The sequence below is a fragment of the Leptonotus elevatus genome, chromosome 17, assembly GCF_054856555.1.
Source record: "Leptonotus elevatus isolate MCC_2025b chromosome 17, RoL_Lele_1.0, whole genome shotgun sequence".
Classification (NCBI taxonomy): domain Eukaryota; kingdom Metazoa; phylum Chordata; class Actinopteri; order Syngnathiformes; family Syngnathidae; genus Leptonotus; species Leptonotus elevatus.
Genome location: NC_141255.1, coordinates 15,539,753 through 15,611,841, shown reverse-complemented (window position 1 = coordinate 15,611,841; position 72,089 = coordinate 15,539,753). Strand labels below are relative to the sequence as shown.

Sequence of the window (72,089 nt, the reverse complement as noted above, 5' to 3'; positions counted from 1 at the left end):
GTTGAACAATTGTGGCCCCGCCCATCATTTAAGTTGACCATCCCTGAACTAGGGTGAGGAATTAGAATGAATTAATCAGTTAATGGATAGTTAAGTGTGTTGATCAATCATGTCTTGAAGCAATCAAGGCAATATGGAGTGCACTATTGATTGTTCATTTTCACTGTAGTCGATCAAGGACAATGCCATCACATCCCTAATTTATATAAATAATTAAACACTCAAAGTAATCGCTCGCTTTATGTCAAAAAGATTTGTTTGCTAGTTGAAGAAACTTGCCAAAATACGGCAAGATTGTAAATCTAAGTTTCAAAGAACCCCTTAAAAATGTCACCAATGTGTCAAAATCAATCAAAATAATATAAATCTATGAATCCAATTTATCAGAAACTGGAACAATAATAAATTTTTATGTGCAGGTTTATTCTTAATTTATTATGTTTCTGTGTAGGACTATTTATTACACAACAGCACATTTCCAAGAATCCTGAGTAGCCCTGACTGGATGCAACTGCCATTCTTAATTTTTTCTTTTCTTGTCCTGATCCTCGGATGCAGTCTTGCGCCGAGATTATTAAGGCTCCACCTGCAAGCCTGTGTGACTGACAGTCTTATAAGTGTAATTATAACACAGAATTACAGCTCGCTCTGCCGTGAATCAATACCCCACCCCTCTCCGACCGCATTCATCTCCGTGCAGAGCAATTAATGTGGGGGAAATCAAAGAGTCCATTCCATGATACAGCCTACCTGTCAAAGCGGCAGTGAGGGGTCAGAAGCTGGGCGACATGAAATATTACATGTATCAATAATACATTCAGACAGAATGATTCAGTAGGGGGGGGGGGCGTCTAAATGAGGCGTTAGTGCCTTGTCACATTAGGGAACAGGTGTGCCGGCGCAGAAGCTCCTGTCCCATGGCATAAGGCCCTTATATTTGGCATGTCAAACGAGCAGGTGTTGTGTATAATTCATCCGTGTTCCATTTTTCATGCTCGGGAGCAGGACAGAGGCTCTGGGAGTCAGCATTGTGAAAACGCTCAGTGTGGCGCACTGCTGAGACGAGGTTGGTAAGCCCTCGAAAATCTTTCAAATACACGACAGCCTTTGAAGATATTCAACAAAGAGACGCTACATGCTAATGCTAACCTGTCTCAATAGAGCGAACGCAGCCATATCGCGTCTCGTTGCTCGCATATGCATTTTATTGAACAAAAGGAGGCAAATATACGTGAGATACTTAGCCATAAAAAAAAAAACTTTCAATAAGAATAATAAATCGTAGAAACCTAACTAAAGGAGGACAGAGAAATTCATCAAGAGGAAATGAGGAATCAAGATTAACGGTAGACGGACAGGAGTAAACTAGGATGTAGCAAGTACAGAGCTGGAATGAAGATGCGACAAAGCAATACTCGCTTGAACAAGCTACGGTAAGGTCAGTAATAGTAACGAAGTAAATAGGCAAGTCAGTAAAGTGAATTTTTTGAGGTGGTATCATCCTGACAATTTTAGATTTTGTCAGGATAAGGATGGAGAATGATGAAGAAACTTCTGGATACAGTGAGTAGCTAATCTTACTTCTACACATGTTTACCATTCTCTAAACAAAATTAGTCATTTCCTGTGTATCCAGGCTTCTTGTCACCCTAGCGATCCTGAAACATTTAAAATCACTCATTGGAATCGTACGTATCTGGTTGGCTTGTCTGAAACCTTAAGTCTGAAGCAATTCAGTGAACCAAGCAAAACTACAAATGATATACTATTAATTAACTATTAATTCATTTCACAATTAAAGAAACTAAATGTTGAGTCTGTATGCATTCTAATATACCAAACAAGAAAGTAATAGTTGTGAATTTTTCTTCATCTTCCTCTCCAAACTCACCAAGGCGAACAATACTGATCATGTTTGAAGGTTTCTACAGAAGGCTAGTTAAGCTAGCAGAAATCCATTAGATGACATTAGATTGTTTAATTGAACAATTCTAACCTTCAATATTGATTGACAATGAGTCTGAGGAAGCATGTGGAAAGGGTAAAACTGAAAAAGTGACGGTCTATCTATCGCGAATGGGTCGGGAATGTATTCCCACAATTAGCAGGGGTTCACTGTAATGCTAATTAGAATCACATATTCTCTGATTAAGCACTCCAAAAAATCACAAAGAGCCGCAAATTGCGCTTGAATTGCTTGGCTTTGTGATGACATAACACAAAACTCCACACTTTGCATTTGGAGAGCGTATATTGTCAAACGCACGCCTTCATGCAGGCGCTGTGATTTCAATGGGATCAGACGTTTACACAAACAACAATTAAAAGCTTAGTTAAGTTTGTTCTCTCTGATTATGAGTGAGGTCGCCGCATGCATACAAAGCAGTGCTCTGCTGATGTGCATTTGTGATGATCAAGGCTTCATTGAAAAGGCCCGCCCACAACACAGCTCAGTCAGCCAAGGCCTTTATGAATAAGGGTCCCCCCGTCACTTTCCACAGACTTATTATAAGTCAGCAAGTCAGGGTCTGTTCAATGTTGCCACACTATACAGTTAAATGAGGTGATACATTTTGATTGGTTGACACCAAAAGGCTGCCAGGGATCTAACGCATCATCTGGAAGATAAACATGGTCGCCCTCCTCCGCCAGTCACATCCATTCTTCACGCTTCCAGGAGAGATGGGTCACTGTGATTGCGTCGCGAGGTGCTGCCGATGAAGACAAATGGAAGCCTGTGATAGGTTACGGTTGTTGCCGAGCAGCGCGCTGACAGGGACAGGCGTAAATGTCAGAGAGGGTAAAAGGACCCACTCCACAAAACGAGGCCCGTTTGTCACGTGAGGTACGAAATGTGGACCCAAAAGCAGACAGGGCACGGGAGTTAAAATACACACAGACTTTACATCCAAAAATACAAAGTAAAAACAGTGAGCAGGGCTGCATGCAGATGGCCTCAAAAAAATTAACTTGACGGAGAAACCTCAACGTACTGACAAACGTTTGACTGAGCAACTCCAGCTCGGGCCCTGCTCAATTCTATATGACAGAATAAAGGCCTATATGACAACATAAAGGTAACACATACGGTGTTTCTGATACACAATCTTCTGAAAGTTGTTTGGGATCCAAGAAGTAAATAATTAAAATAAATAAATAATTACTACTCAACTGGTCTTGGGATTCCCCTGCTCTTGTGTCATTGAATGTAAACCACTATACTGGAGACATCAGCAAACTAGCAAAACAGCTGAATATGCATGCTAAAGGCTGTCTTGAATTTATGTGTGGCAATGAGCAAAATGAGAGATGTCTGGTTTACCAGTATTACAGAAAATACGTGTTTAAGCTTAACTTCAGCGCCACAGTCGGAAAGCACAGCTCTTGCAAAATCAAATGATAACAAATACTTAATATGCAGTGAGATATGTCAATGAATTGAGTTTATGATGCTCTTTGACGGTGTATTGTAAACTGCAAATCGACTTTGTGTCCTGACGCTGTTGCTTGTAAACTGTTAATTAGCTCGCCGTGACCCGGGGCCTCGCTGGCCGTGACTCATCTGTCTGCAATCATAAACACAATTCCAGTGCCATCTTTCTCTGACACAGCAATGAGATTGTGCTCCCTTGCTATGATGTGAAAATAGTGCTGACCTAACACTGCAAGGCCTCGGATACTATATTAAACAAACAATGCTATCCAATTTCTGGAAACGGCACACTGATCACTTTGTGCGTGGTCAGAAATTGAATTTCTCGAGAATGGGATATTTGACGTGGCGGGGGAGCGTCCATAAATCATTCCTTGACATTGCTGCTTCATTACCCCAAACCACTTTCACCCAGCCTCTCCCTGTCTCTCATCAAAAGTCTATCATCGCAGTCAAAACTGTTTGAATCGTAGGTTTAAAGTCGTTCACAAGCAGGGGGCGATAGACTAGCGGAGGACGTCAATTATTTATTTTTGCATGAGCTCCACACACTTATGATAATTACATCTTGCTATAAAGCAAAGGTTCCGTGTCTCCTTTATAGGTGCTGGAAGCGTGGAAGGGTGCAAATGGAGCAAGCTCTTAATTCTAATGAGTCCACGAGCAAAGCAGAGCAGATGGGAGAGATGATCACGAGATTTTTCTAAGCTCATGTTCATCATCTTGATGGATTTAAGTCAAGGTCACGTCTGAAAGCTCTAAATAAAAGTGCAGTGGCTCCAACACGGGAGAGCTAAAAGGTGCGTGGTGCCATTTCTTATACAAAGAATCACATGAGTGGGAAATCAAGTAACCCCTCCGTGTACACAAAAACGGTGTACACAAGTGTTTAATTTATATACTATCAATTTAAATATTCAAATAATTCTATTGGACTCATTTTTGTTGATTACATTTCATGACATTTGTACAATATTTATTATTACTTTTTCCAGATTCAAGTTACTCGAGCTCGGTATTTATTCTAATTTCCTCAATTGATTTGATTTCGATTCACAAGAGTTTAGTTCAATCCGATGTATTTTTTTTCCGATTCGATTTGATTCACTTCAATTCAATCGATATTGATTAATTATTGAACATAAATTCTTATTAACTAATTTGCTCCTAAAACGTATAAATACGTTGTATTTTAAATATTACCATGCTCCCAAAGACATATTTATATGTCTTTTAATGTTTTTCTTTTATTTTTTATGCAAGAGCATAGAAGGCGTTGGTGCAGCCTCTGAACTGAAGAGAATGGTTGAAGCAATGGTAGTTATTACAAAAAACGGCCTGCAGGTGGCAGCAGAGTATAAGAGATCAACCAGGGCCATGTTGAAAAAAAGCTATTTTCCCACTGTTTTGAACAGATTTGTGAATAATGATGAAACTTAGCTATATTCTATTACAAATTGCTGCAAAACGAAATCAGATAAAAATATACATTTTCCTGAAGAAAGAAGAGACTCTAAACTTTCTTTTCTTTTTTATATAAATATAAAAATAGAACACAATATTCTGTGGGCCTTGCAAAATCTGTCAAAATCCAGTAAAACAGCCGGGAGCGAAAGGAGTTGCTTCAGTGAAAATGGCTGCGAAGGAATGAGTTAACTATCAAGGGCATAATAAAAACTCCACAAACTTTAAATTCCAAATAAAATATGGCGGAGGCAGTAACTGGTTAAATAATTTATTAATGAAAGTAACACGTTACATAATCAAATAAGCGTTACACAAACATTGACATCAGCAAGGATGAAAGATGAGATAATTATAATTCAACAATTGTAAAAATATATTAAAAATGGTCTTAAAGTGCAATAAGTCAGGTCTTTAATAAATGTAAAAAAAAATTTGAACAGTAAATTTTAAGAAAACCCTAACATACCAAAAAATTGGCCTTTAAAATTCTTAATTTTGTTACGAATTTATGGTAAAAAGAGATTTTAAAATAATCGATTAATGGCTTTATGAATCGATATCAGGCTCGAAAATGAAAATCGATTCGATATTGATTACTGGATTTTTAAAACTCAACCAACAATTTGATCCATGTCAAAATAGTTGAGTTTTTCCACACAGTTGGTATTGCAACAGTAACTATCCATGGTGCTGAACCCATATGGACACAGTATCTCTCCCATGTGACCATGACCGTCTCCCCCAGCCCGACAGTGTGAGCACACATTGTCAATATCCCTCCCTGCTGTCAAAACAAGGATGTCTGCCTGCCTCCCATAGCTGCTTTTCACACAGCAGGTACGTGAAATATAGGCACCGGCCGTCGATACGTCCTTTTTACTGTTTTAATAAAACCTGTAAAACCATCTCGGCAGGAGACGTACGACAACACAGCCGTGACCCATTCAGATGGGTGTCAGATCCATTGGCGCAAACATTGGCCTTTCCTATCAAACGCATCTTCCATCTTGGAGTGCGTGTGTTCATGCGGTGGCTTATTCGATTGGGGGTGTCTGTTAAAAGGAAGCAGCTGAGTGACAGCCCGGCACAGTGCCAATCTACGAGATATATTGTTTCCATCGGCTCGCTACAGTCAGACTGCGGGCATGAAGACCTTTTAAATACTGCAAACAGACCAAAGCAGGGATTGTAAAGAACAGAAATTCTCCCTCTGGTACACAACACAGAATTCTAATAAAACAAGCAGACCTACCTATAAAAACGATGATAAGATATTCAAATAAATCTTTGAGTTCTATCATATTTTCACAAGTGGACCGAAACATCAAGTGATAGCATCTCGCTGTATGCTTTATTCATGGCTGCACACAGATTTTTTTCCTCAGCCATATTTTTTAAATAATTGAATTTTACTCCGCGCAAGTGCACATCCGCTACTGTTGATTTTATCCCACTGATTCATTAACTCGTCAAGAGCTTTCTCTTCCTGCCGTTCGCTGGAAAAGACGGACGCTTTGTTTTATCTTTTCTTCCACGGAAAATAACGCTCTGTATTCATGGTGTGGCGGACCAATCATAACTAATGAAGTATTGCTTCACCACAGAGAAAAGTGATTTGAATTTATAGAGTGGCAACAGTTTCTGAGAAGCACGTCACAATGCGGCATCAATTTAGCAATAAACAAGGAGGCGATTTCTTACACCCTAATTTCACTGCATGATTTTAAACGTCGCTTTAAATATATGCCCGTTCCTATCAGTAATTCAATTTCATATTGCTTCACTTAGGACCTTTTATGCCTTTATATAATATTCATTTCACACATTTAAAAGGAGGCCCACGGCCTTTGACTGTTCGAACAGTGTGTGCCGCAGATTGGAATTCTAATTCTCATCTTCACTGGCTTAAATGAATCCTAAAATGTCCCTCTGGTATACTGGCATCAATTAAAGATGGCTGCAAGTTCAGTGCTCTGTGCTCTGGCTTTTTAAGCAAGTCACTTTTCAAAGTTGACATGCGGCACAATAACTTGCACTTTTATGTGACCGTTGGCTTTTCTTTGGTCAAGACTTGCATCCAAAGTAGGCAGGAGAGCAGATTGTGAAAGGCACATATGAAGAATCTCATCAAGAATTTCCTTTGCTAACAAAGTCCATTAAGGTTACATAAGAAATAAGAATGAGTGCAATTCAATTATACTCTGAGATGTCCTGTGGAAGTTCTGATAAATTAAACATAGCTGGAGTTGATTCAAGTAAATGAAGCAAATCTCACTTAAGTATTTAGGGGAGAGAAAACACATCAGGAGGTAGCCCATGTGTCCGTGTTAAGAGGGTAAGGATAATAATGTAGCGGTGAATGGGAATAAAACACCAGAGGCCACATGAGCCAGCCCGGCCTTGAATTTGTTCCACTCCTGAGGCTTTAGCGCCTTTGTTCACAAAAGGGAGATGACAGCTTTGATGTTGGGCCTTGTCTGCCTTCAGTTACGCTACCTACTCACTTGAATGTAAAACCAACGCTTTTGTCACGGACGAGCCCAAACACTTTAGAAAAGCTTTGCTCCAAACTCGTGTCTACATGGACAGCAGAGGATTTTTCATTAGGGAAGACAAAAAAGTACACACGTGCAGGTTAGGTTGCTTTCTAGGTGAGCTGAGGAAGGGTTCCAGTTCGGAAGGAAGGAAGGAAGCAGGGAAGGGGGAGATCATGTGGGAAGAAAACTGAAGATGAATGGCTGGCGTATGAAGAGGACGGATATCATGGGTGGTTTGTTGGAAGGAATGATGGATGGATAGGTCTATGGCAGGCGGAAAGAAGGGGAGGGAGGAAATAAGGGAAAGCAACGTGAATGAATGGATAGTGGAACGACAGATGGATAGAGGGCAGGACAGGAAGGAAGTAACGGTGGATGGAAGACCGGAATGAAGGATGGCAAGACAAGACTCAAAGAATAGTGGCTGACTCGATGGAATGAAGAATGAATAGGCAAGTGGATGGAAGAATAAAAAGGCACTGGAAGGAATGATGGCGGAATGGGTAGATGGATGAATAACAAGGAGGGGAAGGACAGAAGCTAGATGGATGGTAGAAGGGTTGATGCAATGATGAATGACAAACTGATGAATGGGTTACAAGTTGAATATTTATTTAGATATCTATTTTTACCTAAAAGATGCGAGTGCATCAAATCAAACCGAATCGTTACACTTTGAAAAATCGAGATACATATTGAATCTATCGTCTATTATTGGAGAGCTATATCGTAGCGGGAATTGACATTTACAGTACTGACGGGTTCAGAATGACAACAAAAAACATCAAACTGAGCCGTACCATATCGAATCGAATCGTAATCCCACTCAGTCAAACCAAATAGAACTATCCTTGAATTGTTTCGCACCCCATGTATCGAAAACCATATTAAATCATCTTATATAATTATATATATATATATATATATATATGCATCTTTTTTTGTTGCCAAATACTGTATATACAGTACAGGCCCAAAAATTGGACACACCTTCTCATGCAATGCATTTTTATTTTATTTTCATGACTATTTACATGGTCGATTCTGACTCAAGGCATCAACAGTAAGAATGTACTTAAAAAGGTGAAATATTCTCGTTTCTTCAAAATAGTCATTTTTTGCTCTGCTGATTTTTTTGGGCGTTCCCTGGATGAGCTTCAAGAGTAGTCACCTGAAATGCTTTTCCAACAGTATTGAATGAGTTCCCAGAGGTGAGAATGCCAAGAGTGTGCAAAGCAGTCATCAGAGCAAAGGGTGGCCACATTTTGAAGAAACTACAATCTAAAACATGTTTTCGGTTATTCACCTCTTTTTGTTAAGTACATAACTCCACGTATTCATTCTTAGTGTTAATGCCTTCAGTGAGAATCTACAATGTAAATAGTCATGAAAATAAAGCAAACGCATTGAATGCGATGTGTAAAACTTTTGGCCTGTACTGTATATCTGTCTATACTGTATGTATATATATGAACTATAAGAAAACACATAAACACCACATAGACTGAAGAATGAAGATTGTATGCAGCTGAATGGAATGCAGTGGCGTAGACAGCACTCTACATATTGTCACATCCACTTTGTAAGCGTTGCCGTGTTCCTGTGGGGAGCAATTTACTTGCTTTCCTCAGGGGCCCCAACAGCAGTCGCAACGCTGATACCTTCCATAGCACCCAAATGAAGAGACCTCCGCTGGGGAAATCACCTCTCATTTCGGCTTTGCCACTCCCAGATCCCTCATCTCCCGCGCCGTAACCTCTAAAAGCGCCTGCCGTGCGGCCATTACCCAGCTACTGAGGCTTTAAGCTGGGCGAAGATGGATCTAAAGGATGTCCCCGCCGCCAAAGCCCCCTCGTCTGTATTCCGCACCATCAACTGCCTGCCTGGCCTACCCGGATGTCTCTCACTCCCTTAAAGGCTTTTGCTTTGTTTTGGTGACCACTATGGCTGTAAAAAGATATAAATATCTGGAGGCGCAAGCCACATCCAATAAAGCAAACTGATGAGAGGGGCAGTGACAGGCGATCACACCATTTTGAGGAGTGTGACGGCGATTTATTCGCTCAGTTATGACTCGAATCGGCCCACCGGAACCACATGATGAATGGGGGGGGCACATCGTACTTTCACCATATAAGTAAGTGGTATTTAAAAAAATAAAAAAAACCCGATCATGTCCTTCGAAATAGCTGTCAGGAACTTGATACGTTTAACAGGCTGCTAATTGTCACTTAAAAAAAAAAGTGAAAAAAGTTTTTAAAAAAATTCAAAACCTTTTTCTTTGATCTCACAATTTCCAATAGCTGCCTGAGAACAATAAACTCACAAGCCAGTTTGATAAATGTGATTCACTCAAGGGAGTTCTTCACATGATCAATCTGGGACTTCACTCGGCAGATCCGTTCGGGAAAGGAGGGACTTGCTGTACAATACTTGGAGCTGATTGGACGATGCGGCATCTTTGACCAATCAAGGCAACGGATGAAAATGTCGTTTTCAGTCTCGTTTTTGGGCACAAACATTTTTAGCAGGTAAAGATGCACGAAGCGCCTCTCGCTGTTAAAATTCAACAAGGAAACGGTGAGTAATTCTGCGAGAATAGAATTAATTGCAGTGTCCATTCATCAGTTCGGTTTGTTTGTCACACACCCCCCCCCCCCCCACACTCCTCCAACATCGCCGCTTCTTGGTTTCGTCCTGCCCTAAACAACGCCTGATTGGTCCAACCCCAAAAAAGGTCGGCTGCAAACGTATCAGCGGGAGCGGTACAACATTTTTTTCTGGAGTTTCTTTCTTGGGGTTAATAAAAAAAAATCTTTCATCAGTTCTTTTTTTTTAATTGCCACAATACAGAATCTTCCAATGTAACTGCGTTTATCGACTCAAATGAACTCGCACATCTTCTGTGGATTCAATAGATTTCCATTGATTTTGGTCAGTCATATAAATATCCCTGTAATACGCTGAGCCGCTTTCCTCAAAAGCTTACAGTTGCTGGATGATTGCAACGATACCGTCCGTTTCAGCTCTGAGTAAAGTCGGCGGAATTAACCAACAATCATAGGAGATTATCCTCTTACGAACATAATTGTCCAAGTGGTCTGTATCGGACTGTTTTTGATTGAGTTCACAAACCAGCATCAGAATCTTACTCTTGTGAATGTCAAAAAAAAAAAAAAGCAAAGACGGGACCTTGTCCGATGTTTGGCACCTTGACCTGATTCTTCAGCGAAGAACAAAACTTCCACACGTCTGACTCAAGAAGCAGACACTTTGAAGAAGCTCAAAGCTGCAGACAAAAACACTAATGAAGGAAGTCAGGGGGAAAATGTAAGCAGTGTACCACTAATTGACCTGACACACACCTCCAACGTGTCTCGCTGGAGACAACTGGTGGCTTGGCATGGCAATCTGCCGAGCTGCAATCTCTCCTCACAGTTGACTTTTGCTTTTTTCACAACACCATTTCCACTCTCTATTCTTGTCATTTAGTCCCACATTCTTTTCTTTTCTTTTTTTTTTTGTAACACATAAGATCGCATGTACTGCCCCATTTTAGAGGTTAGCGTTCTGACCTGTTACCTGTAGAGCTGTCCCCGAAAAGCCTCTTCCATCACACTGCATCTAAGTGGTGGAGCTGACGTCAAAGTGTGCCGCTTGACCTTCGAAAGTAACAAAAAAATAAATAAAAAATGAAAACAAAACCAGCGCTCTTGTCCAGATAAAAGAAATTCTCGTGCAAGCAAACGAAACAAAGAGCAACAATAACAAGCAAGCTGTTAAAGAGAGCTTAATTGACTTTGATTTATGTTTAAGTCTGCACTCGGCCCATGTTTTATGGAGAGATCACGTCGCCTTACCTTTCATATTTCCGAGAGTATTGAAAACATTCATCAGGATACCAACATCTGCCCCTGCCATTTAAAAAAAAAATATTTGCATATTCTAAGAGGCCTTAGCTCACAAGACTGAGGGATGGCGTACTTCTGCTCGTGCATCACCACAGCTCTCGGGGCATAAGAGCAACGAGATGGCAGTAATTGGCTTTGATTGAATGCAGTAATGTATCCAACACAGCTGCCGCGCTCAACAAACGTGTGCATAGGACCGCCGAGTTACCTTTGGCGTCAACGTGTTACCTGGGGGTCGCTTGCTTTATTTTTATTCAGTGATGTAAGGCATTGTGAGAAATTAAGTGTGGGTACATCTTTCATTTCATGTAAGAAAAACCTTTGTAGTATGTGGGAGACATACTGCACATGCAAGCATGTTGTTTTTCAATTCAAAACAATTCAACGGGAAACTGCAAAAACATGAACTGTTTTTACGTTGCTGCATGTAGCGAGAACTATGAAAACTTTTATCCAAAAGTGGAGACTGCAGAGTTAAACAGTAGAATGTTTGAATGAGCAATCAAACGGTAATTTACATTACCCTGATTATAATGAATACTTATACGGCTGCTCGATTATGAAGACAATATTAATCCCAATTAACTTGGTAGTAATTGAAATCATGATTATTACAGTCAAGAAAATGTTAAAACATAAAAAATATTAAGACAAATAAATTTCTTTGAAACACCATGAATATGCGGGTTCCTTTTGGACCAAACAAAATGTATTAGTCAAAAAAGTGCATATATGTAACTCAAAATTATTATAATTAATATTTAATTTTTGCTTACAATTATGACAATTCTGTAATTGCGGAGTGTAATCATTGAAATTGTAATTGAATTTAATTCATTGCACATAAGTGACCTGGGGTGGGGTCTTATCTGCTGTTTAAAAGCCCTGATTGTATGAAAAAAGATCTAACACTACTGGAGGCTGGGAAGCTAAGACACGCTATGAAATGAAGATAATAGACCGCTGGACATAAACTGATATAATTTAATGTAGGGTTGTGCAATTCATCGAAATTCAATTACAATTTCAATTATTACACTCCACAATTACAAAATTGTCATAATCGTTGTTAGTAAACTGTATAAACTGGTGTCTACAAATGCTGTCTACATGTCCTGGTCATTACTTTGACATGTTAGTGCATGTTTGTTTCAAGCTTGATTTTGGGGCAAAAAAACGTGTGTTTGGCGCCATTTTCAGGTAACACACTGAGATAAACTCAATTTGCATGTTTGTCCTCTCATTGCACGAGACAATACATACTACATCACTTGTTCCGCATGACGTAGCCGCCCCGGCCTCCCACAGGTAGTGATGGGAAAATGAAGCTTCATGAAGCACTTGTGATATTTGTTGACTCCCCTAGATGGTGCTCTTGGTTTAAATATAAAGGCTAGTGCAAAGGAAATTGATTACATTTCCACTGCAACTTTCAACCAAGAGTGGCATCTAGAGGAGTCAAAAAATATTACAAGTGCTTCATGAAGCTTCATTTCCCCATCACTACCCACAGGCTCATTCTCGTACACGCCTCCTTAAACGGCTTCTTAGAGAGTTGCTGTTGTCAATCACAGCCAGACCACGCCCAACTCTCTCCCCATTCGCCACCTAACGGTCCTCCAGGCAACACCCCCTTTAAGCGCTAATTTCAAATCTTAGTGAGGGGTGGCGCAAGAGTCTGACTTCCTGTTGAGTTATCCTTTAAAACTAATTTTGAGATGTTTGTCTTTTTTATTTTAAAATGACTAATTTAATCAATCTTGTTTGTTCTAAAAGGAACTCGCATAATTATAGTATTTGTCTTAAAAGGAACCCTGACTGTCATGACAAGTTTATAATATTTTTGTTGTTGTCATTAGCTTAGCTGTTGGATACATTTTTCAAAAATCATTTTCAGTTTAATAAATTTTGTAGAAACTATATAAAGAAAGCAAGGTAAGCCTCCGTAGCGTTCCTAAAGGGACGATCAAAACTCTTGAATGCATCTGGTGAATGACGAGAGCACGGCGTGGGGGAGGAGGACTCTACCGATTGCATGTTGTTTCTTTAGGAATGCTACGAGACTTACCTTGCTTTCTTTATAGGCATTTCACATTGCTCGGCAGAGAGCCAGCCGCCATTCTACGTCACTACGTGCGTTGCGACGTAAATAACAATGGCGGCGTACGTCCAAATAAAGTTTCTACAAAATGTGTTGAACTGGAAATGATTTTTGAAAAATGAATCTCATAGTTATGTTAGTAACAACCAAATAAATAATATAGAGCTAACTTGTCATGACAGTCGGCATTCCTTTTCATATTTTTTTACATATTTCACCTAATAGGCCGGGAGCGCGTGACCACGCTTCTCCCCTTAAAACCGGGAGAGTGGTTAAGTGATTTTGTTTTGACCAATTCTTGGTCTCTAAGCCGATTTAAATAAATCAGAATATGCACGAGAGGGTGACGTGGGCCTCGTAGCATGTCCTGGAATTTTATTCGAGCGTTTATGGTTGATGCAGATTCGCAGGAGTAATGAAATAAATGACGCGATTGACGACGGCGCGGCAGGAATTTGAATCAGTGTAAGGAGCCGACAGTGACAGATTATTAAGAAATATGTTTGTAGACAGTGAGGATGTTGAAAATGTTGACGGCTTTGTAACAGAATGGATGACGAATAATTACCACTCGATATAATTAACACTTGATCCGGAGGTTGTTACGACTGCGCTCCAGTTTTGAAGGTAAATATATTTGGAGTTAAATACCCGCAGATGCGACATTTGTTTGTTGATTTAAAAAAATATATATATTGAAGGTTTATAATAATAAACTTAGGTTTGTGTGAACGCCACAGGGGTAAGCTCTGAAATGTTTTTGGAATTATGTTTCTATCTGCTTCAGGAGCAGATATCAATTATTTTTAATATTGTTGAATTTGTCAAGTTTTTGGGGGGTGACCTTAGGTTTTCATAGTCCTAATCCTGATTTCAATTATTACCAAATTAATTGTGATTAATATTTTCTTCATAATCAAGCAGGCTTAATTTTATGTAGGTTTTAAATGGTTCTGCTAGTTTTTAGGTCAGCAGGGTAAGCCTTGAAGAGCTGACTGCACGACACGCCATTGCATTGTAGCTAGTGTGCGATGGGAAAGTGGCTCATGAAAGCGCAGAAAAGCGATATTTTATTCAAATATGCTTCACAGTCTCATCTGTTTAGTTGCAAGCACATCTCATGTAGAGTACTTCATATTGGCCACTCTGAAATCTATTGTTAAAATAATCATGGCCAGGCGAACGTTAAAAAAAAAAGCATGCATCAGCAATGTGATTACAGGCTGATACGGAAAAGCTTGTCAGGTGGAATAACATCATCCTCAGCCCATCCTGAACCACGAGGAAGTCACAACCCATCTCGCCTCTACCCGGTGAGACGCTACGTTAAAGAATACATCACGTCATGTCACGCTAGATAGCCGCATCGGAGGGAGCAGACCTCTCGAGTGGAAATACACTTACTAAAAGTGTCGAGAAGCATAAGCAACAAAGCCTGTACCATTTATTTCCCCACCTAACAATGAATTTCATTTCGATATTTCACGCTTCCATCGCTCAGGTAGCTCCCAACGCTCGAGCGCTTCACATCAAATTCAGAAAAACAGGTGCATAAATGACGCATGAGGTGACCTTTCAGCATTGGTAACGTGTACTCGCTTGACTCATTTGTATGTAGTGTACCGTAGCGTATGCGCAGGCGTTTTAATCATCTTACAATTACTACTGGGAAAAGTCTGTAAATGTGTGCATGCGCAAAATAAATCAATTGGTTTGAGCAGCACAAAGACAGAAAGTATGCCACAGTCGCTTATGGCAGTTTTACAAAAAAAAATCATAAAAAAAAAAATAATAATAAAAAAACTCTTGCCAAGGTATTGGATTCTTTTGGAATTCTTTCATGTAAAATGAGTGCAGTCCTTCGTCAACTTCCGCTGTGAATAGGGGCTACATAATTAAAACTGAATTGGAACTAATAGGATGTGGTCATTTATTAAAGTCCGCCATGTTTTGCATTTAACAGTGCTCATTATCGGAGCTCTTCATTAAAGCCGTGCAGAAATCAAGAGTTTGAGGCAATGTGGGTGCAATCAGCGCTGGTGCAAAATGGTTTGCTCGCAGGCCACCCGACGCCGCAAATAGCAACGGGTCCCCTGCTGATTATGGAAATAGCATCAGATCCTAATCTACAAACACCATTCATCATGTCCATGTGGTGTAACCATGTGTGCTTTTTTTTTTTTAAAGATCCTCGTGAGGGCCTCAATTGTGCATCATTATCACTGTGACAATGTAGACGTGCTGCAGATATTTTCCTGTAAGGCAGAGCACGGGGTTGCTGACAATGGAATTGATTAGGGACGGTGAACACCAGGTAACGTATCGGTACTGATTACCAGTTGTTTTTTTTAAGGTATTGGTACTCGCGACGGTGGCCAATACCAGTAAAGGCTGCCCTCTTGTGGCCATTTTACAATCAGGAACTAGAAATTAGAACTTAATAGAAAATGTACACTAATTTCATGCAATGTTAAGGACATATGCTATATTGTGATAGATCATCAGCATCAGTGGTATTGGTATTTGGTATCGGTGACTACTCAGGCGTTGATTACTCGTACTGGTATCGGTCTGAAAAAAAAGTGGTATCGAACATCCGTAGGATTGATTATTAATGTATGTAGCAGACGCTAATTAATCTTGCAGCAGTAGAGTTTGAATAGTTTAGTTTTTCTAGATTCAGTTTAGATTTTAGAGCAGGTTTGATATTGTTTAAAGTTTAGTTTGATTAATTTTAGTATTAGTTTTATATAGAGTAAAAAATGGTCACTGTACTGTGGAAGTAAATGTTCCCAATTTTTTTTAAAGCATTTTCGTTTTTATTTTATTTTAATCACGGAAATTAGTGTGTGCGTGTGTGAGTGGGGGTGTGTAGGGGTGGGTGTGTGTGGGTGTGGGTGTGTGTGTGTGTGTGTGTGTGGTCTTGTTTTTGTTAGATATTGGGGCCAATATATCGTGATTACGTGCGCGCGTGCATGTGTGTATTTAGTAGTGATGGGAAAATGAAGCTTCATGAAGCACTTATGATATTTTTTGACTCCCCTAGATGGTGTTCTTGGTTTAAATATAAAGGCTAGTGCAAAGGAAATTGATTACATTTCTGTAAGTCTGCTGCGTTGGGTCGGGGGCGCGGGCCGTGTTGGGGCAGGGGGCGCTCCTGCTCCTGGGTTTGCTCTCCGGCCGGTGGCCCTGGCGGGGCCCGGGGGTCGTCCTTTGGCGCTGCCGCGGCCTGGGGGGCCCTGAGGTGTTGCGCTTGCTCTGTTCCGGCGGGGGTCGACGGCTCCCCTCTTTGGTGGAGATTTTCATGCATGCCAGATCCACCACACCAGCATCTATCGAAACTCAGACACAATCTGTTTCCTTCTCAGGTCATTGAATCGGGGGAGGTTGGTGTCTGTGGATCTCACTCGGCTTCGTCTGTCCTTCCTTCCTTTTCTCTGTCTCTCCTTCGGTCTCTTGAGGCCTCCCTGATTTTATGTTTTTTGGATTTGTTGGGGTCTGGATGTTTCTTGGGTTGGGGAGGAGTTCTGGTGGGTGGTGTCTGGTCGGTGCTGGATTTCACCTTCCTTGGTTTTCTTTGGTCCCCTCGGGTCTCCTGACGGCGGTGTTCGGTTTAGGTGAACGGTATGAGATTTTTTCTAATAGGTTTTTTGGTGAGCTAACAAATACACGCACGCACGCACGCACGCACGCACATACACATACTCACCCACACACACAAAAAAAAAAGAGCAATGATGATGACATTTCCGAATGAACAATACTGAGCTCTTTATAAAAAAAAAATTAAAAAAAATAAAAATAAAAATAAAGGAAATTGATTACATTTCCACTGCATCTTTCAACCAAGAGTGGCATCTAGAGGAGTCAAAAAATATTACAAGTGCTTCATGAAGCTTCATTTTCCCATCACTACCCACAGGCTCATTCTCGTACACGCCTCCTTACTCCATCACTAGTATTTAGTTAGCATGTGTCTGTGCTTTGACTGTGCTCAGGGTTAGGTCAGTCAAAACAGGATCATATTTGGTGGTAACGGTAATTATTTCAGCAAAATTTGAAACAATTTACAAATGCTTTCTGCATTTTATTAATCGTTATCTATAAATAAAAGTTAGCGTCATTCAATTAATTTTTCATTAATAAATTAATGTTTTATGCATAAATCAACACAAGCATGGTTAAACATTGTTTAAATTAGCTCAAGAAATAAACGTTACGCGGGGCCAATACTAATGACACTTTTGCCTGATAATTGTGCAGCTATTTAATTATAAACTGCTGTGCAGCATGCTTTTAACGGCTGTTTTAATAGAAAGGCAAATTAATTGTGTACACGTTGCCGCCATGCCACATTGGAATGATCCCGGGAATTGGAATAATGAAGAATCAATGGAGCAACATATTGGATGTAGATGTTCATCAATATGGATGTAACCAAGGAGCACACGTGCTGCTTGCACATTCATGTCACAGCGACCAGAGTTTGTGTTTTTCATTAAGCTCAGATTTCCCATAGTAAATAACAGCATTTATAATCAAGCTCGTGGGTCAAAAACGTATCATATAAACGCATGAGCTACTTTGCATACATATTATGATTGGAACGCGTCCTTTAGCACTAAAGTCAAGAAGAGTGCAGCGTCTAGACGCAAGTGGAAAATTATTCACATTTCCTGTAAGACGGCCCAGGAGGAGAACATTTGGCCGCATGTCTCCCCTTTCCTCGGACCGCCGATTGCTTCTCTCTTGATGGACAGCAAGGCTCACGTGTGAATTTACATCTAATCCGTTGCCTGGCAGACGGGCTAATTTAAAAGCACGCGATTGGTGACACCGAGCGTGAGACGTCGTCTCAGGGTGGGCGGCATAGAAAGCTGAGGATTCCTTTGAAAAGCATAGAGCGGGTGGGGGAGGAGATACAGCTTTGTAGTGTGCATGCATATTTAAATTGTGTACAACTTATAAAGGAGTGGCATCGCCTGCTATATTTTCACAGTTGGGCAGATGGTAATCGGTCATATCCTTTTATATCACACATTTTGTGCCAATTAAAGACAGGAAGTGCTCCCACTGACACGGTAGAGAGCCAGAAGACTTGGCACAGTTTGGGTATGAAATCTGACGGGCATAACAGATAAAGTGCAAAGAGGTGCATGTGTTACTGTATTACTCACATCAGGGGGATTAGCATGCCACTGGCGGTGACGGGGCACGGTTTGTCCGCATCTGCAGGGGCATGTGGCACGGTCTGTGCTGCTTGCCTGCCAAGTTTGAAAAAAACATCATCAGGAATGAAAATGAATGCAGCAGTTGGTCGTTTCAGCGCAACAGCACATGCCAAGCCCCATTCATATTCTCTATGACTTTAATAACGAGCCTCTCTTAAAATGCGCCATTGTACTGCCAAATGATTTACACTTGGATATTACTTGATGATTTATGTGATATAATCATGATGAAACTGGCATGCATAAATGGGTACGCCCGCAACCAGGAGTGAGGTGAAATCACACTGTGTTAAATTATCTTCATGTGCAAATGAGTTTCATTAGTGATGTAAAAAAAAAAAGATATAGATTTTGAAATAAGAAATGGAGTGGTTGTGAACATATAATCACAGTTTAATTTATTAGGGTTTTTTTTTGCCATAATATTGCCCAGCCCTACCTGCAACATATAAGCATGTTTACCACTGTGATGTTGTACATCACCTTTCCTTTTAACAATGCCCAAAAATAGTTTAATTGTTGAAGCTTTGTAGGTGGAATTAGTTCACATTTTTGCTTGATGACTTTAGCTGCTCAAATGTCCGAGTGTCTCCATTGTCATATTTTGTGCTTCATAATGTGCCACACATTTTGAACTGGAGACAGGTCTGGACTGCTGGCAGGCCAGAATAGTCTTTTACTACGTCTTAGTCTTTTACTACGAAGACACGCCTTTGTAACACGTGCTAAATGTTGGCATGGGACATCATTGAAATAGAAATTGCTTCGATGACAACAAATATTGCTTGAAACCTGTATGTACCTTTCAGGATTAACGGTGCATTCGCAGCTGTGTAAGTTAGCCATCGCAGATGCAGGCTTTAGAACTTTGCGCCGATAAACAATAACTTTGCTCCTTTTCCTCTGTTTTTGGTAATCATGGTCATCGTGTCCTCTAGACCACAATTTGAAATGTGGACTCGTCAGACCGCAGCCCACTTTGCACTGCATCTGTGCATATCAGATGAGCGCAGGCTCAAAGAAGCCAGAACATACCTGGCAGATAGATTTCATCAGGTTGAACATTAAATATGTTGTTTTTGTACTAGTTTATTTGATTGTTTGTAGTTTGAAAAGGATCTGGAAATCATTGTATTCTATAGCATCCCAACTTTGGAATTGCCGTTTGTCGATGAGTGAAAATTGAATAGAGTTCAATTCTCCAAGATGATAACGTCAGTGCACAATCCTTGTAACCTAGCCAAATTTGGAATTTTTCCATAATATATTTCACCTACTTTTAGTGTTTTGACATATGCTGCTGTGGCAGTGTAGATAATGTTTATAGCACACAAAAAAAAACCAAAACAGTTGTTAGTTGTCCCAAAATAAAGCACGGTGGTTTGCATGTTCGCTGATGTGCTGGTAATCCTATTTCATGCTCTCCTGGAGAGCAGTCCCACCATCATCCCGAGGCATGACAATCCCACCTACAGGAGTGTATCAGCAACCTCCGCAACACCACTATGACTGATGTGTTTACGCCTTTTCTTATCACATTTACCCCACAGTACTCACGGGACTGACTCCTCAACATATGCAGCCAATGAGTCACAGCACAGTGAGAACAGGGTCGCATTATTTGAAAATGTCAAGCCGCACATTTTTCTTCATACGGCATCTCAATGGCTATCAAGAAAGAAATAGCAATAACCTAGATGGGGATTTACTTTCCAAATCATGGGCTTAAATACTCAAGAGTGTTCGGTTTAAGTCAATCACACCTACATTTGGCCATTTGGTGAAATGAGAGAACGAAACGGCAGGCAGGTCGTCATGCCTTACTTTGTGGAATGTATGACTTTCAGTGCCACTTGATGGCCTCAAAATGTACGGCGATGAGATCAGCCTGCAGAGTGAGAGGCGATGATTTAGGGGATGCTCCCTCCCTCTCTCTCTCTCTCTCTCTCTACTAATGTACACTCTGAAAGAAAGACAGAAAGATGGAGAGACGAGATGGAGATGAAGAAGTGGCGGGGGAGAGAAGGCAGGGAGTAGCTGTCTATTGACGCTGCTGCAAATGTTCCCCTGGCCGCCTCTGACAAAAATGGATGATTTTTATTAAGAGCCTTGGCTTTGTATCTCCCATCTCATATATCTCCTCTAACAGAGGAAGGCCATCTCGGAACTTGACATGGAAGACAAGTGGTGCTGGGCTTTTATTTGGAGGGCTGTGCGTGTTTAAAAGCATTTCGCTTCCATTTTAAAGAAGAAAAAAAAAGAGGCCAGTCGTTTTGGACAGTTTGCACAGGATTGGACTAGGAGTTTAAAGACTTGCAATCAAACTGAACGGAAAGTAAGGGAAAAGTTAGAGAATATGTAAGCCCTTGCACTAACCCAATACTAAATGTTTGCCCAGATTTAGGTTATCTAAATAAGATGTCTGGATCCCTTGATGACTTTGCTTACATTTTCATGTTTAGGTCATCAATTCACCTAGTTTATATTCAGTTCAGGTGAGCTCCAAGCAGATATGCATACCCCTGCACCTGCTATACATACAAAATGCCTCATGAATGTATACAGAGAAGCATGTTAACATTACTCACCAGCATATGCTCTTCCTACGCTGCAAAAAAAACTTTATTGGAATAACTTGATCAGGACTTTTTCCTTCTAGTCTCTAATGTGGCTACAACTTAACAGTGTATCTGAACCACACTGCCCCTAAGTGGCCAAATTGTGTACAACATGAACAGCGCTCCCAGTAAAGGTACACACAAACAAGGGCAAGACAGTAGAAAATAATTTAAATAAAATTGATTTGGGGACAATCAATTCTGAATCGTACTAAATGAGAATCGTGATTCGTTACTTTAGGACTTTAGGATGGATCCCTACCCTAAAAAAATAAATCCAAAAACAAAAAAAGCAAACAAGCCAAAAATCAAGATACAAAGTAACAAAACACTCACCACCACAAAGTAGAAAGAAAACTTCACATGATGTGAACAAGCAGCGACAATGAACCAACACAGACTGAACACAACCATGAAATGTTTTTTGTGGAAACAAAAAAACAAAACAAATGAACAGACAAGAAATGAAATGGGACAAAAGGAAAACAAAACTATCCAATCATGACAGTCAACAAAACTGGGGGTGGCCAATGGGGCGGCCGGAAAGCAGCCAATGGTGGACACCACGTAGCTCTGCCGAGCAACCTAACATTCCATCCATCTACTCATTTTATTTATTTATTTTTGAAAGAACAAGTTTGCCCTTTCAACCAGCAAAACCATTAAACATTATTAGTACGAAAATAATCTATATTGATCTGGACAGATTAGCCTAAATTTCCAAAGTGGTTTTGGGATATAATATTTCCTCCGTTTGACATGCAGGATTGCAGGTCTAAATATCACTAAAGCTGTTGTACTTTTGCCACTTTGATCAACTTTGATAATAATAATGCATTGGATTTATACAGCGCTTTTCTAGACACTCAAAGATGCTTTACAGAGGAATCGATAGGTTATTCATGCAATCGCACATTCACACTGTGGTGGCGGTAAGCTACTTAAGTAACCACAGCTGCCCTGGGGCAGGCTGACGGAAGCTACGGCCCCTCCGACCACCACCAAACATTTGCACCTTTAATTAGTGATGGGAAAATGAAGCTTCATGAAGCACTCGTAATATTTTTTGACTCCTCTCGATGCCACTCTTGGTTGAAAGATGCAGTGGAAATGTAATCAATTTCCTTTGCACTAGCCTTTATATTTAAACCAAGTCCACCATCTAGGGGAGTCAAAAAATATCACAAGTGCTTCATGAAGCTTCATTTTCCCATCACTACCTTCAATACACCAATGTGAGTAGCACAATATAACATCAGTGGCTATATTTGCAAAAGTGGAAGCTAATTAGTTGAGTATCACCTTTTGTCGTAAATCATCAGCAGGAAGTGCTCAACCTCCGTGCGTTTGACATTCCAGCCACCAATGAGGGGGTGTCGCGAGTCCGAGACTTGCAGTCACGTATGGATTGCTCAAATCACTCACAGCAGCCTCTAACAATGTCGGCCCACACCAGCTTAACCGCCTGTGCGGCTGTGAGCATTTGTCAGCTTAACACAAATTGATGCAACTAAAGCCCCGTTTCCACCAAGCTGGATCGTACAGTTTACCGCGAAACAATCTGGAAAGGTAAACCCTCAGCCTGCCACCAAGGTGTGTAGGGAGGATGGAGATATCTGTGCAGTACAGTGCTGCCAATATATTTTTTTAAATTACATTTTGCCTTCTTCAAACACCATACCCATTTTTCATAGAAGTGGTATATATATATATATATATATATATATATATATATATATATATATATATATATATATAGATATATATATATATATATATATATATATATATATATATATATACCACTATATATACTTGCACAAACTCCCCCAATCCTTTTTTATTTTCATTCTTTCCTGAAATTCTTAGCGAATTGTTCTACACCCAGCCTGCAACCTTTGACACCCACCTCAGCAACTCATCCTTCCCAGGGGACTCTTTGGGTTCAGCTTGTTGTGGTACGCACTCCTACGCATATCAATGACAGGTGCCTTAAACTACAATCGAACAAGAAAGCAGAAGCACCACACGCACACACGCACACGCACACGCACACACTGGAGGGAGTGAGCAACTGCCACCGGAGAACAAACAGGGGACAAATCGGGACTTGTGCTGATCAATAAAGTACTCTCTCCGCCATCACGCTGTCACCTTCATTTCTATAAAAAACAACAGCATGAATAGCCGAGACTAGATTTGTTGCATCCAGTGAAGGATAATAGGTGATAACGTCGCCTTGGTAACTGTTCCGCAGCGTACACACGGATGCCATAAGGGGCCTCCGGCACTTGCTATTCACACCTGAATGTTTATTCTCATGTTGGCAGTGTCAGTGTAAACATTCTCCTATGGATGACAATACTGTATATATGTTGAATACTTCATTTCTACACAAACACACACCAAAAAATCCCTGCTTAGTACACTCACATGCGGTCAACATTATTAGATTATATTGGAGGCTTTGGGGGGGTGGGGGGGGGATAATATAATAGCGTCACTTCTCTCATTTGTATGAGTCATCCTGCATGTTCCTCTGTCCCACACCTACAAAAGAGATGACACCTTGAATGCAAGAATTTCATTTGCTTTGAATGTTTTATATGTGTATATATTTACACACACATATATATATATATACATATAAAAAAAACATTCAAAGCAAATGAAATTCTTGCATTCATATATATATAGAGGTGTCAGTCGATTACAATTTTTAATCGTAGTTAATTTCATGACTTCAATGATTAACTCACGATTAATCACAAATTAATCTCAATTGATATCTAAATTTATAATAAAGTGTACAACATATTTGTTAACATTTTTCATACAAAATAAAACTGGGAAGAAATGTTAATCTAATAACATTCTTGGTAATATGGTTGCATTTTTTAGTCATTAATTTCATAACAATTCATAAAAATAAATAAAAAGAGGTACTGTAAAAAAAACGAGTATGACATTGATTTTTGTTAGTCATTTTTCTTTCACTACATGGCATAATTGTGTTTGTAAGACAATGGTGAGAGCTCGGTGCATTTTTTTTTCATTTAAAGAGCTGATTATTTTTTAACATGAACATTTAATAAAGTTCAGTTCTCCAAGACATCCACAATCCTTGTAATCCAGCCAAATTTGGAATTTAACAGAACAGAACAGATATAAAATTTGCAATTAATCGTGAGCTAACTATTAAAGTCATGTGATTAATTACAATTAAATATCGCTTGACACCCCTTATACATATTTATTGCATTTTGCGTATTGTGAGTGACAACAAACTTTAACGATGAGTTTGTTGTTGTTTTTTGCCGTTATTCCAACTCAAGTCAAATCAAATCAATTCTCACACTTTTATTTCAGTATTTTATCACTAAATATATATTTTGTAGTATCTTAATAATGCTTTTAAAAGTTAAGAATACTAATCAAATGTATTTATTGTACATACTTATCAGTTCCAAAATACTGCAGTCAGATTAGATGCTTTGTATACTATACTGGTCCGATGTCATCCCAATATTGTTGTATTAGGAAGCCAATTTGCTCCCTAAAGCCCACTCCTCATCTCTCTACATTGACATGTGTTTTTGTTTTTTGTGAATTGCTGTGTCTAGCTGTGTATAAGGTACAGGAAAAAAACACTAATATGTGCTCTTTGTGGCTGTAGACAGCCCACCCAAAAGACAAAATGTCAAGCAGCGTTACACTGAAAGCAAATCAAAGAGAAACGTGCATTTAGCTTCCCGTGGCGCTGCCATGCCTGGGAGAAATCAGTCACGGACGGCTCTTTCGAAATGCTTCGGGGACTGCCTGCTGTCAGCCTGAGACGAGCACTCAGAGAGACGGTACCTACAGCTTCCATGTGACTTGCTGTAGCTAAAGTGAACGTTTAGCTGTCTGCCTGTTGGACAGGAAAGGGCAGAAAGGAACAACTGACAGAAATGGGCCTATTAAGCTTGGCGTGGGCGTGTACACCGAGAGAGCTTTTTACTTTTTGGCTGTTTAGGTTGAATCTAGTTCAAGTGGTGTTTGAACTTGTTCCCTCATGCTTTTATATCAATGGTTCTTAACCTGGGTTCGATCGAACTCCAGCGGTTCAGTGAGTGAGTCTCAGGGGTTCGCTGGAGATCAAGAAACACACCGGACTCAAATGTTTCATGACGATATGGCCCACTTGTCCATCTTTGCTTGCGGGTGATCATGCTACATTGCTTGGCCTATCTGTGCTGTAGGAAATTTGGTGCGCTCAGTCGTCGACTTGTCATGTGGCTTCTTTATTATTGTAATCCCTGATAATGTCAAGCAAAAAATATATATATATCGGATATTGTTAGAAAACGATCCTTAAGTTTTCCGCGTGTTCGTCCTATTGTTCCGGGTAATGAGAATGTTGATTTTCTGAATATAGACTGGAGATCGGTGAACAGGTCCTTCGAAGGATTTATTTTACAGAAATTTCTGGACACAGACAAGTTACAGACAAAATGCTGCAGTTCCTCTTGCAAGTGTGTCGATCCCTCCCACTTGTAGTCGTTCTTATACTTTCGGCATAGCGGCCCCCCAAAAACCCCTCCCCTCTCCCCTTCCTCCTCAGTGCTGCCCTTAAGTCTCAAGCTAGACAGTACTCAATACACATTGACAGATGGCCGATTGATGTGGAAATATAGTAGGTCTCAAACAACCCGGCACCCCTGCAGCAAATACAACTTTACAAAGGAATCCTTTTTAACACATTTTCTCCCCCAAAACAGATGGCTAATTACGTGGGAAAAGGAAGGAATAATCTTCAAAAGTTCCGTCACATTATTACACTCATCAAGCTTTACTGAGGAGCTTAAAGCAGTTATGACTAAATCTAAACAGTTATAACTAAAATCAAAACAGTTATAATTAAATCAGAGCAGAAAAATGTCAACATTATATATGTGCAATATAAATTCACATGTATAACGGAACATATGGTGTTCCACAAGGTTCAATTCCGGGGCCTCTGCTGTTGTCATTGTATCTGTTGCCCCTGGGTTCCATCTTAAGAAAACAGCCCTATAAATATAGAGTGCAGTTGAGTTTCTGGTGTTATTTTTTAAAGGGGAAAACTTATAGTTTGGACTGGAAATATATGTTTTGTAATACCTGTCCAGGCTGTCTTCAGGTTGTACATTCAGAGTTTGTAGCTTTGGGCACATAAACGGACATGTTAATTATCATAGAAAAATAGTCTCGAACATCCCCAAACAAACTACTAAATTCTCCCTCTCTTTCTTATGATTAATTCATACACTGTTTGGACATAAAAAAAAAAAATCTGTAATGTTGTATTATTTATTTGGTCTTTCAGTGTGAGCCTCCATTGCCTCCACTCCCAAAAACGTATGAAGTCCACCTTAATCAAAACATTATTTATCAGTAAACTGAAAATGTACATGAAGAAAACAGCTCCTAAACAATTAGGCAATAATGTTTGAAAACAAGAAGGGGAAAAAAGTGTTTGTTGTGTGTGAACATACGGTATCTAGTTCAGAAAACAGCTTGAAAGCAATTCTCCTGCTGTGCATCGCATCACAGCCGCTTGATTTGCGATGAACATTAGATGTGTCTATAGCTCCAAAAATGAAAGTGAGCCCTCCAAACAGAACTTAGCTAAAGAGAGTTTCCACAAGCCTTTTAAAAAGATCATCCATATGCTTTGAACGGGAGATATCCCCTGAGTGGCTCATAAAAGTGCTTAATTATTGAACAGCATCGGAGTACGCTGTTCAAATATGAGCGCTGGATTCACATAAAATTTCACAGACAATGCTCTCCTCGACAATTTCATTATTTTTCACAGGAACTCTTCAAATTAATTAGCGAAGACTAAAAGCAATGAAGTCGGAATCGAGGAAAAAGAGCTGCTTTTTTTTTCTTTTTAAACAAAAGCCAAGTTGTGTGGAATTCATCAACATTGTCAGTTCTATTTGTGCATGAAAGCAGTTGCAAACGTTGAACTAACTAAACCTGGCATAGAATCAGACGAAAAAAGGTTCGCCCCACTTTCTTGACAGTTAAATTACTTGAGAAAATAATGAGCTCTAAATGGCCAACTAGACCCAAAGCAAAGAAGTCGCTTGACTTGATCGGTCGATTACTGAGCTGGTCACCTCACACACATTGCTTTGCATTGTTGTGACTCACACGTCCTCCTGGCTAATAATATGCTAAAGCTAAAATCCTTTAGCGAGCCAAACATATTGATAGGGAAAAGGTGCGTAGGGCACAGAGAATATCCACACGATCTCTTTGGATGGTTCAAGGAAGTTTGTACTTTAACTGACACTTCTTTTTGGCTCAAGGACAGCGCAGCATAAGATCAAGTGGAGCCCAAAAAAAAAAAAAAAGGACAGAAACAAAGAGGGCAAGAGGACCAAAGGGTCGCGGGGGCTCAGAGAAAGAAATGAAAAATGTAGAGAGTTAATGGAGGTTGAGAAGAGGGATCAAGACAGAAGTGGGGAGAACAAATGGATTCCACGCCGTCCATTACAGCAGCCGCTGTGTGGTGGAGTGCCACAAGGCAAATGCCCTATTTATTCCGGGAATAATTACACGCCAATGAGGCCCCGCTGACACCCGACGTGCGGTGAAGTCGATAGGTGACCCACATTTAGAGCAGCCGTGTCCTGTAATGGCATCTCCAGTCAAAAGATTCCAATAAAGCATCTCATCTGTCATAATAAAAATTGTGCTTGCAATTTGTGCGACCCACTCCTGCACCACTCGCCCTCCCTCCAGCTACCCTACTTCCTCTCATGTGCGCGCACACGCACAAAGGCATATTTCTAACATTTCAGAGGGCATAACTCTGACTTACATGCAATTACTGGTGACTTAATATATCCCTAAACCTTTACCTTACCTTAACCCTGAGCTAAGCCTTCACCTTGAAATGTGATTATTTACACAACTCCAATTGCTTTCCGTCCCCAAAAGAAAGACAGGTCCTCCTAATGTTCAACAGATTTATGTCCACACATATATATATATATACACCATGTAGTATTACATTATGTCACTGGGCTCATATCGATTGCAGAACTGCACCCACCAATTTAATTACCCGTGCTGCATATAAAATAGCCCGCCAACCAATTATTAAGCTGAGCCGAGTGAGCTTGAGGTATCTTTCCGAACAATCCTGTTAAAGCTTAAAGCTTTTAGTGCTTTGGACGACACTCCAGAATGCCACAATCCTTGACCCACCCGTTTGTCTTTTCTCCATCACTGTCCATTTTTCCATTTCGATCCATAACTTCCAACCGCAAGAATACAGCCTTACAGAAAGACTGGGCATTGTTTAAATGCAAGTATATGGAAAGTGACATTTGCGCTGGTCATTTAAGTAATTGCTTTTATTTTTTGATATTACATTACAGTATGGAAGTATGGCTTTTTGTGTGGCTATAGAAGCATCAGGCCAAGCTGTCAAACAATATTTGTGTTTTCAAAGCAAACGGAGTGGAACATTGATTTAATTATTGTAAATAAATGTGGAAAGAAAAGCTTGAAACTGTTTGAAAAGATGATCCCAACTTCATGAGCCATGATGTTAGCGTTTCCTTTTTTCACCTTCTTTATGATTACTGTACCAAAAATAGCATGTTCAAGAAACGAATACGAAGATATGACACACTCCTTTGAGTTGCGTGCTTACGGCGATGCTAAGCCAATGTCCAAGAATTCCAATAACTTTGATGGGATGGTCGCTCCTGCTAACATGGCTGCCACATTGTCCTGTTTCAGCCTGCTCTAGTCCACTCGAGGCAGTGCAACTTGTAATATTGTGACCAGTCTCTGTTCTGTGGTGCCTTCAAATGTGGTGAATTTTTGTAGCTAACAGACTTTGAAAGGTACTGTACAAAGGGACCAAAACGGCAACTATCAATGCTAATCATGAACATATCAATGGTGTTTTCCATTGTATATTAGCATTAAGCTATTGGGGCCTTTTTTTTTTTTTTACTTGACCGTAAATTTCAAGTAAGTAGGACATTCCAGTCTGGTATCTTAGCACCAGCTGCAATTTAGTTTGAATTATAAGGCAAACGAGACCATGTTTCGAATAGCCATATATCTAAGCAGACTGATGGCTTTAAATGTGTGAGCGTCCCGATTTAGTAGCTCTCTAATTGTTTGCATCCAGGTGTACTTTGTATTTTCTCTAACACCTAACTACCTTGTTAATCTCAGTCATCAAGTGCAAAGTCATCACGGGCTAATGATGCACGCACAGTAAATGGTAGGAAGGGCCATTATAAGCCAATGAACAAATAGGGCCATGATTCTTGACAGAATTTGCCATGTCACGCTTGCAATTCCACTCACGCAACCATCATTCCTCAAACTCTTTCAAGAAAATAAAAGGTGTCTGGGATTTTGCCAGTTAACATTTTACTGAACCGAACTTATTCTACCGGCACCAAATTCTGACAAAAAGAAACGTAACCACCGGACCAGAATCCTGATTGGATCAGCAGAAAGGACTTTCATTGATTAAAAGATAATTATCTGTTTAGCCCGACCCAATTAAGGTGCATTTGCCTCATGCATATTTATGAGCGCAACATCTTAAATGGGTTTTTCAGACTTTGTTCAAAAGCAGTACATTTTAAACTTTAACATTGATTTTTGGACAATTTGTGCTTGTATTGTATTTTGTTTATTTCCCCGCCGTCTGTGAATCCAACTCATCCTTCTTTGCCTTTTAAAGCACGTAAGGAGGGGGGATGACAATAAATCAAATCCGCCCCGTTACCGCTTCAGAGCTCCACAGGTCCGCGAGGACAGTGCCCACTTCCTTGCATTAATCTTTTAATGGACTCTCCTCCCTTCTCTTTGGCAGATGCACTTCCCCCGACAGGTCAGCAACGATCGCCGGGGTCATTAGTCCTGTGATAGGCTGAACGATAAGATCAGCAACAATGGGTACAAGGTGTGGAAGAGACAGCGCTGAGCAAGCTACACAACTGCGGGTTATAGAGGGGGAGGTGAGAGTCTTTGCAAGGTCGTTGCCGGCGCGCGAGACGCTCCATTTAGTAGCCAATGTTTGGGCTGGTGATGCAGTGCTCATATTTCTCTTCTTGGATGCTTTATTCTTAAAATAGCAAGGGCGCCACTGGCAGATTTTTTTATTTTTTTTTTCACTTCAGCGGAAAACTTATATTGCATACTTTCAATATATTGAAATATATCAATATAAAATATATCAACTCGATATCAGATGCATCTTATTTTATATGGTCTTCACATCAAGGCTGAACTTTCTCCGTGTTCCAGTTCATCTCGCGACGCACGCCTGACTTCATCCTGACGATCTCACGCCAAAGTATTTCATAAAACAAAGGGCGCACTCTTGGAGAACATTCATTCATCTGAGAAAAAAAAAAAAAAGAAGCTTGGTCTGTCCTCTGAGGCGGTTCTCGCTCACAAAATTAACTACGGACAAAAGCAGTTCAATCCACGGTGTCCGACGAGAACAAATGGCGTGGAGTTGATAGTTTGATAGCGGCGAGATGTATTTCTTAATCAACGCTGGGGTGGAAGGCTAACACAGTAAATGTGGCCCACTACTCACAACAAGTCCCTTGAGAGATTATACCAATTGCCTTTTCAGAAATGAATTCAGTGACCTACTGTAATATGAAATTCATTTGCACACTGCCAGCCGCTGCCAGACTACTGTGTGTGTGTGTGTGTGTGTGTGTGTGTGTGTGTGTGTGTGTGTGTGTGTGTGTGTGTGTGTGTGTGTGTGTGTGTGTGTGTGTGTGTGTGTGTGTGTGTGTGTGTGTGTGTGTGTGTGTGTGTGCTTTCATATGTGTGTGTGAGATTGCAATACATTTTTTTTGCATATACTGCAATGCCTATTGAAACACAGCAATAAAAAAAACCCTGAATAGCAGGGCTCATAACCAGGATTTATGATTTTTGGGGAAGAATGGTGACTTATTGAGAATCATATTGCATTTTTTTTCTCTGAGAATGTGATGTTTCTGCACCACAGTCCATAAAGTATGTTTGTGAAAAATTATCGAATTGGGATATTTTCCCTTCAATATCGCTATTGCAATGTAATATGCAAATACATTTGAAAGGTCCTATTCCCATGCTTTTTTTTTTTTAACAAAGAAGGAAAAAAATAATTTGTATTCTAATTAACAATATCAGTTTTATTATGCGTAAAAGATTTGTTCTTTCAGGTTAGGTTCATACAAAATATGTGCAGTACTTCAATTCGAGTTACTTGTGTGGAACTGCTAATATGGAGTAAATATTTTTGGCTGGCGAGTATGTTCAAACGTATTTGCAAGTGTACATTCAAGTATTTAAATATGTTCAAAATCATACTCGCAAATGCGAATGTACTTGTAGGCTAAATGCTACATGCATAGTATATATATGCCACGGGGTATTACTTGCAACACTTTAAGTATTTCGCCCACATTACACCAATACATTCGAAATTTAAGTAAAAAAAACATTGTTTATTTGTAACTTTTTTATTATTATGTCAGCAGTGCGCAAGTAATACCCTGTGGCATTATGGGAAAATATGGAATGTTTGTATCATTTAGCCTACAAGTATGTTCAAACGTACTCCTGAACTATGTTTAAAAATATTTGAGAGTATTTTTGAACGTACGTGCGCATGTTTGAATGCACAAATATGTTCACTCCACATTGGCAGTTCCAGACGTCCGTCATTTTAAGTGTTCACTATGGCAACTTCACAAAACTCTACAAAACAAGTGTGAAATAAATATAAGCCCGGAAGCCATTTTCACTGAAGCAACCCCCTTCGCTCCCGGCTGTTTTACTGGATTTTTACTAATTTTGCATGTCCCACAGAATATTGTGTTCTATTGCTATAAAAACATGGACCCTGCCAAAGGAAAGATTAAGAGTCTTCTTTCATCAGGAAAAAACAAGTACATTTGTATCTGTTTTCATTTTGCAGCAATTAGCATTAGAATATAGCTAAGTTTCATCATTATTTACAAATCTGTTTAAAACAGTAGGGAAAAGAACTTTTTGCAAAATGGCCTTGGTTGATCTCTTATACTCTGCTGCCACCTGCTGGCCGTTTTTGTTATAGCTACCATTGTTCAACCATTTGCTTCAGTTGAGAGGCTGCATCAAAGCCTTCTGTATGCTCTTGCATAAAAAAAACATTTAAAAAAACGTAAAAAAAATATGTCTTTGGGAGCATCGTAATATTTAAAATAGAACGTATTTATACGTTTTTGGGAGCAAATTAAGCTTCTTCTTTTTCTCCAAACCTGCAGCCTTTGTGACTTGAAACAACTTGCATTCTAATATATTGTAGTGTTGATTTTAATTTAATTGTTGATCCCTACAGAGTTGCGACCATTATCGTCAAGCCTATGAATTCATTATCATTAGGGGGTGGTATATTGCAATTTGTATGGTCAGAACTACTTTTAGAAGGAACACTAAAGCTTTTTCTTTTGGTTTATTTGCTAGCGTTTCAATTAAATCCCTTTCAGAACTGTAATAGGCAGATCAAAACAAACCATGCATGTCAAACTGAACGAGCTTGAGTATGGCTTGTTGAACTCTCACTTGAGCGTCCTTGCATTGGCGTTATTGTTTTAGATTAGACGATACAAAACATTTGGACTAATTAGCCCAGGGTGTGAATGATCGCTAATTAGAATAAGTGCTTCAGAGGGAATATTTTAGATGAATTGGAGGCCCCAAAAGGCTGTAGACACAAAGTGTGAGAGGGAGATATAAACACTGATTGTTGTGTTTAGGCGAATACAGAATGGATTAGATACAAGGAAAGATTGCTGTTGCGTTTGGAGAATGCTTCTGAGAACAAAAAGGCTTCTGACTCGCACGGTTAAGATTCTGATTATTTTCAAGATTAATTCATTGCTACACCCTCATAAAAGAGCTTTTTTTTTGGGTCATTATTTATTAGGTTTGAGTGTTTTTCCATACTACACATTCGGTAAGGATTTCATGCATTGGAATCAATACATCATATATAAACAAACTGTATACCAGATGAAAGACCAAAGTCTTGGTTATATATTTTTTGGTTTCATGTCATTTTCATACTTTGAGCGAGTGCAGAGTTACAAGCCATCAAATAGAGGGAGTGAACATGTGACATGTTGCCCCACCAATGGGTAAGTTGTCATACTATGTGGTAAAATGTCACCCTGGATTTTGCAATAAAACAAGGACAAAATGATCCTGGTTTGTTTGTTTTTACAGACAGAGAAATTGTTTATCATTGATTTTGAAAATGTACCATATAGTCATTGAGCAAACGTTAACATAAAATTTTATGAAATAGATTAAAGGAACTGCTGGCATGTAGGTCATAGCATTTGCTTCCCTTAAACTGGAAATTTGAAATGAAATTGAATTGGAAAAAAAAAGAAGCTTTTCAGTTATTGGATGAAAGGATCATGATGAAACTTAAACAAGTCCTGACGTGGGCATACTGTAGTTTCAACAACTGGAAAATCAATTTTTAAACACTCTTCAAAATCATCATCTGGAGAACAATTCTGGCAAGTGGCCAGAGGTACATTTTCATGTACCCATTCTTTGCATATGTGACAGCAAACCCCAAAATGACTGAGACAAGTTGCCCCAAACGACCATGTTGGCTAATACTTGCTCTAGTTTAAAGTTAGCTTAAAACAGAGAAGTGACGGAGGCATGACAAGATGCCTGAATCTCTCCTCTAACGAGTCCACATGATTTGCTGCTAGAATTAATCTATGAAGTTGAAAATATTTACTTTGGGTTGTGCAAAACAGATAACTGGCTCTCATTTCAGCTCACAATGTGCTATTCTCTTCTCAGACAGTGCACAACCCCTGACAATTTATATGAAGAAAACTAGTATGCCACTTTTTCGTTGCGCCCCCTGGTGGAGAAGAAAATTGCAATGTGACAACTTACCCGTGATACAACTAGGCCCGGTCTCCCTACATGTAGTTCATATGGGTTTACTGTGTTATGTTCTTAAAGAGGCAGTCCTGGCTGTGACACAATTTCAATGTCAAAGAAGCATGCTTTCCATCTCTAAAATCGACATTTCATTTGACCAAAAAGACATGTCTCCAGCTGTTTGCCGATGTACGCTGGTTTTTGCTTTAAAAGCTTTTCCTATTGGCTTCGGAGATGGAGAAAATTGTTGACTCAGCCGTCTGAGCCTCTGCCTGTTGGTCCCTCTTTAACCAAGATTCCTTTATACATCAATGCGAGCGAGGGTGGTTTATTTATCTTGTAAACACACACACACACACACACACACACACACACACACACACACACACACACACACACACAATACTAATTACACCGCATATCACGTTAAAATAATTCCACCTCCGTCAAAGTCACGCCGGCTCGATAGAGAAGGATTTTTTTCTGTCTATTCTTTTGCCAGGACAGGATTAAAAGCTGGTTATCGTTCAATCCCTTTAATGTCGCCTCTCTCTCCGCTGTCGTTTCAAGTTAATTAAATTTCTTCCGGGGCAATGGCGTATTGGCTGCCTGACAGGTAACATTATAAAGCGTGACCTTCCCAGAGTTGTTATCCTTTTGACGGCACCGATACTCTGCGGTTGGGAATAGCAGCGAGATGCAAGCGGGACGGTCTGATATTATCTGTGCATGCCGTCCTGTCCAGAGAGACGTCTCTTTACTGCAAATGTCACTTTCAAACTACAGATTATATCAGTGTTTCGTTAGGGAAGAGCATTGGAGCAAAATTTGCTCAGTCAATGAAAATGGCGATACATTGGGTGTCCTTTTTACAATTACAAACGGTCATCTGTCAGCATTCAAACATCGCCTTGTGCCCTCTGCCTTTTATGGCGGCCTTCTCCCCCGCCTGGCTGAGTGATCTCAGTTGCCTTGTGCATGCTTGAGTGCGATGTGTGAGGACAAGCGAGCGCCATGTTCAATTGTCCATTCACAGAACTCAGCAGGGTGTGAAGGCCCCGTGGCCACAGCACCAAACAATGAATGAGTGTCAAGTTTATCTTCAGATCCTCAAATGATGTGCTGTGACGCTCCTCGTGGACAGCTGTCGCAATGAACATTTTGCTTTTCATCACTGCAAGAAAAAAAAATACGATCACCAGTTGGGAATCATTTTCTTTGCTCCCGGGGAGTCACTGTGGTTAAAGCAAAATCAAGGGCAATAAACATGCTGTTTTTGACACGTTTTGATGTATATACTGCTTGTGGGAACAACTGTTCCCAAATAACCAAACGGAGTTTTTTAATAGCCTCTCTGGAAGGCATGTGAAGATGTTTTCGGGGGAAAGATGTCCATGAAGTGGAACTACAAGCCAAGAGGAAGCAGAATATGCGTTTGCTGCCCCTAATAAGGAGCCACAGCCAAGGGTTTTGAACTCAAACAAACCCCAACAGGCTCCATCGAAGCGTTCACACCAGTTTAAAGGCACTTGATAACACTGTGTGACTGCAGGATGGGGAACTGAAAGAAATGCGAGAGAAAGGCAAAAAAGTCTGGCCAACAATCCGACAGACAACTTGGCCCAAGTTTCATTGCCGCTGACAATTTGTTCCTGTGAACACATGACAAAACAGAATGCGATGTGTTCAGCAATGCCACCTCAGGCTGGTGGCTCAAAAATGTAACCCAAAGTATGAAATTGCCTTCATGCTAAATTGCACATTTCACAAACCTCACTACCCACAGCGGCTCTGAGAGTGACTTTCTCAAAGCTTAGCCAGACCGACTTCATAATCCTTTCTTAGTTCGTTTACAACTTCATACAGAAGAGTTTAGGCAAATAAAAGCATTTCAGACTTTTTACATACATTTACCTTACTTCGATAGCTTGATTAATGCAATTTGTCCAGCTCTGATGTTCATTCAATAAGTTCCAGTCCTAAATGAGCCACAAAAAACAACAATATTCAAGCACTTTATTGCATAATTTTCTATGAACCCTGAGGGGGGAAAAAACATGACCTTGACATTAACCTTCATGAGCCACTGGTTTTAAAACAAGCTATGGAGGCCAAGGGTGAGCATCCTGGTATGAGAACAAATACAAATATAAATATGAGTGAAGAACTTTATTGTCATTGTCAAGTGCACGGCAACAAAAGTACACCTAACAGGCTCAAACTGTCCAAGAAACACGAAAAACCAAACAGATGGAGGCGGAACAGAAAGGCCTGTTGGTATTCGCTCTGAGAGCACTCCGAGACCTTAGAGGGAAGGAGGAGACACCAGGAAAACGGGGAGGGAAAAAAAGATAAAGTTCGAGCCATGTTCCATGGCCTGGCATATTGTCTCGTTGTCATGATGACAACCTTCTTCCGACGGTTATAGAAAAACACGGAGGACGGTGGAAATTAATTAATTAATTAGATAGATAGATAGATAGATAGATAGATAGATGGATAGATGGATAGATGGATAGATGGATAGATGGATAGATGGATAGATGGATAGATGGATAGATGGATAGATGGATAGATGGATAGATAGATGGATAGCTGGATGGATGGATGGATGGATGGATGGATGGATGGATGGATGGATGGATGGATGGATGGATGGATGGATGGGTGGGTAGGTAGGTAGGTAGATAGAAGGATAGATAGATAGATAGATAGATAGATAGATAGATAGATAGATAGATAGATAGATAGATAGATAGATAGATAGATAGATAGATAGATAGATAGATAGATAGATAGATAGATAGATAGATAGATAGATAGATAGATAGATAGATAGATAGATAGATAGATAGATAGATAGATAGATCAAATTTAACCAATTTACCTGCTAGCTGGTGATTGATGTAGGAGTCATAGCATTTAATTTTATTTTTTTCCGAAGATGGTGAAGTCCTTAACTACTGCTTAAACAATATTGAAGTAGCATAGGTCAGGAAGCCACAAAAAAATCACGATTCTAATATGATTTAGCAGTTATCTGATATACTTGTGATAAATACAGCAAAAGATAATCATAGAAATTGTCTAACTCATTTGCTCCCAAAAATGTATCAATATGTTCTATTTTAAATGTTTTAAGTGTCCCAAAGACGTATTTATACGTTTGTTTGTTTTTAATGCTAGAACATACAGAAGGCTTTGATGCAGCCTCTCAACTGCACAAAATGATTGAAGCAATGGTAGTTATTACAAAAACGGCCAGCAGGTGGCAGCAGGGTAGAAGAGATCAACCAGGGCCATGTTGAAAACAACACACAGTTTGAAGCAGATTTGTGAACAATGATGAAACTATGCTATATTCTCATGCTAATTGCTGCAAAACGGAAACTTTTGGTAGGTTCCATGTTTTTATAGCAATAGAATACAAGATTATGTGGGCCTTGCAAAATCAGTCAAAATCCAGTAAAACAGCCGGGAGCGAAGGGGATTGCTTCAGTAAAAATGGCTGCGAGCGAATGAGTTAATATACCTCATATGAGTGCAATTCTACACCACTACATCCAAAATATTCAACATATTGTTGATTTAATCCATTTCTAGTATTTGATCTGAGACACTAAATGACAACCTTGCCACATAATCTGCTTCCTTCACAACTACGTCAGATTGCTGAAGCTAAAAATGCTTGCATAAGAGGATATCGCGACACACAAGCAAGTCACTGTCAAATTGAAACAGTATCGTGCTACACATGCTAGATTCAACTATGAATAATTCCCTTTCCGGTGCTGGCACGGCAAGTGGAAATGCTTCAATCTCCAATCAATCTTGCACTATCTGGAAGGCCTCTAATATAAATAGATGGCTGCATATCAGCATTGGCGGGGGGAACACATTAAAAAGCGGCGTACTCGCAGAACAGCCCACTCACCCAGGAGAGCTGCGCATTTAAAAGGAGGTCAAGACTGCCTATTTGTTGTCGCGTCTGATCTTGCTGTGCCTGCAACTCCCGACAGACTCGACTTTCACTTGTCTGCAAACTTCTGAACTTGGCGTGAGACTTGCTAATTAAGCAGGTAAGTAAGAGCATCGTGGAAAACACACAGCAAGCTGTCCTCTGAGAAATGAATATCATGAAGAACATCGAATGAGGGAAACTACATGAATACAATTGATAATACCACCAGATTGATAAAGGTTTTAGTTTAGTGGTTCTTAACCGGGGTTTGATTTAACCCTAGGGGTTCGGCGAGTCAGTCTCGGGGGGTTGGCGGAGGTCAAGACACACACGCGACTCAAATGATTTGTGATGATACGCCCCACTTAGCCATCATTGACTGCAGGTGATCACGTGACATTTGCTGCAGTGAATTTAGTGCGCTCAGTAGTCGACTTGCAGCTGTTGTGTTGGTCTGTCTGTATGATTTTATTATTGTAAGCCATTCATACTACTGTATGTCTAGCAAAACAAAAAAGTGGTCGGCCGAATATGTGCAATATGAATTCACATGTATGACGGAATGTATGGAGTTCCACAGGGTTCAATTCTGGGGCCTCATCTGTTGATTCTGTCTTCTGCCCCCGGGTTCCGTCTTAAGAAAACATTTGTGGTTATATGGTGTCAAGCTATTCTAGTCCAGCCCAACTAGCTATCTGGCAAAGCTAAGGGAACACTTCCTTAAGCTGCACGGAGATGTGAAATACAAGAATGCAACATTTTCTGAATTCAAGGTGACAAGAGACCGAGTGGATGAAAAGGCTACTCTCCCTCTTTATTTTGTTCACAAGTAAACACTATACCAAAAAATAAATAAATAAATAAAAGTTAATTTTTTCATTAAAGCAAGGTTCGGTGAATGTGCATAGAAAACTGTTGGATTTCATTACCTCCGATATGGTTAAGAACCACTGGTTTGAATCCAAAGAGGGCTGTAGTCCCACCAGTGTTTCCTGGGTCGTCCATACATGAACACGACTTGGGGTAGGATCACAACCCCAAACATGGAGTGGGCACCCCACCCTGCACTGACTGAGTATCTTGGTCTCAGATTTGAAGGTTCTTATTCTCATCCCAACAGAACATCAACTGCTTTTTTTTCTTCCAGCGAGGTTTTACTTAGCAAAGGCTGCCCTATGTCATGATTTTGTTGACAACTTTTATGGAAAGAATTTAGAGTTCAGTGTACCGTTTTGTCATGTTCAGAAGTATGTCGTTGTCACTCAAAAACTGTGGTCCTCTCACTTTGTTCAGCACACAATTCTGAATCATCACCTTACCATTTATAGTTGACCTAATGCCAACCATTCATATTTCCCTCCCGATGCCCCGGCAGCAGCATATTTTTGGCATCACGCTCCTGAAACACAATTCTTCCCCTCCATCCATCTGTCTTCCCTCTTTCCAACCCCTCCCCCTGTGGTCCCTCTTCTATCCTGTCCAAGCCACCATCCCCTTGGCTGACTCATCTGTGGCCAAGACTCTCTGCATTGTGCTGACTGCAGATTCCACTTCTCCCTTTGACGCCCCCAACCACTTTACCATTATCCAATTCCTCTCCCTCTCTTCGCCGCATCACCATACGCCCCTTTTTTTTCCTGCGTTCACCATGTTGTCAGTCCAATGACGCCTTGAGATCTCTTGTGGCCACTCACATGCACTTTGAACATCTTGACCTCATGCAAGCGCCCGGACGCTGCAGACTGGCAACAATGCCGCAACAATGCCAATAATCACCTGTACTAATCCATTTAGCATCATTGTCATCGGTGCAAGCATGGAGAGCGAGGATTGAGTGGGATCACTCTGGCAGTCCCTCAATGCAATGGATAGTGAAAGGGAGCTGGCAAGATATGTCAAAGTCAGCGTACAAAACCTTGTTAAACAAAGCTAATCTTCGCCCGTGGATTGATCCGAATCAAGGCGACGCACATCAGAAGTAAACACACGACACACAACATTAGCGTGGCGCGACCTTCTGCGGCTAAACTGCGGGATGTCACGTCTGACCTTCAAGGCTGCAAAATTAGCATAAGGTAGATCGAGGCAAGTTTATTTGTATGACACATTTAAAGCACAAGACAATTGCTTTACATAAATCCTTAAAGGCATGACAGGGAGAGAAACAAAATATTAAGACAAGAAAAAATCTAGTAAAAATAAACATTTAAAATAATTACAATAAAATGATTAAAACCTAGCATCAGTCTAGATCAATTAAAATATAGCGATATTTATAGACCAGCAGCAAACATTTTTAATCGATTCTTTGACTAACAGGAAGCCATTGCAGTGATTTCAGGACAGGTGTGATATGGTCCAGTTTTCTGGTGTTTGTTTTTATTAAGACCTGTAAAGTTGTGCTGTCAAAGTTAAAGCGTTTACTCATTGATTAATTATTATTTTTTTAATTGTCAGATTAATCATGTGTTAATGAAGATTAATCGCATTATTAATTTGGACCACAGATTACCCTTTATTTTAACAGTGTATGGTTACGTTAAAGGTAGCACAGAGTGTGTTTGAGCAATAAACATAACTATATACATTAAAGTAAATCATTCAATAAATGTTTGCGTATGACATTCAGAATATTTGTTCGTGTCAAACTACTGGGGTCTTTTTTTTTTCATTTCAAATTCTTAAAGTAATTAACTGATTAGAAAAAGAGGAGGATGAGCTTGTGCAGTGAATCAAAAAATGTTGAAGAAGTCCTCATAAATGTGAAAATAATTCACATATAACAGGTGCTCTTTAAATATGACGGGCAAAATATAAAGATAAAAAGACAGTCTCTTCTTTCATTAGGATTTTTTTTTATTTCTATCTGTTTCCGTTTTGCAGCAATTAGCATTAGAATATAGCTAAGTTTCACCATTATCTGTTTAGAACTGTGGATACATTTGCTTTTTTCAACATTGCCCTGGTTGATCTCTTATATTCTGTTGCCATCTACTGGCCGTTTTTGTAATAACTACAATTTCTTCAATTGTTCTCTGCAGTTAAGAGGCTGCATCAAAGCCTTCTGTATGATCTAGCATTAAAAAACAACAACATAAAAAACGTATAAATGTGTTTTTTGGACACTTAAAACATTTAAAATAGAACGCATTTATGCATTTTTAAATGAGTTAATCCAAATTCTAAGATGTGATTATTATGATTTAAAAAATGTAATCGTTTGACAGCGCTACTGTGAAGATGGATCCTTGCGTGACTGATCTTTGTTCGCTCAGACTCGCGATCACCAATCAAGAGCAAACAATACTTTCAAGGTATGTGAATATAACATGAGAGCGTGAGGAATGATTTCTGTGGTGTGGTCTTTTTTCTCCACACAGCCTGGAAAACACATAAAATATTCATGATATTATGGACATTGTTATTGAATTAGTTAATCACGTAGAGTGTTAGACACCATTATCACTTCAGTAGAGGCACCCTTACAGAAAAACTCTTGACCACTTGGAATGTCGCAAATGCGGCCCCAACTAGTAGATAAATATAATAGCTCAAGAATATAATAAAATCCATTCATTACAAACACCGAATATTCAATGTGCATTATTTCACTTCCTACTAAATAGATTTTCGTATATGCACGCTTCGCCTGGAATACTGTAATATTGATCTTTATTATTTCTAATTCTACCATTAATCACACACACTTCCCACTCCCCTGTTTGTTCTCAATGTTGCTTCGGCAAGCGTGATCAATAGAGTGCCACTGGCTTTGTATCCATCAACAAACAACAATGCAAATAAAAATCAATGGCCCAGCAACAGCAAAGTACTGTCTCGCCAATTAAAGCCAACATAGCCCTCAGGCTCCCTTAAAGAGGAATCATGGATTGACAAAAAGGGGGGACAAGTCTCTCAATGCTCACAAATGATTGTCATTACAAAGTGACGATTTAAAGGATCATAATGGAAGCAACAGAGCAAAAATACATATTTCCAATGGATGGTTGGAAACATGAGGCTGTTCTGTGTGCTCTTAGCTGCTTTTAAGAAGCCTTTTTCGATCAGCGTGATCTTTATCTTCCTAATCCTAATACTTGTCTATGTTCTTGTTCAACTGTTTGCACAAACTGTGCAGCGCGCACCTTTTCAAGAGGTTTGCAAGCCATTAAGAGACCCTCTAATATTCACACGGTTACAGTCGACAAGCAGCGCGAAGCGCACACTTACACACATACACACGCATAGATTGACGCATTTGATTGAACCCGTTTCCCTGGCAACCACATGAAAAACAGCCACCGAGGCCTGTCATTTCTAAAGCCCTCTGGAAGGTATTATGCCTTAAAGACTCTCTGCAGAATCTTTTTAACTCAAGATTAACATAATGAAAGCATATTGTAAAAACACACATCTTCCCCCGAGCAATATTTAAAGGTATTGGTTATAAAAAGCACAAATGGAAATGAACACACGAGGATGGAAATTAGCAAAGGGAGGAAGGCATCAATACAGCCACATTTGTCATGCCGCTTTCATCACCAAAGAGGCAAGGTGTTTCCCATATTTCACCGCACCCAAAGTGTTGTGACACCCGCTCAGCCCAAGATCTACAGCGTCGCACCTACATAAACAGCAATAAAAAAAAAAGAGGGGGGGGGGCGAAAATAGCTCTCCCATCAGCCCCCAACGGGGAGGGGGATTTGCAGGAGTCTCTCCACCTCCCTCTCCCATTAATCACTGCAAAGATCAACCTCGGATAGGAGACTGCAGGTCCAGGCTGGGGAATGAGACGGGCCGAAGGTGAGGGCTCCGGAGATGAGATGATGGAAGTTGGAGGGGTTATGCTCGCAGGAAGGAGAGCGGAGAGCCGACCTGCGCTCTTGTGTTTAAGCACCCGACGAGGAGGAATAGGATGAGGATTGGCGGTCGTACGGTTTAAAGGTTGGCGGTCAAGGCTTCAGGGCGCTTGACCCATTTTTTAATAAAGAGCCAGCCGAGGGTCTTGGACCCAAGAATTGAGCAGTAAAGTCATGTTTTGCACTTTAAATATGATTTTTTTTTCTTGTCTAATGTAATAATGTATAACTTATCTGCAGTTCTGCAGAGGAATGAACAGACGCTCCCTGCACAGCAAATAAAAACTCTCTTCCAAGTGTACATATTACTCTAAAACTGAATCTATTTGGTCCCACTCTAAATAGAGTCAAAATTACTGTGTGAAAGAATAAGTGGGTACATTAATGTGTGATGTAAGGAAGTTTGTTTTATGCCTCTCAAAACGCTTTTCAGAGCTCACCTTTGAATAGTGGCATATATTCCATATTATTCTCCTGAACACTGGGGGAAATTATTCTTTTTGTCATCTCAATACAAGCAAGGAAGAGTTCAGGTTTTGGTCCAGCAGCCCGCAAGTTGCACGACAAGGCAGTCAAGGACACTTATACACACACAAGGACCACCTGAGACCATGACATGTGATTTGTTTACAATTATAGAGAATATGAAGAGTAGATAGCTAAACAGAGTTTTTGCTTGAGGAATTATCACTGAAGCCAGTTTTACTGAGGAGCGCAAGATTTGGTAGGCATGTCTACCATCCATAGAGCGACAAGAACGTTTCAAGAACCCTACTTGATCCAAAAGACACGGAAAGTCGGACATTTTGGCAGCCAATTTAGGGTCTTTCTTCAACCTTTCCAGGCGTTCTTCAAAAACTAATTTGTCTCAGTGATTTACATGTTGCCCTTCAAACTGCGGATACAAGTGCATAAATGATCCTAACTACTCATTTAACCCATTGCACCCCGTGTCTTCATATACAGTGGAACCTCGGAGTTTGAACGTCTCGTAACTCAATTCAATTCGGACTTAAACGAAAAAATCGGAGTAAAAAATGGCTCGGAGTTTGAACTCATTTTCGGAGTTCGAACACCCAAGCAAAGCAAGCTAAGCAAAACGTACCTTGAAAACGGGTAGACGAGTGAAGACGAGTAGAGCCGAGCAATGTCGACTGCTCACGTTGCGGTAGTTGAGACGATGCACTGCTCATTTCCAGTCAGATCGTGAAAACTCCCGGAGGTGCTCCATACTCGCGAGTGCATTTTGATTTTTCCACGACAATTTTCTTCGCCAAAGAAAGACAACAGTACCAGTGGCAGCAAAGAAAAACCTACAGTGCTACGAACCACAGTGGGATTAGGAAGGAGATTATCGCGCAGTTGTAACTACCGTGACTACTTCTGTAAATACTGGCACGATGGCCCCCCTTTAACTGTTCAACAACGTGCCTGACATTAAACAACGCACACAAGGACCGCTTAGTAGTCTAACAATATGCCCAATGTAAAATACACAAACTCAGCACTGAATTTCAACTAGCATTAACATAGCATTTATCATCCACTGATGCCATTACACCACAACAGGTAAAGTCATTTGTATTGTTTGAATACTGTACTGTAAATGTAAAAAACATCAATAGGAATTTTCTGTTTTGGGAGCTTGGGAACGGATTCATTGCATTTACATTATTTCCTATGGGAAAAAATGTTTTGGAGGTTGAACAATTCTGACTTTGAACACAAACTCCGAGGTACCACTGTATTCGTAATGATTGTGAATTATTTCACACATTCATACTAGGGGTGCACCAATCACAATTTTCCAACTGATCCCTGATCTCCCCTTTTAAAAAGTCTGACCTGCCGATCTGGATTTTTGCCAGCGCAGATTTTTTAACAAGCAGCATACTGCTTCAGTGTTCCAAACTTGTTTTATTGGATAACATTAAACGGTATCTGTGAAATAATACAAACGGGTTGTTTTAAGTGCACATGAAGGAGTTCTCTCAAATTAAAAATGAAAATCCTATCAGTCATCTCAGCAGAAGAGGACAGTGGCTGACTTTTTCAGACCTCCAAGGTGGAAGATGAAATTGGTGGACAAGATCAGTTCACTTTTAAGGGTTTGACTAAACACCGACCCCCACCCCTCCAAATTATGGAAATTGGGGCCGATAAAAGGGCCAGCCGATTGATTGGTACACCCCCAATTCATACAGTACATCTCTCTGAAATAGCACAATTTATTGTACTGCCTCTGAAAACAAAATGGCTGACTCTTATGGCACTACAACTTACAGACCCTTCTGGTGTATTGAACAACAAAACGAACGTCTCTCCAGTAGTAAAAACAGTAAAGCCAGTTTGAGTGAAATAGAAATTCGTGATTTGTAAAAGCAGCAACAAATAAATGATGCATTTGTTTTCATGTAAAATGACGCAAGACAAAACCTACATATGCAAACGTGCATAGCATAGCAGCAAACTTGTTTTGGAACACATATCGGTAAAAACATTTTGGCATTATAAATGTTAACTTTCCGTTTCCTTACTTTTGAATGATAACTGTCTATAAATTCAAATATAGCAGTACAATTAATTTTCAAAAGGAAATACAGTGCAGCACCTTTATTGATTAAATGATATGGAAATGACCCATGCATCAATAAATGGATCATATCTATGTATAAATAGGCAATGCTAAATTATTAAAACCTTTGAGCTTTGTTTGTAGTTGAACTCATTTTAAAAGATAAAGCCATACATTTGCACGCAAAAAAAAAGAAGAAGCTCAAACGCAAATAGTTCATATGTATGCTTATGCAAATAGATACAGGACACAGATGGCGGCCTACCCTACAGATAGTATTTCATTGCTTTAACTAATACAAATAGTATCTGCAACCCTAACCTCCCACCAGGGACTCTAAGAAGCTCTTCATAATAACTGCCCCCTCATCAGCTCATCATACATAGCACAATGTGTAGCGCGCGCACTCTCGCTTCCTTTCTTCTTGTCTATTGCTCCATACTTTCCACGAAGTGGGAGGTGGTGTTGGGGTTTACTAAAGCGGAGCGAGGCTAGCATTGTTGGTCCCACGGGAGCTGGCAACATGATGGAGCCATTATAGGGAAATGGACTGGCGCTTTTAAGGGCCAAAAAGGGCCATGCTTAAGCAAAGATTATCCACAATGCACTTCCACAGTGTGCCTCGCAGTCTTTTGAAAATAAACAAAAAGACAGTGTCACATCGCCACCATTCAAATTTTATCAAGACATAAAAGTGTTTCACAAACTAGTTACCGTTATTCAGGGGCAAATTCAAATCAGCATCAGGTATTCTATTTCCTCTGCACATTGCTCCGCTATTTAAGGACTGAATGGATCTGTTGAGTGAAGCCATTTCCATTATTCAGAGCTATTGCGCATCCTGAAAATGGCCCGGCGAGTACATTACGCGGGGCCATTCTTGCTTTCAAGCAGCATGGCTCTCAACACCTGTCGCCAAATGGAAGGTTTGTTGTACTTCAAGAAACCGAGTATTAAAATTGAATAATTTATCCAAGCACCTCAGCATCCCTTTTCACAAGCAGGCAGCTCATTTCAACAGGCGCCTTCACCACATTCTCTCTCTGAGCTGCCTTCACTGAGGCTTATATTGGACACAAAATGGACCAAATTAATGCTGCTTTACGGTTCACTATTTTAGAGCCATGTATCATGCTTTCGCCCTGACATGATGGCCCATAATAAAGTTGTGATCTACTGGGAGTAATGAGGCACTTCGAGGCCCGGGCCACAGTTGACCGAGTTCATTACTAAATAACCTGATGATATGCAGGCTACACTCCAGTGGACACCATGCAGCTTATTTACACTCACTGGAAACTAAACCGGTTCTGGCTCTTATTTATGAACATAAGTATTGGGCCGACTTTACACCGACAGATGCACGGAATTGCCCGAGCTGAAGAATTCAAATTAGCTGCCCCACCACTTATTAGGAGAAGACTCAAATAGTGGCTTGTGGTCTAATTGACGCTTTGCCAGGGATTCCACTAGGATGGATCGAACATTCACTGACAAGGATGCAACTTAGAGTGGACCCTCGCCATTCGCAGGGGATAAGGATCAGGCCAACCTGTGAATAGCAAAAATGTGTGTATAAATGACATCCATTGAAATGGGGGGGGGGGGGGGGGTATATAGGTGGGGAGGAATATTTTATGTATTATATATTTTTAGAATTAGATCGGCCAATTAATCATTAATTGTGCGTTAATTTAAAGTTCCTTAATCGCCACTATTTTTTTAAACTCAAAATTAATGCACTCATTTTGACACCCTTAATTAATATGAACAAATATATACACACGCATACATGTATACACAAACACATATGTACGGTACATACTGTTTATACTGAATCCATACACTCACATGTATAAACACATGTAAGTTGTTGTAAAATCCACCTTAATGGAAACAAATGGTCGGTGCTGTAAATGCCAAATGACTATGACAAATGTGTGCATACGATATTAGAGCTTATCTTGAGCAACACCGCTTAGAGCGAGAGGTCTGTCGGCAGAGGCTTGTTTGAACCCGGGACATTTTTCCTTGTCAGAAGTACGAGCACCTATTTTTATCTTTGCTTCTTGTTTGATGAAGCCAGTGGGAGCGGAGCAGTTCATCCTTGATCCTGGCAGCTTGGTAGTTTTAAAGGCATCCCTGTCCTTTTCCATGTCTAATGGCATATTCAAGGTGACTTTAACCAACGTACTCCATCATTTGTTCCAAGTTCCAACCAGGTTCCGGGTCTATAATATGTTTAATGGCGTACTCAATTACTCAATCAGCTCCCATCAATTTATATTTTAAATACTTGAGAGTTAAAGTGAATTCCTGGGCCCCTAATGGTAGATTACAGCCCTCATAGACATGGATGGACCTTAGATGTGGTAACATAATGCAGTGCAATACATCTTGAAAAGAAAGTAGCACACTTGCAAAACACGACCACTGGGGACAAAAAAAAAACGTCCAATGAACATCTCCCAACACAGCATTGTGTATTCATAAAGGATTTAGCTCACTTTCTCCACAGCCCCAAGTAGTTTGCTATTCCCTAACCCTCTCTCGGGTTCTCCCCAAGCTCCAGGGTGCATTGTTCTTGGATACGAGCATCATACTGGAGATTTAGAACTCGGTGGATTAAAGCAGACAGTCCCCGGTGGCCAGCGCCTTTTGTGGAGTCGTCCCAAAAATAAAGGTCCAAAGTCACTTGAGGATAAAGGAGCCAATTCATCATGCAGTGGTCAGTTCAATTCCTGCCTGAATCCTCTCGGACAAGCGTTGTACACGTTAGGGTTAAAAAAGTGGGTACATAAAGGCTTTATTGCAACAAGTCAGCAGTCATTTTTCTCTCCTAAAATGTCAAGGTGACATCATCACCTTGGAATTGATTGCAGCTTGTATATCATTGTACTAGAAATGTTATGCAGCATGAGAAGTAGGTGCGAGCATGACATTTATCACTTGTTTTTATGTAACATGTGCTCCATTCAAACACGGAAAACAGGTGGTGCATTTAAAAAAAGAAAGAAAGAAAGAATGCAAAACAAAGACCCTCACACTCCTTCATAACAGCATCCCATCTGATCATGCCACTTCAAGTTGTTAGACCATAAACAACAATCGTGCTACACAAACCACTGATTTTGTGCTTCCTCCTATTTCTTTCTGGTTCAGATCCAAATCATGGCACCGGACATTTTGAATACAGTATTTGGCAATGACTTTGGGACCCACCAACGCACCTGCCATATTTCAATGTCTTATCAAAGATCTGCTTAGGAACATGAAACAATCAATTAGTCATATCTGAAGGATGTTAAAGTGACTAAAATCTAAAATATTATAATAATAAAATATTGTTACTTCACAATTTAACGCATTAAATCATGAAGGAACCTGGGTGAAGGATGGTGGACCCAAAAGCAGGAATCAGGTGCAATGCGTGGAACTTTAACTAACCATAGAAAAAACGGTGAGCAGACAACCTTAACTTGATGGGACATGACCGGACTGGTCGCCATGACTGGACAAGATGTGGCCGGACTGGTTGCCATGACTGGAAAATACGTGACTGGACAGGACGTCATGGCCAGACTGGTCGCCATGATTGGACAGGACGTGACTAGACTGGTCGCCATGACTGGACAGGACGTGACAGGACCTGATTTGACTTGACTTGCTGTGGAGTGGCTCTGACCTGGCTGGGGCTATGGCTTGGCTGTGACGAGGACGACTTGGTTAGCAGTGATGAGGACTACTTGGTTGGCTGTGGCGATGACTTAGTTATTAGCTGTGGCAGTGACGAAGGATACTTGGCGGTGACGAAGACGACTTGGCTGGGACGAAGACTTGACGCACGAACTTCCACACATAACATAGGCAATTCACCCACACCGACTGGACAAACACAACAGACTAATAAATACACCAACACTAAGGAGACATACCTGGGGAAGGGAGGACACACACACACACACACAGGTGGACTTAGTTGGACAGGAAGAAACCAGGAACACAAGACAAAACACACCAACCACAGACAACAAGAACACCCATAACAAACAAAAACCCAACCCCCACAGAGTCGAAATATGACAGAAATATAAATTACTTCTCAAAGTGTCTCTCGTATATTAGCTTTTACACAAGGAAAGTCTTAACACCAGCACATTTTGACAGACTAAAACATGTTTTAATGCTCTTTGGTCAGCATCATGAAATGAAGATAAGTAACGCAGCTCTCACGCACTGGCATGAAATTGGTGTGAATACGGGTCTCTCAGCATTTAGGCTACACAGAACGAAGACTTGACACTAATAAATGTTTTTACCCCGCAACAAAATGTTTGCTTGTATCTCAGCATTCACTCGAAAAAAATGGAAACCTGGTTACAAGAATGTCTTAGCGAGTGCCTGTCTCTTATCACATTCATTGAAGTGAGTGCTTGTCTCTCAGCATTCACACAATCAAAATACCTTTTTGTTCCCTAATGATGCATGAGGCTAAAAGTTAACATCCCGCATTAGTGCAGAATCTCAGCATTTAGAGACATTCCACCTAAAGAGTGTTTCCACATTCCAGTCACCTGTCATCTCTTGTATCCTGCACATAAGCTGCTTTTCTCTAAGAGTCGGGGATTAAGAATTTTGCTTGAGGCCCCTTCAACACATTACTTTGGTTATGGTTATTACTTTGGAGGCTGAGAACATTACTCATTTACTTCTCTGCCTGTTTTCAGGGTTGAAAAGGCAATATTCCAGTATTTTTCAAGGCTGGTGCTGCATAAAAAAAAAAAAAAAAAAAAAAGGACTTGAGTATTTTTAGACATCCAAGGTATCTACTTTTTAAGTTGTTTTCTCTCTCCATCACAGTAAACGCAACATCTTTAAAGCTTTTTTTTGTGTGCACTAAAGCTAACAGGAAGCGGTTGTTTTCAGGTGGCACGCCGCATGCAGGGAGGCGCATGCAAATACGTAAACAAACACGGGGCCAAAACAACTTGAGGTGGCAGACAACGCACCACAGGAAACGTAAGCACTATTCACAGGGGATGCTGTCATTCAAAGTGGCGTGAGGCAAAAGAGAAGAATGTCTGCGCTTTGAAAATACATCCAACTAGGAACGCGACGACAGCGGGGTGAATTGGGCGCAGCTGAAAATGTAGTTTGAGGCAGCATGGGGATGACTAATGCATACGGAAGGCTGTCTGTGAAAAGAAGGATGTGCGGCAGCTTGGAGCTCAGTGATCTGTCTTGCACTGTCAAGGTTTGGAAATACCTGACATGTGACTGCAGGACAGCATCTGGATGGAAACCATGTCTGACATTATGCACAACAGCCAAAGTTGGACCAAAAACATGTAAAAGAAAAGTCGCGCGCAATTTCCCACACTGCTAGTCTAAACGGTTTAAGTGTTGTTTGTCACGGGAAAAATGTGAACCAAAGAGACAGGACAAGCAGTTGTAGAAAAATGAGAGATACAATTGAATAAAGAGTTGCATGCAAGGTTACAGTTCAAATACAACCAGGCCTGGCAGCTGCTAAGTGCTTCCATAAAAGAAAATGCAAACATACTGTGCACCGATTTTGGCCAGCACAGCCATAATACAAGCAGGAACAAACGTAAGCAAATAAGCAATACTATTGTTAAGAATTAAGAATTTTGACTGTCGAAAAAGAAGATGATGATTAAATAGGAGGTACTAGCTCTGTTTAGCTTTTGCTGTAGATGGATAAGAATGTCAAATTGTCAAATCCTGCTTTTTATGCCGACAGAAAGCGACAGCTGGAGGTTAATTTTATAGAGTGTATCTTTGGCCATGACTGTTTATTGTGAGATTGGTTTCCTAGTTTAGGGAGGGGGGGTGGGGGAGGGTCCCTGTGTGCGTTGTTTAATGTCAGGCACGTTGTTGAACAGCTAAGGGAGGTCCTTGTGCCAGTATTTACAGAAGTAGTCACGGTAGTTACAACGGCGCGATAATCCCCTTCCTAATTCCACTGTGGTTCGTAGCACTGTATGGTTTTCTTTGCTGCTACTGGCACTGTTGTCTTTCTTTGGGCCCATGGCGAAGAAAATTGTTATGGAAAAATCTAAATGGACTCGCGAGTATGGAGCACCTCCGGGAGTATTCACGATCTGACTGGAAATGAGCAGGGCATCGTCTCAACTACCGCAACGTGAGCAGTCGGCATTGCTCGGCTTCACTCGGCTACGTGGTTTTCAAGCTACGTTTGGCTTAGCTTGGGTGTGAGTTCAAACGCTTTACTCAGATTTTTTGGTTCAAGTCCGAATTGTACGAGTTCCGAGACATTCAAACTCTGAGGTTCCACTGTATATATTTTTTTAGTTCCGCACTGAAATAGCAACAGGTTATTTGAAGACTTCAAATTGTACGGAGGTGTAATTATGAGCATGAATGATTGTTTGCCTATTATGTGCCCTGTGATTGTCTGTCGACAGTCCTGCATTTCTAACGCTAGAATGCCATCACGTTGAAAAAAAAAAAATATATATATATACATAATATAGTACTTTTTAAGGCAGTCACTGGAATGTGACTGGGAGCAAATTAGGAGAGTTAATTAGCCTGACTTTTGCACCCACTGTGTTAATGCATTGGCTTAATTGTCTCATTGTGTCATTACCGACATCGGCACAATAAGGCGACTGACTTTATGGGCGCAAGCACGGTGGAAGAAGAAAAAAAGAATCACTCACTACACGGTGGTGCCAGCAACATACATCAATGCTTGACTGATTGGATTAATACAACAGAGTTTTATTTTAGTTTCTGATTTATCTGCATGTGGCTGCCCAACTTCTATGGATGAAACTTTTGACGGAAGTTAAAATTACGGGGCTGACGACACTGACTACAAGCAATAAAAAAAAAAATGGGGAAAAAAATCTAATTTGCACGAGAAGTTTGCACTTTGTATTGTCTTTTTCACACCTTTCACACAAACCAACACTATGATGAAAATAAATGGTGTGAGGGAATATGCTTAAGCTTTTTACAGCAAATATAAAGTCGAAACAATGGCTGTCGCTAAATTAAGTGTTAAAGATTGCAAGAATGCTTAGCACAAACAAATCTTTCCACTTGCACCATCTTTAACTGTGTGCATGTGTTAGGAATGTGTTACTTTGAATTTGTGTCTAATTAAATCCCTATCTTGGACTCTTTTTTAAGTTAAAAAGACTGTCAGAGTAGGACTATAGCTAATCAAATTCAAATAGGCATTGCAATAAATAGTAGATAAATAAAAGTAAATAAATACTTGATGATAAAAACGTACACATGTATAACAAATCTGATATTGTTTATGCTACTACAGATTAATTTATGTGTTTGTTATATACATGGGAAGAGGACTTTGAAATAATAATTGCTTGTTTAATTGTAATCACAATTTTTAGGGGAAAAATACATCACAATTAGAATATTTTTCAAAATATTTCAGCTCTAATTCAGACGAAGTATTCTAATTTGCTGTCATTGTATCAGGGGCACTATTCAGCAGCAATAACTGTTGATAAGGATTTACATAATTGAATATATCAATTATTATATTAAAATAAGACATAGTACCTTAGCAGCCTGTTTGCACCATGAGCGCCATTAATTTTACAACATATCACTCTTGAGCGTGCCGCTGAGCATTTAGAAAATCACTTTAATCAAACTTGGCTAGTAAATTGCTGCATTACCACTTTTAACACTCTGCGTTTTTATATAAACCGTCTTTAAGAGTTAAGAATCAGGCAGAAAATGTTGTATCGTCCATGAAAGCCTCATTAAATATTGAATACAGTTCTCAGTATAACTGAACCACTATAGTAACTAGAAAATGCAATTTCACGAGGGATTACGTGTGAATGTTGGAATGCTGAATGAAAAAATTTGAAATTGTGGAATGATATTGAATGATTATGGAATAATACTGAAAGATGTGGAATGATACTGAACAACATTGAATAATATATGGAATGATAGTGATGAAAATTACAAATATGTTGGTGAAAAAATGTGGAATGTTTGGTATGTGGGAATTGGATGAACTGAACGTTTTAAATTTTTCATCAGAATGATCTAAACCTGTTATGCTGAATGGGTCATTGGGAATGGTTTTAGGTGAAAATGGAATTGTGGGAAAAATTGAATTGACGAAAATAATAGCCCACATAGTGTGAATTTTTTGAATATGTTGAAGTTGTGGTAATTGGTCGAGGGACGTGGAATGAGAAGCATGTCGAAATAAAATATAATATAATGAAGTGTGAAATGGTGTAAAATAAATGTGTAAATGCTTACAGCATAAATTAAGCCAAAAATAGCACTAAGTTGTCCACATGAAACACAATGAAACATCTGTCATTTCTTGTTTAGGGATATGTAGAAATGTGCACTATGCAAACACATAAATATTTTACAGCAAAAGACGTCAAGCTAAGAGAGATAATGACTTAAACTGAGAGGGGAAGGTTAAATATGGAAAAAAACAAAAAAACAATCTAAACACAGAGGATTACAGAGTGTATGTGCAGATTCCGTGTGTCATGTTGCTACAATAATGGAGGTTTAGAGGTCAGTGCATGATTGAAGTGAGAACACGTTAATTCAACACTTTGGGGACTGGTTTTATTCTTAATTAGGCCCTTTGATGCCGGCCACGCTAAAAAGAGTGCGGACGTTATAGCGCTGCAGCACTCACTCCTCCATCGGACTGTTTAATTACAGCAATCAGGAGAATCAACAAAAGCAGCTTTGCTTAATGTTTACTGTGTGTGTGTGCAAAGAGAAAACATGGCTTTGTACTGCTTCCATTGTAATCATCTTATCAAGCCTTCTCAATGGGCAGAGAGGTCCTTGAATGCAACCGTGGTCATTTCAAGGCTTGTCTTCAAGAGTGCAGGCTTGAGAATGAATAACAACACAAACAGACTTCCTTTTAAAGAATGTTTGCATTCCAATGAGAGCAGTCATTGAGTTGCTGTGCACAATTAAAATGTTCATCAAATATTTCATGAAGATAAGCACTGCTGTATGAGTCTGATAAGAAATACCACCAAAAAAAGTGGAATATACAGCATGAGGGATTATGGTTTCCCAGAAACGCATTTACTACGATTATTCTTTCTTGTCAAATGGACTAAAATAAATAAATGCAAGTTAAACGGTATACACTACCGAAGCATGGAACTGCGAACATTTTTGACTCGCAAGTACATTCAAACGCCATTATTTATTTATGCTATTATAGTTAGTGGTAATAAGAGAAGTAGTAACAGCCTATAGTAGTATTAAATCCATCTAGTCAATAAAATAAATGAAAAATCAAGGACGCATCTGTACTCGCTTCTGCACTCGCTCGTGACTTCTAACTATTTTGACATTGGGATTTTTAACTACATTGTTGCAATATGCCTGGCGGAAAAAGAGCTGACAAAATTGAGGAGATCAAATCTTCTCTTGCAAAACTCAAATGGTCACCAAAATACTTTGAAAGGAAAAATAGCATCGAGCCACTTCTGCAGGAAATTCAGCAGTTGAAGAAAGAGATACAAGAAAACGATCGACGCATTGTCGCCTTGGAACAAAAAGAGGATGATATGGAACAGAATCTTCGTATCTACGATGTGATAGTTACAGGTATCCAGATTAAATCGCGCCGCGGCCCTCAGGCAAGAGCTGCGGCCGGCAAAAGTGCAGTTGATTCTGACCAAACTTCAGCGCATGAGACTGTGGAACAGCAAGAAACAACTCATCTCAGAGATTTGGGATTAATTGTGGTTCCAGCGCACATTCAAATGTGCTTTTCGCTTCCAACTGGGGGGACACGACCACCGGCAGTTCTGATCAGGTTTGTTGAAAGGAAGAAAAAGATTGCTCGTCTGAGAGATAGCAACAAGCTTGCAAGGTAAACATGTCTAGGTCAATTAAAATCTCACGAAACGAAAGTCTGTATCAAGAGTATCAAGATCGAAGCCTCATCGGATGCTGGCAACAGTGGTTGAGCTGAGTCCGGGAACCGATTTACCAATCAAATGTTTGGTACTAGCTGCAACTTATACATGGCCAAGATGAAGTGAGCGAGGAGTGTGCAGATTTATGTCTGGGATTGATAATGATATGAATCAATGACCTTCATAATCAATGGATATGACTGATGCGTGTAAGAATCGACCAGGACGGGTTACTAATAAGCCAAGGCTTCTACCCGTCAGCCCTTCTTTCGGATGTCAATGCAAATGATATGATGTAATCGATGTAACCCGTAATAATAATGTGTCCGAAAGGGAAATATGAAAATGAATAAAACAAAAGCAAAAATCAATAAGATTTATTTCAATATAATTTGCCATTAAACTGAAGTTTCTTGCCTAACCAATAGTGAAAGCTAAAGTGTATTAAAGGGAGAACCTGGACGATACCATGTCAGAGGGTTGGTTTTTCTGAACTTAAGTAGTTGTGCAACAGGAAGACTGTTCCCTCTTTTTTGCAATTTTATTTTTTTGATACGTAAAAGAGCATTTTTATTTTTATGGAGTGCAAATAAAATGGAGCACTTCCACCTTGGATCATACATTATAAGCACATCCTCCACGTCATCAATCCCTTCAACATTTTATGACGCGGGGATGCGTGAGCCTCATACCCGACTAGCTTTAGTGTATAGTCAATTGCGGCGATCGATGGTGCGTGTGTAGAGCGTTCCTGAACTCCCTTAAAGCTACGAGATACAGCCAGCCCACGCGGATGCTTAACATCGTGGCTACATTTGATTTGTGCTGTTGTTAATATTTGATTCTATGCTCAGGTACGAATAAATAAATATAACGCAAAGTGAGAGCGAGGGAAAGAGACAGGGAGAGAGCATTATTTATTAATAAAGTCATTATGTCCAGTCAAATCACAAACCTTTTTATGAAATATAAATCTTAGCCCCCTTTTTGATAGTGGAGCACTACGTTCATCATTGAGCATTAAATTCACTGTATTTGGGAGTGGGAGTTCATACGCAGCATACAGTGGAACAACAATGTAACAGATCCGGAACCAACTGACAGAAAATTGCGCCCAGTCCACTTTAAATACTCCTTTGTACAATACCTGAAAGTCTGCTAGACTTGCAGTAGACCAGCGTAGGCTAAAAAGCATGCCAATGTGGTGGCCATAGTGGCAGGGGCAACCTTGCCATCAAAAACAATGCATGTACATACGTGGCGACCATTTTAGAAGGGACGACTGTCCCATCAGCGGTAATAGAAAGCTACATCTACGTATTCATATCAATGGCTGTTGTGGACAGTAAACATTTTGTTTTCTTGATTAAGGCCTTATCTACGGCATCTAATCGTAACGGAGGTGAAACAAGGAAGCGCTAACATTTATGGTGGTTTATGAACACAAGCAGCTGCACTCTTAAGATCCTCCACCCAAGCACCAACAAGGTAAGTTTGTAACTTAAAACTCCTTTACTGCCACACGTTATCCCAAAAAAAAAAAAGACAATGAAAGCTGATTTAAAGCATTTTAACTAACAAGACAAACATAATGTTGTGTGCTGTGTCTACATAAACATGAAAGATCGTGTTGCATTCTTTCATTAGAAAAAAAAAAAGTTTTTGTTCTACCTTATTCCGTTCTTTAGGTGACTTTGAAACAAATATCTTTTGTGTAGTGATGCGCTCTGAATTAGATTTAATGTGACAAAGGTTTTGATCATTCACGTCATCCTTGAAAACGTTGTATTTCATCAGATTCATCATGTTTCATTGTAATGTCCATACTACCGGGAGCTCATTGAAAAGAGATACAATGCTGCCATCTGCTGACGATAGTTAGTGGGTGTTTGTGATTTCACAAGCCCATTCACTAGGCAGCGCTGCGCAACAAGTTCCACAGCCCATTGAGGGGGGGGAAAACACGTCAATTAACGTTTTTGGCAGCATTCATTTGGATTTTAGTATAAGTCATTAAACGTTTTTGGCGGTAAAAGAGCTAAAAACATTTGAAGCAATTCCAAGCTTTTGTTTATATTTATTTACGATTATTCTGTACTGTATTTGGTATTTTTAGGCCACGGAAAAAAAATACCATGATATAATGGACAATCAGCTGTAATGACAGCTAAAAATGACCTGGGCAATTATGCAGTGAGCCAAACGGTACAGTATATACCGCATGGAGTTCAAATGAAGTTCATTATAATATACCGTTTCTGTCGTTCATCTTCATGAGAGTACTATAAGGGCTTAAATCGAAGTTTTTCATGTATTTCCTGTCAAATTGCACGTGTTTACACACCAATGTGTGTGGGTGGCCCGTCCTCCTGACAAATGAGAAAGAGAAGGCCTACCAGGGACCAATTTCCACCTAGGCTGTTCCCAAGGCCAGTTCATTACCACGAGCAGCGGAGAACAATACTCTGCCACCCGCCAACTTCATTTGCTGCCATTTTCTCTCATTTTTCGCGGCAAAGCACAACAGAGTGCCACCGTAGCTCCCCGCAGTGCGCCAGTGTACGCCTGCGAAGGCGAGATTGGTTGAGGCGAGCTCGTACACTGTTTCAATGTTAAAGCTGCCTGGAATTCTTTCCCCCAGCCTCCATTTTTCATCTGTCATGGTTCTTAAGGGGGAGAAAATGAGCCAGATGACTTGCTTTTTGCTTTCTCGTTGTAACTGAAAAAGTTAAAACTATATTTGAGGAAAGCTAAAGCAGGAACGTGTATGTGAATTAGATACACAAGCACATGTATTAAAGATTGCCCTTCCAAAGATAACCATTTTGAATGTCACTCGGAAATGTACCAATCAACAAATTTACCGTGGAACCTCTATTTAACAGGATCAGAGCCAACGGACAAAGTACCTTAATTGATTCCCAAGCGTGGCTGCTGCTGCTCACCGCTCTCTCAGGGGATGGGTCAAATGCGGAGAATAAATTTCGCCCCACTTAGGTGGGTGTGACATTCAGTGAACCTTAATCTTAAGGAATTTACCCAAGATTATTACCTCCATTATAGCCTCAATCAAAACGGATTCTAAAATTTGGATCGTATTGGTATTTGATCTTATTTGTACCACTTATTGTTGTGGGCAGTAAGGATGTAACTGACAAATAAGGTTGTCAAAAAGACTGCAAATTGTCAACGGTACCTAACCTAAAATTGACCTCATTGGATTGCTAAATTCTGGACCACTTTGACCCATTAGTACTAAACCTGAATCCCTGCAAATTGTAACATAACAAATTACATTCATAATCACACAGAGAAACCAAATTTGATGTCATCTGCACAACAATGACACTACACTGTACCTTGCATGCATGACAGATGCATTGCCACAGCTCATTTCACATGTCATGCATGTTTGCTTGCTGCTTATTGCGAGACGACAATACAAATAACCATCACACAGAAATAGATCCTTCGCGTTACAGGCTGCTCACATTCCATCGGTGAGCCTGAGTGAAGCAGACTTGTAATAGCAACAGATGGTGACATAGCACTTTTTTTGTGTTTATTGATTTCAGTACAGATTATTTGCTTCTCACACCTAAAAAAATATATCTGTGCATGTTTTGGGGTTTGGGCTTGTGCTCACCTTTCCAGCATCAGGCTGTAGCCGTGCTGAATGGCAGATTTCCCAGGCTAATACACATCAGGAGCATTAGTATGCCTCGGAGGAGCCGTGTGCACTTTGTCAGGAGAAGAGGTGGTGATGTAAGGGGGGGATAAATGTTTGCAGTTTGCCCACTGACCTGGAGCGCACCATCCCCCCCACACAGTGACACAGTGCCCCCTCTGGGCTGGAAATGAAAGCATGCATATACGCTACACAATACATAATACAGCACTAAGTTCATCCAGGAAGAAAACATAATGAGGACTCATGTAACAAGTCAGTTCCATTACTTATCTGACACTAATAAATAAACAAGACCATTTTGCATTTAGAATGCCTTAATTTAAATTAAAAAAACAAAAAAACTGAAAAAAACAAGAACATTTGGGTTTGATCACTGTACATAGCCTTCCTCCACATGTTCAGGTTCGAGTGCACGTTATGCCAACATAAGCAGAAACTCAAAATAAGTAGATGACAACTGCAATAGCACTTTTCTGCTCATCCCACCAATGGATGCTCCTTACAAATGTGGCCCCATTCAAAAAGGAAATACATTACACAGTATGATTTATTGCCATGAAGCACGGTTACAAGAAATAAATAATCTACCAAATGCCCTTACTATTTGTGCTACAGCTGTACTTTTTAACCAATTTGCTAACAAAAACATATACAAATGTTCTATTTTAAAAATTGCCATGGTCCCAAAAACGTTTTTTTCATATTTTCTTATGCTAGAACATACAGAAGGCTTTGATGCAGCCTCTGACCTAAAGAGGACGCTTAAAGCAATGGTAGTTATTACAAGAACGGCCAGCAGGTGGCAGCAGAGTATAAGAGATCAACCAGGGCTATGTTGCAAAAAAAAACCTATTTTCCCAAGACATTTAGACAGATGGGTATTGCTATAGCTAAATTTGATTTAGCTATATTCTAATGCTAATTGCTACAAAACGGAAACAGATAGAAATATACTTTTTTCCTGATGAAAGAAGAAACTCATCTTTTTTGTGGTAGGTTCCATGTTTTTATAGCAATAGAACACAATATTCTGTGGGCCTTGCAAAATCTGTCAAAATCCAGTAAAACATGGGAGTTGCTTCAGTGAAAATGGCTGCCAGTGAATGAATTAAGTGTCTCACAAAAGTGAGCACACCCCTCACACTTTTGTCAATAACACTAAAGAAATGAAAGTTTGCTACAGTGCAAAGATGTCAGTCTCTGTAGCTTGTACAACAGTGTACATTTACAGTAATGTCCCGTCAGAAAAACTCAACACACAGCTAATATGTGTCAAATGTGTGTAAACAGCAACAAATGTGAGTACACCCTTAAGTGAAAATGTCCAAATTGGGCTGAAATGAAAGGTAAATTTGTTGGGCTGGCCAAGTATAACTTCTGAGCCAAAACCTATTGATCACCTGTGGGTGATCATTAAAATCAATGTGGAGGAGCCATAGAAAATAGACTTTTTGGTCCCAGTTGATAAAAAAAGAGCACGGTTTTGTCTTTACATATCGGTGGTTCTTAAGCCGGGTTCCATCGAACCCCTGGGGTTTGGTGAGTCAGTCTCAGGGGTCAAGACACATGACTCAAATGATTTGTGATGATATGCCCAGCTTGGCCATCATTGAATTTATAAAAAATAAAAAATAAATATTTTTTTATTTTTAAACAAAGAAGGGTTCGGTGAATGTGCATCAGAAACTGGTGTGGTTCAGAACCTCCAACCACTGTTCTCTATTTTGATAAGAATAACAGGACTCCTTCCCAGTATATCAGGAGGTCAGAAGAAATGCAGCGTTTAATGCAAAACGATTGGTAGGCTTAAGAATCTCCGTACTTGTGGACCTCCCAATAAATTGACATGCTAAAAGTTGTGATGTGTCCTCAGTTAAACTCATTTGCAAATATGGCAAATGTTAGTGTATTCGATTTAGATTTTCTTGTTGGAACAGGAAGAAAAAAAGTCTGTGTTATGCTATAAACACTCCTTGGAACGTATCAAGCTCCTTGGAAAAGATTTGAACAGAGAAGAAAGGAAAACAACTGGCACAATCTTGTTTGGATAAGACAGATAGTTATCCGACGGCTTTGATCCAATATTTAAATGAGTCCGGTTTTTCCAAGTCTCCCCTTAGGGAAAACAATAATCCGCAACTTTGGTATCCATGAAAAAGCAACTGCATATAACATATTGATTCCATGTACTGTATGTACTAACCTCAAATTTCTTTCCGGTTGAATAGTTCATGTGTCCTACCTGGCAGAGTGATTCAGACCCCAAGAGACCCTCGTGTGTACACATATATGTACTTGTGTATGTGAGTGTGTTTGCACCACTCCAGCTGTCTCTTCACATCCATCCACTGATGACTGAACTTCACAGCGCATCACTGCTGCGAGCGCATACCTTGAGGGCTCCACCCAAACAGACATTTCAAACAATGCTTCCTGGCACCGGACCCACAGATACACACAATGAGAAGGGAACGTGCACAAGGGTGTGTGTGTGTGTGTGTGTGTGTGTGTGTGTGTGTGTGTGTGTGTGTGTGTGTGTGTGTGTGTGTGTGTGTGTGTGTGTAGCCTTCACACACAACCCAGGCTTCTCCGTTGATACAAAAAGAACAATCAGCGGATTTTTCCAAGCAAATGTCCATCCACATCGAAGGGATTGCAACCTCACCAGTTTTTCAGATAGGCATTCACCAAACCTTTCTTTATTGAAAAAGAAAATGTGATTATTATTGTTTCCAAATTCAAGACATGGTTTTAGGGTTTACAAAAATGAACAGGCACAGTAAGTAGCCTTATCATTGGATCTGGCTCTCTTTGCCTTGAATTCAGACAGAGTTGTGTTCTTCTATTAGTCATCTCCATGCAGCTTAAGGACGTGTTCTATCAGTCGATAATCATAGATAGATAGTTGTCCTGGACTAGAATTACTCAACTTGGCATTGCGTATCATGCAGTTCAGACACTGATTCCCATCACTCATACAGCACTTTAAAACCACCTCTGCTGTTTTCTTAAGATAGAACCCAGAGGCAGCAGATACAATGAAAACAGCAGAGGCCCTGGAATTGAACCCTGTGGAACACCATACCTTCTGTTATACATGTGAATTCATATTGCACACATTCCTCCGGCCACAAGTTGACTACTGTGTGCTCCAAATTCCCTGCAGCGCAGATAGGCCAAGCAATGTAGCGTGACCTGCAGCCAATGATGGTCTAGAGGGGCGTATCCTCACAAATCATTTGAGTCGGGTGTGTGTCTTGACCTCCGGCGAACCCCTGGGGTTCCATCAAACACTGATTTTGAGGAATTGTTTCTATATTTATGAATGAAATACATCCATCACTCACGTCCACGGAGCTAAGGATCTGTCTGCCTGTGCCTCCATCAAACCACCAATATCGCGTTCCACCACCTGCGCCATAATTTAGACCCCATTTAGCTATGCCTAGTCTAAAACATAGACTACTTTTGGCCACCGAATTGCCAGAGGAATGTGTAAAATAATATCCATCCACCCATTATCTACCGCTTATCCGGGGTCGAGTCGCGGGGGTAACAGCTTTAGTAGGGAATCCCAGCCTTCCCTCTCCCCAGCCACTTCAGCCAGCAACTCCAGCGGGATCCCAAGTTGTTCCCAATCCAGCCGAGAGACATTGTCTCTCCAGCATGTTCTGGGTCGTCATCAGGGCCTCCTGCTGGTGGGACATGCCCAGAACACCGCTCCAGGGAGGAGACCAGGAGGTATCCGAATTAGATGCCCGAGCCACCTCAACTGGTTCCTCTCAACGCGGAGGAGAAGTGGCTCGACTGAGTCCCTCCCGGATGACCGAGCTTCTCACCCTATTTTTAAGTGAGAGCCCGGACACCCTGCGGAGGAAAGTCATTTCAGCCGCTTGTATCCAGGATCTTGTTCTTTCGGTCACGACCCACAGCTCATGACCATGGGTGAGGGTAGGAACGGAGATAGACTGGTAAATCAAGAGCTTTGCCTTTCGACTCAGCTCCTTCACCACAACAGATCGATACAGAGTCCGTATCACTGCATACCTGACCTCACTCGTGAACAAGACCCCAAGAAACTTGAACTCCTCCACTTGGGGCAGGATCCCATCCCTGACCCGGAGAGTCCACTCTGCGACTTTCCAGACCGTTTAGAGTCTTCTCGTAAAGGAAGTGTTGACAAGCTAACGCAGGGATTGAGCAGGTTTATTAACAGCCGCCTCCCACCCACCATTCTCAGCTTCCTTGAGGTGCCTCGACGGGTGGCGGGTGGGCGGCTGCTCGTCGCACTTGTACAACCCCATGACTCTTGTGATGAATATGCATCATAACACTACTAGACCTGCTTAAGTGCCTGTGTGTGCAAAATACATGAGAAAAGCAATATGTTCTATAAAGGCTCGTGTACATTTCGAATTGATTCAAATGTTTCTACATGGTTGATTTTTGCCGCGGGTCTTCCTGCTTCTGCTGTATGAAAGCTATTGTTGACTGCTGCGCTGACTAATTATAGCGGCACAACAAACTGCAACGTTGACAGCATTTCAGCCCGCAGCCACTGCATTAATTGGCCACCCATCAAGTCCAAGTGATCTTTGCACTTGCAGATCTCAGTGTGGTACTTCCGCGTTTCTCCAACCTGAACATAAGTCAAATGTTTCACTTTCATTTGACTCGTCAGCATCTCTAATTGGAACTCACGCGAGGTCAGCCGACGTGTTGCCTCTCACGGGAAAACAACAAAAGCAAGCAGACGCACGTCTTTAATGAAAAATAAGTGATTTTATTGAATTAGGCTGCACCTCTCGGGCATCTTTTCACGCTGCTGATGTTTAATAGTGAAAGTTACAGAGCCTTCGTCTCACTCTCGCTCCACAGACTTTGCTGCATTTGAATGAACCCTTAGCGGATAAACCTTCATTAGGCACGAGGGACTGTTTATAAAGAGAATTACTTTCATATATTGGATCATAATTTACATGCAACATCAGCCGGCGCAAGACAACATCGGAATTTGTGAGTGCCGTTTGTTACTATCCCAAAAAATGCTACAGAGAGCAGCTTTTCACTCAATAATCCAGTAATTTCTTATGATAAAAAAAAATTGCACTTTCAGTCAACACAGAACTTAAAATTTAAGAAAGCTGTCACTGCCAGTATTTGAGCTTGGACTGGTGCAAATAATTCCTTCTTTGCAAAATGAAATGCTTCATGTAAACTAATTTCTTCAACAATTATTTAAAGTGGTGTGAAATTGAAATAATTAAATTTGACTTTTTTTTTAGTGTGTGAGTTGTTAGAAGCGGAAAAGATCGACAACACTTCTCTTTCCTCACCTTATGAAAATAGTTTAGATTGGGTTATGGCCTTTGTGCTATTTTTGTTTGATCCTATATGGCTGAAGTCCCTAGTTATCGTTATTGTTGCGCTTTCATTTATCTTTCCTTAGTTGCGTAATCTGTATGCCTTTTTCATGCTGCAACCAATTTTCTGTGTAAGAGTTGGAAATGCTCCGCAACAGAGTTGATCAATCTTTAAACAGGCTGTGATTTAAGGACGGGAAATATTCCCTTTTTTTTCCCTTCCTTTTTGCAGCCACATGCGGTGCGGCATGATGGCTCTTTCAGTTCTCGCCAGCAATCAAGATTCAAGAGTGGAAAAAGCAACAAGAAAGGCCTGCTGCTAGCAGCATGGGGTGAAAGAGACCATGCTACAGTGCAAATGATCTCATGGGAACCATCATGCTACTACTACTCCTATTACAATAACGACTACTAGTGATGGGAAAATGAAGCTTCATGAAGCACTTGTGATATGTTTTGACTCCCCTAGATGGTGCGCTTGGGTTAAATATAAAGGCTAGTGCAAAGGAAATTGATTACATTTTCACTGCATCTTTCAACCAAGAGTGGCATCTAGAGGAGTCAAAAAATATTACAAGTGCTTCATGAAGCTTCATTTTCCCATCACTAACGACTACTACTCCTACAAGTAAAAAAAAAAAAGTTGAACATTGTGTAAAATGGAAATGAAAGCACACAATGAATACAATGATGTGCAAATCATTAGTGTTGTTTTAAATTTAAAAAAAAAGTGCATACATGCCTGAGATTAATTTTACAGCTGCATAATGAATGTAAACATGTTTAAAGTGCAGTGAACAGTTTCTGAGTGGTTATTTTCTCATTTCATTCTTTCTTATGATTGAATTTTTTGAATTTTCGTCACTGGGTTGTTTTCATTTGAGTCATTGACGTCATTGTCTCAATAAATTGCTTCTATTTTAGTTTTCGTTTCATTATATACCTGTATATTGAACAAAGGCAAGATAAGACAAGATTTAATTTTCAAATTGATAAACAATTGTTTTGGTTTGGTTTGGTTTGTCTCCCCCCCCATCCACACCTAAATATTTACACATTTCATGCCTGCAACGCATTCTAAAAACATAGAGGCTTGTTTACCATTGTGTTATATCACCTTTCTTTTCTTTGGAACCATTTTTTTCTTTTACTGTACACTGTTTACTGTCCTTAACTCCATGTATTGAGGTATGTATCGACTCGACTTTGATCCATGCTGCTGGAACTAAAAAAAACAACAACAAAAAAAACGATTTCAATTGGAAAATTATTTTTCGATTTTAAAGACAATTGTGAGCGCATCAAATCGAATTGTTCAAAAACAATCGATCAAATCATCTATTAATGGAGCGCTTCATCTTAGAAGGAAATGGCACATTTACAGTACTGACAAGTTCATCCCAATGTATGTAAAATGACAACAAAATAGTCATTGCATCATACGCTCTCAAACTGAGACATACCATACAGAATCGAAATCCACAGAGTCGACCTGGATCGAATTGTCAAGCTTTCAAATCGAACCATCCTTGAATCGTATCCCATGTGAGAGATATACGAGATACAGCATGTATCGACATGCATACAGGATAAAATTGTGGAAAATGCTTAACTTTCTACTGGAAACTACAGGGAAGCGGCCTTTAATGTCAGCCCAATGCAATATAAATAACACTGAAAGTAACAACAGCTAAATTTAGGCCGAGCGTCGTCTCCGATGAGTTTACACAAAGTACACCAATTAACATTTTAAAGGTTAGCATCGCCATTGAAAAACAAGTGTGCATGCTCAGTTGCTCACACGCCTTATTCTCTTTTCTGTTCTTTGTGTCAGTTTTGTTCAGCGCATGTCTGACACACTTTGGGTGAACGCTGGGCTTCACATTTGGGGACCTTCTCTTGGTGAAGGAGGTGGGAAAAAAACTGAAAGATTAGGAAAAAAATGATGAAAAAGCTAGCAACAGAAAGCAAAGCGGTGTTTCATCAACATTACAACATACAGTAGGTAGAGAGCTATCGTTGTTAAAATGGGCATTTGGCTGGAGCGCGTCCAGTCAAAGGAAAATAAAACGATTGGGTAATGTTTAAGTCATTTCATCAAATTCCAGCCAAACCATTGAGAGACAAAAAGAAGCACATTCAATGTCGCCATTTAGAGTAAGGAATGATGCACGCAATTCTATACAAGAGGCTGTTTAATGTCTACAGACTCTGAAAAATATTTTTGGGCTATACTGTATGCTCGTACAATTGGACTATGTTGGCTTCATAATATGAATGCAAACACATGAGCTGTCCAGGCTGAGGCTCTAATATTGACCAGGATGGCGAACAAGACATTTTCCTTTCGTGGCCTGCCAGGCATTGCGCGCTATTGCTGCGCCGCAGCCGACTCGTCCGCGAGCTGTTGAAAGCATCAAGACCGAAGCAGGCTGACATTTTATTATTTCCATACCATGAAGGAGATGATGGCCAAAGACATGCGGTCTTTGTCAGATGAGTGTGCTGTAGGTCTGACGGAAGCTCATTTAATTTGCTAAAGTGGATGTTGGAGCAACTCATGCGTACGGAACATGTAGACGGTACGTGCACACACTTTATATACAGTACTATACAATTATTTAACATCTAACTTGGCTTAAGTAATATAGACAAAATGAGGTTGTTGGGTTTTTCTGTGGGGGGGGGGGGGTCATATTAAAATCTCATGATAAATTATCCATCAATCATTAAATATTTTTAATGGGGAATACATGTATTTATTCACTTTTTTGTTTGTAATCTTAAATTCTTTGGGCCTCTAAAGCAAAAATAGCCTACGCAAGTTTGTATTTGTATTTGTTCATATATTTAAAATAGACGTAGCCACAATGTGCATCTTGGTTCACTTAGTTTGGTTTTTCATTATTATATTACATTTATTGTTGGAAATATATATAGATAGCTATTTTCAATGTAACTCATTTATTATGCATGTAATTCCACTGCTAACCACTAGATGACAGCACACTTATTCAGTTCAACTGTAAATTTGAAAGAAGAACAAAACAGAAATATTTCAACCTTGAATTTGTTCAAATATAATAATGAACGCAATCCACTGTCATCCTGCTTTTTAAGCCTACAGAAAGTGACGACTGTAGGTCAATTTTATATTGTACATCTTTGGGTATGACTATTGATGTCTATTGTAAGATCATGAATGAAGTTTGGTAGTTTGGGTAAACATGATTAGTTGACTGTAAACGGAGAGCTTTGTACACTCACTGCACAATATCTGTGTGATTTTTTTTTTTTGCTCATGCACCCTCAATATGTTGTTTAATTAAATGCGTTTGCATTAATTCAAGTGTTTTAAGACCCGACAAATTGAGCCTATGTAATGCACTTGCTGACTGACCCTTGTGCTACTGCAAACAACTTGCAAAATATACTTTGAATACAAAGTACACGTTTAAATCATTTGCGTCTTTAAAAAATACATTTCCACAACTTGATACTCACTTTGTGTGCATTTCCAATACAAAGAAACTGAATAAGAAGCTTGTAGGTGGGAAAGGGAGAAACAGAAGCACATTAGTGAGCACTAATCGCATTGCCATTTAGACCGTAATTGATTTGACTGGAATGGGAAGGACTCTTAGCTTCAGGGTTTCCACCAAGGCTGGCATCATCATTTGGAGCTCATGGTCTCTTATTCAATAGAACGCGACAGTTTAGAGGAGGGCTATTAGCGTCAGGCCATGCTAGGGAACAGCTTGTCGTCAAATCAATGCAGTCACCAAAATACGTGTGAATGGATGCGTCGGTTCAATAAGCAATGAAAGTCACAGTCGGAGGTGGATTCCACCTGAAAACACTCGGGAATGATTGACGTAAGGATTAGTTACGTTATCAACTAGTACATTTGCATTATCTTAGAGCTTTTTGGTTGCATTTGTTTTCCCCCCCGTGAGAGTTGGTGGAAAAGACAAAAACGAAAATCACTGCCTCAATAGCTGGGAGCGCATCCAGTCTGGTTTTACTGTAAATATGTCCCACTCGGTGGGAATCAGCGAAAAAGGCAGCTAGCAGCTGGTGCTTAGCGGGCTCCGGCGGGCCCCAGCCAACACACGCCCCCAGCTCACTGATGAAGACAGATGGATTGGGCCCCAGCCCTGACGCGCTCTGCCACGGACACCCTCCCCAACCGCCTCCTCACCACCACTACCATCCTCCTCTCCATAAGATTACAGGCAAGCTTCCGATGGAACCCGATAGCCTGTCGAGAAAGCGCGGCTGGGAATTGATGCGAAACAAGATACATTTTACTAGAACTTTTGAACCCATCATTTCTTTCAAACGATGAGAACAAGACATTTTGTGATTCAGTCCTACATGTCATCAATATTCGGGTTGAGGTCAAAATTCCGATTCAGAATAACCCGTTCATGTGTGTAAGTAGACAGCGCAACTCGGAACAAAATCAAAGTTAATATTAATTATAGTACCAACCTTCACTTTCAGCCAAAATCATACTGTTCTTGACTTCCAAGTGAATCTTAAAAAAAAATGATTAAGAGGAATATATTTTAGGGCACTGGATGAAAGATGCACATAATTCAATCAAGCTGCTAGTTATTGTCTTAAAAAGTCCTTTTACAAATGCAATATTGACATAACGGCGTTGCAAAAACTTTGTATCCTCTGCAATGTCCGGCAACGCTACAATATTTTACAGTATTTTCAAACAGACAGTCTACACTGTTATCGCCACGTTCCCTCAACTGAGAGCAAGAAAGAGTAAGAGAGACATGTCTATCCAGAAAAGGCAAACACATCGCTTTTGCATATAGGCCATCAATCAAACGACGTGTATGACTAAAGTTTTATCTTGATCACGTAAACAACACAGTCGGGCATTACAGTAATGTCCGACTGTGTTTACGTTAACATAAAATGAACGTTACTAAAGGTTAACAGCGGCAAAAAATATTGACAATATTGACAAACTTTCGCTTAGCATCGAAAAATGTCGGCTCCATGACCGGTCACCCACTCGGAAGGTGTCACGGTAGGTGGGACTAGTTGGCAGAGGGTGGGCCCAAATGCGGGGAACCACGCATGACACCGACACATGACTTCGACAATCATCCCACACAGACTGGACAAATACATCAACACTAATGAGGCACACCTGGGGAAACACAATAAATACACTGGGAAGGTAAAAGACACACAGGTGGGCGTAATCAGACATAACGAGACAGGGAAAGAACTAAGGGAAACAAGACAAACACAACAAACACACCCAAAATAAACAAAACCCCTACAAAACTGAAACGCGACAGAAGGAAGTGTAGGCGCAGTCGCACGAGCAGACACGGCAAGGAAGGAGACGTCCAATGCACATGCATGAATTTGACAGACAAATAAGATAAGTTTTAAATACATCACGTCATGAAAGGGAGAATACTCTGAAGACCTCCTCAATTGCACCAACATGCTTTCCAATGACAAAGCAGAGGCTGCGGACTCTGAGGGCTCTCCCATCGCTGAGGTCAGGGGTCAGGGTCAGAATGAGATCCACCCCTGTCCTAGTTCTGAAAGGCTCTGGATGTTGTGGGGCTCTTCTGGTGGATACGCCTCAGCAACATCTCGTGGACATCAGGATTGTGGTCTGCCAATCACCTGTCGTTGGGTGTGCTCTAACTACAAGGGGTATCAAACTCCAGTAAAATCTATTCAGGAATTCTGGAGAGGACAGTCCGAAGCCCCCCCCCCCCCCTGTTCAGTCCTTGTGCAACTGGTGCCAGGGTTTGGTCTGCATTACTGAGAGGGGAAAGGGGCAGAGTGTCCTTTCCAGCTCGGAAATGAGATTGATCCCCAAGTGGAGACGTTTAAGTATCTTGTGGTCTTTAACAGGAAGATTGACGCAGCGTCTGCAATGATGCGGACTCTGCATCGGTTTGTCGTGGTGAAGAAGGAGCTGAACCGAATTTTCAATTTACCAGTCAGTCCACAATCACCCTCTCACCCATAGTCACAAGCTACGACTCAACCTGAACCAAGATAAGCAGATCAAAATAGATTCATGGAAATTCAAACTTTTTTTTTATGTCTGCTCGTAATTTCATATTTCTCATTAAATCACATTGAAAGTTTTTAACTTGTAATTAAAAATAGTGGAAAATTTCCCAAAATATTACAGAGAAATCGCACTTTGTCACCCATCCAAAATGTATAGAAGTATATTCTTCCTCTATGTGCACATGCCTAACAATCAATCAAGGCCAGGGCCCCTCAACTCGTGGTTTTCTGCCACCTTGTTACACAAAAGGTAGAATTGCTCCAATAACACCTTCCTGCGCACAAATACAGTATATGCCATCCAAGACTTCCTATTCGCACACCACCATTTCCCTGCTGAATTTTTGGTCTTGATCTGCTTTCAAAGCGCTCAAAACAAGCTTGTCATCTCTTCCGTTTGGGGCTGAAGCGACGGCCCCTCTGAGGACCGACGGCAGTCGGAAAATTAAAAACAAGCGGTGGTGTTTAAAGCTGTCAGGTGGGGGTGGAAAAAAAATCCTCCAATAATCTGCGAAGAGACAACAGAGCAAGTCTCTGTGACTGGAGAAGTCAGATAAGACGTTTTCCATTCTCCCCGCAGAGATTTGCAGAACGAGACAAATACCTTGGGGTTTCTCTGCGGATGTGTGTTCTCCAAAATTCACCCCAGGCAGCGCAGCATTAATACCCGGCGCCGTTTTTCCCACACCTCTGATACGTTTGTATCATTACCCGTGAATGCTCTAAATGGAGGATGTTTAGTGCTTGTATAATGGTGCTGCAGAAACCTCACACTGAATGTAATGAATGCCCTGAGAAAAGTGCTGAATATGTGTACAATTACAGCAGCTCTGCAAGGCTCATAATATTTACATGCTATTATGGCGCCATACCTCGTAGCAATGCTTCTCTGCACATGTTACTTGGCGCCCTTGTCGTTGGGCTTTTGTCAGTGCTACTAAGCAGCCATCCTTTGTTAATGGATCTAATTGGACAGACGACTCCCCCTCGCTGCAAAGAATAATTGTTGTTAAATTACAGTTGTACAGTATGATTATGATGTGCTGTGTTTACACACAAGACACAGCGCATGTATGAAGCACTCAAGGTTAAAAGCACACTTTGCTAGCAAGACATAGGGCCTACAAGGATTTGTTTTGTTTCTGGTTTGGGGGGACGGAACATCAGTATTGTAAATGAGCGCGGTTGGCGGAAGGATACATGAAAAAAGGGAGAAGGAATAGCTCCAGCACAACTTTATTGTTGTGTCAAAGTCTCTCTATAATTCGTAGTATTTTACTTTAAAAACGTTATATATGTGATTTAATAAAGCAATATAATGATTTGATTATTATTATTTTTTATT

At 40.3% G+C, this 72,089-nt stretch overlaps 1 long non-coding RNA gene across 1 annotated transcript; it reads left to right on the top strand.

Annotated features, from left to right (window-relative positions):
• The first annotated feature begins 55,398 nt into the window (after positions 1–55,398).
• LOC147160171 (uncharacterized) lies at positions 55,399–65,076 on the top strand. The gene is made up of 3 exons (XR_015090456.1): positions 55,399–55,518; positions 56,993–57,109; positions 64,908–65,076. It is a non-coding gene; the product is annotated as an uncharacterized LOC147160171 (long non-coding RNA).
• Positions 65,077–72,089: the final 7,013 nt, after the last annotated feature.